At 35.5% G+C, this 72,089-nt stretch overlaps 2 protein-coding genes and 2 non-coding genes across 6 annotated transcripts in view; 2 read left to right on the top strand and 2 right to left on the bottom strand.

Annotated features, from left to right (window-relative positions):
* Nucleotides 1–16,501: 16,501 nt before the first annotated feature.
* LOC114912688 (small nucleolar RNA SNOR75) lies at nt 16,502–16,593 on the top strand. Its single transcript, XR_003798440.1, has one exon. It is a non-coding gene; the product is annotated as a small nucleolar RNA SNOR75 (small nucleolar RNA).
* A 131-nt stretch (nt 16,594–16,724) lies between these two features.
* LOC114912691 (small nucleolar RNA Z105) lies at nt 16,725–16,800 on the top strand. Its single transcript, XR_003798443.1, has one exon. It is a non-coding gene; the product is annotated as a small nucleolar RNA Z105 (small nucleolar RNA).
* A 3,976-nt stretch (nt 16,801–20,776) lies between these two features.
* LOC105060031 (exocyst complex component SEC3A) lies at nt 20,777–64,621 on the bottom strand. Of its 3 annotated transcripts, none has more exons than XM_010943605.4 (25): nt 64,082–64,574; nt 62,347–62,423; nt 61,790–61,870; nt 61,547–61,614; nt 61,259–61,361; nt 51,999–52,144; nt 49,272–49,389; nt 48,913–49,017; nt 46,819–46,920; nt 46,556–46,693; nt 45,992–46,120; nt 45,785–45,865; nt 45,611–45,685; nt 45,014–45,187; nt 44,788–44,929; nt 44,611–44,675; nt 39,244–39,414; nt 39,064–39,143; nt 34,847–34,928; nt 34,459–34,556; nt 34,196–34,304; nt 33,940–34,008; nt 31,198–31,263; nt 30,701–30,790; nt 20,777–21,238 (listed from the first exon to the last, which is right to left on the bottom strand). In XM_010943605.4, exons 1-25 carry the CDS (start codon nt 64,248–64,250, stop codon nt 21,128–21,130), a joined length of 2,649 nt encoding a protein of 882 aa, XP_010941907.1. In that variant the 5' UTR covers nt 64,251–64,574; the 3' UTR covers nt 20,777–21,127. The 3 variants fall into 3 exon arrangements, with proteins under 3 accessions (XP_010941907.1, XP_010941906.1, XP_073115819.1); XM_010943604.4 differs by having other exon boundaries at nt 62,347–62,426; nt 64,082–64,573; XM_073259718.1 differs by lacking the exons at nt 20,777–21,238; nt 30,701–30,790; nt 31,198–31,263 and having other exon boundaries at nt 33,955–34,072; nt 62,347–62,426; nt 64,082–64,621.
* Nucleotides 64,622–69,593: 4,972 nt separating this feature from the next.
* LOC105060032 (RING-H2 finger protein ATL65) overlaps nt 69,594–72,089 on the bottom strand; it is a 2,663-nt gene continuing 167 nt past the window's right edge. Inside the window, exon 1 of the mRNA XM_010943611.4 lies at nt 69,594–72,089. This exon is cut by the window's right edge and continues 167 nt beyond it. Within this exon, the coding sequence (XP_010941913.3) occupies nt 70,410–71,600 (1,191 nt within the window). The 5' untranslated portion in view covers nt 71,601–72,089 and the 3' untranslated portion in view covers nt 69,594–70,409.

The raw sequence follows: 72,089 nt of genomic DNA, 5'->3' as shown, positions 1-72,089 counted from the left end.
CCCTTCCTGTTTGTAATTTTTTTTTTCCCCTCAAATGTGGACCACGACGCTAAGCCTGTAGGAGGTGCAACACTTAAAAATCTATGTTTTTCCATTGAGATATGTCATTAGACCTATGTCACGTCTCGTACATTGTTTAGGACAAAATCTCAAAGAATATGTAATCCTTTAAAAGTCATTACAACTTTAATAATCCCGTAAATATTATTAATCTCAATTCATAATAAAAAATATTTCATATTAACGAATATCAAACTTTATATAATTTACAAAACTCGGTGATCCAACTATTATTAATGATACTCTATCTAATCAATCTTTTCAAATCGAAATCTCAATTTTAATCAAATACAAGCATCTTATAACTTTGGAAAAGAAAAAAACAGAGGGATTGAGCTATACAGTCCAGTAAAAATCTCCAAACACTTATACCAGTATAATATTATAATTCAAAAAAATAATTGTTATACAGTAGCATAACGCAATCATAAACCATAACCTATAAAATCTCATATCAAATATAATGTCAAGTATCCAGTGCAACTCAATGTTGATTTATTTAAAACATGCATTAAATACTATCAAACATCTATCTTTTTCAAAACTGATATGCCATACAAATATTATTAAGTAAAACTTTATTTTTACTTAATTGTAAATTTGATATCTTGTCAACCACATCACATTAACAAAATTTGGATCAATCAATAATTGTCATTAGGATTTTGGACTCACATTCACGCTCCAGCCCATGACTGGCAAACCATAACTCATGCTTCAGCCTATGACAGCAATCTATAATAACCGTGCTCCAATCCACTATGGCAAACCAGAATAACCATGCTTGAACCCATGGTAATGAATCAGCATAACCGCACTTCAGTCTGTGGTGGCAAACTCAAATATTACATTCCTGCCCATTATAGGGCTATTTCAAGTACCACATTCCTTCTCATAGTGGAACTATTTTCAATGCCATGTTCTTGTCCATGACGGACTATTCTCAATATCACATTTCTGTCGATGACGAGGTTATTATCATTTTAACGTGGCTAGTCTAAATACCTCTTTCTTAATTATTAATTTATTAAATCTCAATTATGCTAGAAAAAATAATGTATCATATTGTGTTTTTTCAAAATTCTTAATAGCCGGTATTATAATCCAAAATATCTGAAAAATTATTGATATTTAATACAAACATAAGATATCAAATATATAAATAATTATACCGACAATCATAAAACAAATATCAACTATGAGAAGCCAAATCATATAATGCAAAAATATATAAATATATATATATATATATATACCGATATTTGTGTCCAAAAATCCTTATCTCTATCACTCTTAGACTCAAGAACAGCTATTGATCAATCATTCGATCTACGAACTCGAAATCAAGATATTTTCGCTCAACATCTTATATAGATAATTACATCTCTACATAATCAAGATCAAATATAAAAAATATAGATGATTATAGATATTAAAAAATTATGATAAATGATCCTAATACTACAGATCCAAGACTCATCGTAGGATTAACTAGTCAATTTGAAAGTACATAGACATCTAGACCCTCTACTGATCTATAGAATTTTTAGAGAGAGAAATCTATAGAGAGAGAGTGAAATAATTTAGAGAGAAAAAATTATAGAGAGAGAAAGTAAAGAGAAAATATAGAGAGAAAGTAGAGAGAAAAGAGAAGAAAAAAAGAGAAACTCTCTCTTCTTTCTTTTATTTTCTTTTATTTTCATTTTCTTCTCTTTTTTATTCTTTTTCTTTTTCTTTTCCTTCTCTTTCTCTCTTTTTTCTTTCTTCTTCTTCATGGAAATAGGGGAGGGAACAATATAGGGCTGGCCACACATACGACAGTGACCACGATCAGGAAGGACCCCCTGGCACTGGCGACGACAGCTCTAGCCTGCAGCAATTCTAGCACGGGCACGTCTGGCGATGGTGGCCTGCTCAAAGGAAAGCAAAGAAAAAGAAAGAAAATAGGGCAAGCTCCATCCATCAAAAATCCGATGAATCATTGGTCAATTGTAGGTGATAACCAAACCTTGGGACCGAGGAAAGGAAGAGAAGAGACCTCAGAGGTCCTTACCTCATCATCGGTGAGAAATCAATGGTGGTTTGCCAAGGAATAGCCAACAAAAACTAGACAAAATTTCATGGATTTGTCGATGATTGATCAGGGATTGGGAGTGAGTTACCTAATGGGAAGAGGGTGCTCTTTTATAGATTGAATCTAGGGCTTCGACAGCCCTAGAATCCTTCATCGCTATATTCTAATTATTTATGATAAAAATTTTTCACCACAAATATTCTAATTTTGGCAATAAAATTTTACTTTTCATCGCCAATACTCCATTATTTATGATGAAAAATTTTCATCGCTAATATTTGAAAGAAAATAAAAAAATTTAAAATTTTAAAAATTATAAATTATTTATGATAAAAATATTACATCGTAAATAATGAGTATTAACAATAAAAAGTAAATATTCATCACAAATATAAATTATTTATGATAAAAAAATTTTATTATTAATATGTGATAAAAAATAAAAAATTTTAAAAAATTAATAATTAAAGATTATTTATGATAAAAATATTACGTCACAAATAATGGAGTATTGGCGATAAAAATTAAATTTTTATTACAAATATCAAATTATTTATGATAAAAATTTTTCATCTCTAATATGTGAAAAAAATAAAAAATTTTAAAAATTTAAAAGTTATAGATTATTTATAATAAAAATATTATATCATAAATAATAGAGTATTGATGATAAAAAATATTTTTCATCATAAATACTCCAGTATTTACAATGAAAAAATTTCATCGCTAATATGTGAAAGAAAATAAAAAATTTAAAAATTATAGATTATTTATGATAAAAATATTACATCATAAATAATAGAGTATTGACGATAAAAACTAAATTTTCATCGCAAATGCTGTATTATTTATGATAAAAAATTTTCATCACTAATACATGAGAAAAAATAAAAAAAATTATAAATTTAAAAATTATAAATTATTTACGATAAAAATATTATATCATAAATAATAGAGTATTGACGAAAAAATATCAATTTTCATCTCTAATAATCTACTATTGACGATGAAAATTTTTGTCGCTAATATTTGAAAAAAATAAAAAATTTTAAAAATTCATAAATTATAGATTATTAGCATTAAAAATTTTTCTATTGAAGGATGTTTAGATATATTATAGTAAATTTTTTTATATTTATAAAAATAAATATTAGGTAGTTTTTAAAAAATAACATGTGCACAAAAAAAGTATGTAGAATATTAAGATCAATATGTAGTAATATAAAAAAAAATAAAATTAAAAAGTTATTAAATTTTTTTATTTTTTTAATAAAGGCTTAATTGATTTCAATTTAAGATCTATTTGAATGGTTGGATCCAAAATATTATGAAACAAAAAAATCAATCCTAGATAGTGGTAAAATAGGCCAAGCTCAGCTTATAATTCTGTATATTTGGTGGTTGGCTCATGCATCTTATAGAATTTTAGGCCCAACTATCTAAATAAATACTTAATTGAATTCAAAGTTGCAAGCCACAAGCACTTGCTGGTCACTTCAAGGCCTAGATGGGATCATCCAACCCACATGCACTTGATTATACATAATTTAAAATACTAGAGATCTAATCAAAATTTTAACCTGAAAAATTCTAAATTGATGATCTGGTTCTTTGTCTAATTCATGGTTTCGAAGCCTAGAAAAATGCCTACATTAAGCATAAACAACAGAACAAGTGGCCAAGCTAAATAACACTATCCCTGATAAGGTTTTAGTTAATAGTAGGCGTGGCCGATTAAGGTGGAGCTATGTTATGAAAGACGGCAGCATCATTATCCCAGAAGAACAACAATGTCTGAAAATTACCTTCTGCTGCTGACATTCTTGAACAGCAAAACTAGATGCTGAAAAAAAAAATTATATTTATAATTGCTTTATTCTATCCATCTCCATCTTATCTATAATGTAAAATTTGGACATCTCAAGATGTATGCTTTAATATTATTCCTCAAAATTTTTAAATATCCTTATATTTGTCGAACATTAGAACCTTTTGAAATTGCCACAATATTTAAAAAAAAATTAACATAATTTTTTTAAAAAATAATTTTTTTTCAGTAATTATTAGTGATGAAAAAGATTTTTTGTCGCTAATAATGTAATTAACGATGAAAATTGAGCTATTAGCGATGGAAAGTTTCCATCATTAAAAATTTATTAGCGACGATACCTATATTTTTGTCGCAAATAATATTTGAGGGGGGAAATAATTTTTTCAGCAATTTTTTTTTTAATGGAAACTATTAGCGACGAAAAATAGTTACTTCATCAATAACATTATTAGCGATGAAAAAAAATTTTCATCGTAACTTATTTTTTTGTTTAAATTATTAGCGACGAAAATTTTTATTAACGATAAAAATTTTCGTCGCTAATATATCGCATCCCGTCAAATCCCAACTGAAACCCATTTTCTTCCCCGATGCCCCCCACTGTGCTTTCGCGCACTCCCCCCCCCCCGCGTCCCCCTCTCTGCTCTACCCCTTCTCCTAGCTGTCGAGTTCACCGCCGTCGCCGTCGCAGTCGCATCCGCCGATAAGGTAAACTTTCTTTATTTTTTTTGGGGGGGGGAGCTCTCGGGCCATCGGTGGGCTATCGGGGATGGGGGAGACGCCGGCGAGGACGGGCCGGGCCGGGGGAGATGGGGCTGGGCCGGCGACGCCTGCATTCGCCACTGGTAATCCATCTTTGTTTTTTTTTTGTTCTTTTGTCGGGCCACCAGGCTAGCGTGGACGGTGCTGGGGCCTAATCGGGCCGGCGTGGATGGGTGGGCCGGGTCGGGCCGGCATGGTGGGGCCACGACCGACGGGCACAAGGATGGGGATGGGTGGGCCGATGGGCACGGGGAAGGGGACGGATGGGTCGGGTCGGGCCTGGGTGGACAGGTGGGTCGGGGCGGCGCGGATGGGGCCAGGCCGATGGAGATGAGGTCGAGGTGAGGACGAGGCTGGGTCGGGTCGGATCGGGCTAGGGTGGGTCGAAACGGGTCAGGTCGGGTCTGAGCTGGGTCAGTTTCGGGTCGGGCCGGGGCCTCCAGGGATGGGTCCGGGGATCGAGCCGGGTCGGTCCGAAGGGGCGGGTCTGGCCGGACCGGGTAGGGGCGGGTCGGGTCGGATCGGGCCGAGTCGGCTCCGGGTCAGGCTGGGGCCTCCGAGGATGGGTCCGGGGATGGGGCCGGGCCGGTCCGACGGGACGGGCCAGGCCGGTCCGGAGGGGCGGGTCGGGTCGGGTCGGGTCAAGTCGGGGTGGGTCTGGCCAGGTCGGGTCTGGGCTGGGTTAGTTCATGGTCGGGTCGGGGCCTGCGGGGATGGGTCCGGGTCAGGCCGAGGCCGACGGGGATGGGGTCGGGCCGGCGTGGACGGGGCCGAGGCCGACGGGGATGGGGACGGGGCGGGCTGGGCTGGATCAGGCCGGCATGGAGGGGGACGCATATTATTTGATTAATTATTTGATTAATTATATTTGTTACATATTATTTTTTAATATTATTATTGAAATTATTTAATTATTTAATTAATTATTTTTTTCACTAACATAATGTACATTGCTGTTACTTGTTACAATTTAATTATTTTATATGCTGTTTTGTATGCTGCTAAAATTATAAATATAAAAAATATTTTTATTTTAGAGAAAACTCTATTAAAATTTTTGATGAAAAAATTTCAATACAAAGTGATTCTTTTTTGATAAATTAGAAATCCATCTTCGAATGCATGTTCAAAGATGGTAGTTAAATTGCATTGAGCCATAGATTCTCGTTCAACAATCGATTTTCATCGAAATCGAATCTTGGATGTCCCATATTTGGATTTTTTTAAAAAATAATAATATTAGTGTTATTAATAGTTGATATTTTATTTCATTATGTGGTATTCAGTAGTTATCTATCTATTGTTCTCCGAGTATATGGTGGATAGGGTGCATAGGCACCATATCCACATCGTATACTTAGAGAACCATGGAGAGATACTATCGAAATTTTCATAAAAATGAGATGAAATATTCACTAATAACAATAATGAGATTATTACTTTTTTGAAAGGGATAGGGCCACATCTGTTAGTAATGATTTGAAATGGATAGGATCATGTATTTTTATTTCAGTAAATTGATGTAACATATTTTCTGTGTTACTATTCAGTCTGTATTTTTTAATATGTATTGTTTTGTATAAAGTGATCCGGATCTGGATTCGGATCGGGATTTTGGTTGGAATTCAAATGCGATTCTGTCCGAAATTCAGATCGGGATCTAAAATATCACTGAACTTTATTTTGGTTATTAATAATTTTGTGTTTGGTGTTAGATGGATATCAATAAAATTGGATGAATGCTAGAGATATTTTTTTGCCTGAATATCGAAAAGGAGTTCGAGATTTTATTGAGTTTGCACGGCATAAGGCTGACAGTGCTAGTCGGATAAAGTATCCATATAAGAGATGTGTCAATTTGGTATATCATCATATAATACTTGTTGAGGAGCATCTGCTACAATATGGTATGGATAAAAAGTATACTTGTTAGATATGGCATGGAGAGGGTGATCCGAATGAAGTGGTGCGCGACGATGACAATACTGAAGATGATAGTGATGCTGGTGGACTTGTCGAACATAGTGGTATAGGAGAATTGTTAGATAATTTACATCAAGGTGCTTGATCAAATGTATGCATGAGTACTACTACATCTGAAAGCAATTCTAATCATGAACATAATATCTGACTTGAGGTAGAAGGGACTTCTGAACAGTTTACAAAGCTTGTAAGGGATGCATGAGAGCCACTCTATCCAAATTGTATAAAATTTTTTAAGTTAGAATTTTTGATAAAATTGCTTCATATTAAAATAGTGAACCGATTGAGTCAGAAATCATTTGATCAAATTTTAACATTGATTAAAGCAGCTCTTTCCGATGGAGAGAGACTTTCGAAATCATATTCTGAAGCAAAAATATACATGCGAAAAATGAGATTTGACTATATTTCTATATATGCCTGCAAAAATGACTATATATTATTTTATAAGGATAACGAACAAGCAATTGAATATCCGAAATGCGGTGAGCCTAGATGCAAAATCGATAATAAGAAAGTAAAGAAGATACCTCAAAAGATTTTGAGATATTTTTCATTAATTCTAAGACTTTGAAGGTTATATATGTCCACCAAGATAGCTGAAGAAATGAGATGGCATTATGAGCAGTGGCTTCCGGAGGAGAACATACTTAGCCACCCGATCGACTCTTTAGTGTGGAAAGACTTCAATACAACGCATCCGCACTTTGCGAGTGACCCGCATAATATCTAGCTTGGTCTAGCAACAGATAAATTTAATCCCTTTGGCAATCTGAGTACTTCTTACAGCATGTGGCTTGTGATGTTAGTTGTATATAATGTGTCACCTTAGAAGTGCATGAAATTGATGTATATCTACGACCTTTAATCAATGATCTGAAGGAGCTATGGAAAAATGGAGTACAGACATATGATTCTGTGAGTCGAAGTAATTTTAAGTTGCATGCTTCGATTCTATGGACCATAAATAATTTTTCTGCATATGAAAATTTATCTGGATGGAGCACCAAAGGATATCTTGCATGTCCAATATGCAATAGGGATGCATCCTCCTTATATTTAAAGTATGGATAAAAAATATATTTCATGGGTCATTGACGGTTTCTTCCTGCTAATCATTCTTGGAGGACCCATTATAACCAATATTTTGATGGTAAGTTTGACCGACGTCCACCACCTAAGGAGTTAAGTGGAGCAAAAATTTTTGAACTTGAAGTCATTAAAAATGTCCAATTTAAAAAAATATCGGGTACTCACAAGCGAAAGCATACTGAAGCTGAGCTGAATTGGATGAAGCGAAGTATCTTTTTCGAACTACCATATTGGAAGTAGTTACTACTTCGTCATAATATGGATGTAATACACATTGAAAAGAATATTTGTGATAATATCATCGGTATTGTATTGAATATTTTAGAAAAAATAAAAGATGGTACAAAAGCTCGTCTTGATTTGTAAAAAATAAAAATCCGATCGGAGTTGCATTTAGTTCGTCGAGGTGAGAGATTTTTTATGCCACCTGCATGTTATTCACTATTTGGTGAGAAAAAGAAGAATTTCTGTGGATGGCTCAAAATCGTAAAGTTTTCTGATGCATACGCTTCAAACGTATCACGGTGTGTTGGGAATAACAACGGCAATATCTCTAGTATGAAAAGTCACGACTCCCATATGATGATGCAACATTTGCTTCCTGTAATCATGCGTGGCTATTTGGGTGGTGATGTTTAAACTGCATTAATTGAGATGGGAGTGTTCTTCCGAGAACTATGTTGCCGAAAATTAAAAATTAACTTACTTGAGAGATCAGAAAAGGATATCGTACTCATTCTTTGTAAGTTAAAAAAATTATTTTCACTATCATTTTTTGATGTTATAGTATATCTGGCTATTCATCTTTCAAAGAAAGCTCTTTTGATCAGACCGGTACATTATCGATAGATGTATCCTATTGAAAGATAAAAAAATTATACGTACTTTGTTATATCAATTATAAGATGTAATAATATTTCTAAAATTTAAATTTATTTTTATTTATAGATTGTACACCTTAAAAAAGTATGTGCGCAATAAAGCAAGGTCTGAAGGGTCTATAGTGAAAGCATATGTAGCTACCGAGTGTATCACATGCTGCTCGATGTATCTTAACAATATCAAAACAAGATTCAATCGTACAGATCGTAACATAGACCGTGAATGGAGTGACAATGAACCGATGTTGTCTATATTTAAACAAACAGTTTGACCTATTGATGCAAGGAGATATGAATTTATGGACATGAATGAACTATCCAAGGCACACTTTTACGTTCTAAATAATTACGAAGAAATTAAAAATTTTATTGAGTAAGTACCATCTTATCATATTGTTTAATATTTAAAAAAAAAATTATATTGATATAAAATTAAAAATTATAATTTCTTGCAGTGAGCACAAGAGTATACTATGTAGAGAGAATAATACGGATGCCGATGATCGACATAGGAGAGAATTTGCAAAATGATTTGGTAATCTTGTAAGTTACATTAGTGATACGTTATTTATTTATTTATAAATAATATTATTTGAACCAACATAATTTTTTATCTTATGATGTAGATGAAACATAAGTATTTCAATAAAGAAGTGGGTGCGACCGATGAGTTGCACGATTTAGCATATGGTCCCGATCGAAGGATTACTCACTACGCATCCTGTATCATTGGAGGAATAAAATTTTACACAAGAGAGCTTGAGATGCAACGACGGATCTAGAATAGTGAGATTACTACAATAGGATATGAAGGAGAAAAAGAGATTGATTATTATGGTATACTGGTAGATATCATAGAACTGAAGTATGGATCCAGTAATTCTGTATTTTTATTTCAGTGTGAATGATGGGATATTAGTAATAAAAAGATCGGTATTCATATCGATTCATAATTTATCAGTATAAATTTTGCACGAACATGATACCAAAATGAGCCGTATATATTAGCAACTCAAGCGAAATAAATAATATATTTGAAGGATCTAAAGTATCGAGGTAATTAGCATGTTGTACAAAAAATAATACCTAGAGGCGTATATGACATACCAACCAGATTAGAGATGGATGAAAATTTGGATTTATACGAAGAGAAAGCTTTTCAGTAAGAAGAACAAACATTAGCCAAGCTTTTAGTTGATAAAAAACTTGTAACAGCACCTTTGAATAGGGCTGATCTGCCATCCAACAAAGTTGAAGCTGATTTTGTATTTAATCTTGATGAGTCACAGGGCGACAATCAGTTCATAAATGACGATGAGATAAAAGATGATACATATATCAATTATTGTGATTCGAAGGAGGATCTACAAATAGAGGAAGATACGATTATTGATGAGTAGATCTATATTCTTCGTTCCATCTTGTCTTACAATAATGGTATGCGATATAATTGTATTCATTAGAATGTTATTTGATTTCTGTTATTATTATTCAACATTATATTTATTTATATCTCAATTATTGTAGATATAGCACTAGGAGACAGACGACGATATTTGCATTCACAATCTACCTCGGAGGTTGAAGCGCCTTCACCGATCTCCATTGCCGCACTGACTCCACTGTCAGAGGGTCCCAATGAGGTGGATCCCAATGAGATGGATCCCAGTAGTATTATTATATTTTTTATATAATAAAATTTAATTTTTTTATTTAGATTATACTATTAATTTATTTATTATTGTTTCATGCCAGTCTTCATCGATAGTGAGGCGAGGGCGAGGTCCATCGAAGAACCTCGCTCTAGAACGTTGGAGACGCGAGCACCCGGGATAGCATCTTTGGATTGAGATACCAGCCAGCTACATTAGACCCATTAGGAGATGGTGCGAGCCATGACAGACTGAGCTGGGCATCATATACCGCAGTTATGCCCTTGTGACGCTCTTCGATTAGCATCACGTTCTAACAGCTCAGAGAGAGATTTTTTACATCTACTTATAGGTAAAATAAATTATATTATGAATATTTAATTTACATAGTATTCTTCTAATATTTGTTATTGGCAGGGTGTATTCGACATCATTGATTTTGAGAAGAATCATGTGAGGCAAGTCGTCGACACTCATCTATCTTTGCATTTCAAGGATTATCACCATCACATGCATCAGTATTGGTATCGAATGGTGCAGGATCATAAGGAGGCAGCATGGCAGCAGCCCTATGACAGCATCACCATGGATGATTGGACTGTCATATACCGACAGTACGAGGATCCGGCATATCAGGTTACACATCTAAATTTTTTTTTTAGATTTTAATGACTGAATCATTTATTCTTAAATTAAATTTATTATCTACTAATTTGACTGATAATTTTACAGAGACGATGTGCCCAGAATGTGATGAATCAGACGAGACAGACCGTGCCGCACTATGGGGGTTCGAGATCATTCGCTCATCACATGAAGCACATGATAGATAATTTTTAATTAGCATATAATTCTCTAGTTATTTAATTTTTTTAATTAATTCTTAAATTATAGAGAGATACTGAGAGTGACAAGCTTTCTGCTAGGATCGATATCTACCAGCGGATCCACCACGATGGTCGGGGGAGTGGACGACGAAGAGCCAGGAACTCTTTGTAAATTTTTTCAATTATTTTTTTATTCGTAATCTGATTTTTATTAAAAAATTAAAATAATTTTAATTTTAATTTTCAAGATCGTATGACAGACATGAGATTCCAGCTTACCCGTGAGGGCTCGATCGTACCCACAGATGATGAGATCTGTATCAAGTACTCGGTATGAGATCCTGTTATGTTAAGAGTTTAAGGTATGGGATCACTGCTCTCTCATCCTCACGCTCATGTAGGACTGATATCCATTCTGCGTGCGAGGCTCGATTGACGGAGGTGCAGAGATAGGCTGTCAAGGATCGATAGCAGGCTATCATAGATCGACAACAGACTGAGCATCTAGCTCAGGAGTTGGCTGCATGCATCGACGAGTATCAGTAGCTCTAGATCCAGATAATGGAGCGGATGGCACAGATGGAACAGACGATACAGCTGATGAGGCAGCAGCAGGCCGGTCCGAGCTTCGTCAAGTGCTTTCCGTCCCCAGCTCGTTCTCCAGATGCCGATATTTGATGATTTATTGATGTACTTTTTTTTTATTTCAAACCTCTTATAATTTTAATTGAATATAATAAAATAATAAAATTTATTTATCAATTTATTATGTAAATTTTTTATTTTTATTTTTTAAATTTATAAAAAATATTATATATATAAATTAAAAATATATATTCATAATTTTTTTAAAAAAATATGACTAAATTATTAGCAACAAAATTATTCACGATGAAAGATTCATCGTCAAAAATATTTTACTAACATAATTTAATTTTTCAATAAATATATAATTACCAGCGATAGAAAATTTTTCATTATAAATAATTATTTATGATGTTAATGTTCGTCGTAAATTAAATTATTTACGATGAATTTTTTTCTCACTAATACTATTCAATTTTATTTCCTAAAAATTTTTTTATTAAATTAATAGCGACAAAATATTTTCGTTGTAAAAAATATTTTTTGCGACATAAATTTTTAGTCGCTAAAACTTTGAAATTAATAGTGATGAAAATATTTTTATCGTTATTAATTTTTTATTTATTAGCGATGGTATAATTTATCGTAAATATTTTTTTTATGATTAAATTTTTTCATCTTTTATTTTTAACGATGAAAAATATTCATCGTAAATATCTTTTATTAGAGATAAAAAAAATTATCGTAAAATATTATCAACGATGCGATTATTGACGATAGAATATTAGTGATAAAATTTTCATTGCTAATATGTATTAGCGATGAAAATCAGTTATTAGCGACAAAAAAATTTCGTTGCTAATAACCGATTTTGTTGTAGTGAATCCTTTCAAATCGAGATCCCAACTTTAGCCAAGTACAAACATCCTATAACTTTGAAAAAGAAAAGAGAAATAGAGGAAAGTAAACTTTACAGTCTAGTAAGAATCCCTAAATATTTACATCACTATAATATTATGATTCAAAAAAAATAATCGTTATATGGTAGCATAATGAAACCATAAACCATATTCTAAAAAATCTCATGCAAAATATCATGTCAAGTATCTGGTGCAACTCAATGTTGATCTATTTAAAACATGTATCAAATACCATTGAATATCCATCTTTTTCAAAACTGATACACCACATAAATATCATTTGGTAAAATATTTTTTACTTAATTATAAATTTGATATCTTAGAAACTATATCTTATTCACATGATTCGGATCAATCAACAATTGTCTTTAGGATTTTAGACTAATCATGGTCACACTTCGATCTGTGATTGACAAACCATAAACCATACTTTAGTCCGTTATGGCAATCTATAATAACTAGGCTCTAATCATAGCAAACTGAAATATCCATGCTCTAGTCTGCGATGGCAAACCAGAATAATCACGCATTAGCCCACGATGGCAAACCAGAATAACTACACTCCAGCCTGTGGTGGCAAACTCAAGTACTATATTCCTATCCACGGTGAGGATATTCTCAATACCATAATCTTGTGTATGGCGGAGCTATTCTCAGTTTAACATGGCTAGTTCAAATACTCTTTCTTGATCATCAATTTATTAAATCTCAATTATGCCAGAAAAAATATTGTATCATATTATGTTCTTTTTAAAATTTTCAACAGCTAGTATTATAATCCAAACCATCCAAAAAATCATCGATATTTAATATAAACATATGATATAAAATATATAAATAATCATACCGACAATCATAAAATAAATATCAGCTACAAGAAGTCAAATCATATAGTGCAAATATATATATATATATGTGTGTGTGTGTGTGTACCAATGTTCATGTCTAAGAATCCTTATCTCTATGCTCTCAAACTCAAGCATAGCTATTAATCAATCCTTCGATCTACGAACTCGAGATCAAGATACTTTCGCTTGATATCTTGTACAAATAATTGCACCTCCACATAATTAAGATCAAATATAAAAATAATAGATGGTTATGGATAGTAGAAAATCATGGTAAACAATCCTAACACTATAGGTCCAAGACTTTTAGTAGGGTTAACTAGTCAATCTAAGCATACCTAGACATCTAGATCCTCACTGGTCCATAAAATTTTTAGAAAAAAATCCATGAAGAGAAAAAAATAATCTAGAGAGAGAAAATAGAGAGAGAAGATAGAGAGAAGAAAAGAAAAAAAGAAACTCTCTCTCTCTCTCTGTCTTCATTCTTTTCTTTTCTTTTCATTTTCTTTTCTTTTTTTTTCTTTTCCTTCTCTTTCTCTTTTTTTTTTTTCTTTCTTTTCCTTCTCCATGGAAATAGGGGAGGGAACAATATAGGGCTGGCCACATATACGATGGTGACCACAACTAGCAAGGACCCCTTGGCACTGGCGACGATGTCTCTAGGCTGTAGTAGTTCGAGCACGGGCACGTCTGGTGATGACAGCCTGCTCGATGGAAAGAAAATAAAAAAAAAAGGAAAACAAGGCAGGCTATATCCACCGAGAATGCAGTGAATCATCGGTCAATTCTAGGTGATAACCAAACCTTGGGATTGAGGAAAGGAAGAGAAGAGACCTCGGAGGTCCTTACCTCATCGCCGGTGAAAAATCGACAGTAGTTTACCGAGGAACACCCGATAAAAATAAGAGAAAATTTCATGGATTTGCCGATGATTGATCGACAATTGGGAGTGAGCTATCTAAGGAGAAGAGGGTGCTTTTTTATAGATTGAATTTAGGGCTCCGACGAGCCCTGGAATCCATTCTCCTTGCCGAACTTGGGAGAGGAAGCTATTTTCTTTTTTGCTTTGCTTTTTTTGCTTTAAGATTCATTCAGAAAGATTAAAACAATTTAGGTAATTACATCCTATCTCAGACTTTCCAACAATATCCAACTCGATCCATTCTATCTGGTTATAGTTTGGATCCACGGTTCTTTGCGTCGGCTTAGAGTAAATTTTGAGTCAAAAATTAGATGGTAGGCAAGAGCCATAAGCTTTAACCAGCTTTGGGTCATAAAATAAACACTTTTTAAATCTATATTAGGCCATCAATGTAAAATAATTTTATCTATTTCTTGTCAAATATTTTTTACTTTCAATTTTCTGAAGAGCGTTTATTTTGTTTCCCAGCCATCTAGCCTGACTATTAATTAAAAGACTTTAACCGTTTAACAAAATACAGATAGAATCAAATGAAGTTCGACCACCCACTTGGTCAAGCCGCCATGCCCATCATTGATTTATCTCATCCTCACTCGACATAAATGTCTCCTTGCAGGCTGGCCAATGTCCTCATATCCTTGCAACAGTGGATCCAAGGGGGTGCTCCAAATTAATGCTCAAGAAGGTGAGGGAATCATGCTTCGATCAATGGTTGAGATTTGGGTTTGGGTACTTGATTGCATCTCGTTGTAATGGTTTTGCCCTTTCTGCTCATACTTCCTGGCATCGGCAGGAGATGGAAGAAACGACCTGATTGGCTAGTTCTTGCATGGTTTTCTTACTAGTTTTTTCATGGTTTAATGCGGGCAGGATTGGTTGTACCTAGACCTATTTATGGACCAGTCGGGCTGAGCGACCCGATCGGCTCGAGCCCCATTGACCCAGCACTCGGGCCTACCTTCTAGGCTTAAGCCTGCCCTTACTTCGGTTTCGAGCTTTAAGCCTCAAGCTTCTTTACTATTTTCCTAATCCTTTTTTTTTTAAATACTAAAAATACTACACATGAATAATTAAATATGCCAACAACCTACAACTTATTTGCATATTAACTTTTCATATCGGTGGTAATTATCAATGAGCATGCAAATACATCAACATAAATAAATAATGCAAGAAAAAAATCCAAGACAATCCTCTGAGAAATTCGGCAAAATAGCACTATAATTTCAGAAAGAGTGCCTCCTCACAAAGAGCGACGTAGTTACCAGGCCCAAACGATTATTTACCAAAAATACAAAACTCTACAAATTCATAAGGCCATCTACGGAGGTTGACGTCCACCTAGTATCGGAATGTTAAGAAAATTGGTGACATGATGATAAGGAAGCCGGCGATCAAAACCCCAAGGAATAGCAGTTGTAACTATAATGGTCTCAAGATAGCAAAATTTTAATCCCAAGCATGAGCCCAGCCAGTTTACTAACTGCCTTCTTTTCAAGCCCAGCGTGGCCCTCTGGACCTAAAACCTCTGGCCTGGAACCTGGATGGGTTCGTATGAGAATTGAGAGCTGACCGCCGTGGGCAGATACGGGTTGAAGGGCCCAAACGCAACCCAATCCATTTATCCATCCCCTGTTCCAACCCATGCTCAACCGGAAGCGTTGCCACAACCGCCTAGTTTCGATCGTTGACTCGGAGTTGCGGATTGGTTCGACTCCGGCTACAATTGAGAGAGGAGCATTTTCGTAAATCTACAAGCAATGAGCAAAACGGAGCCCTAACCCTAGATTCCTCTCCCTATAAGTAACCGCTCCGCTCTAACTCCTCGCCCCGTCGCACGCTCGTCCCCATCGTCTCCTTCTCCCCCCCTATTCCTGTTCTCTTGTTTGGAATCCGGAGGTCTAATTCGATGGATCTCTCCAATTCCTCCTATCTTGTGATCTCCACTCTTTCCCCACTCCCATATTTTCATCGTTTTTGTTAACTTTTGGGTTTTTTTTTTGAAAGCTGCTGCAAAGTTTAGAGTAGGTATTCTTATTAGCTGAATCGTGTGGCCCAGGGGTTTCTCGGTGATGAGCAAAGAAAATATAGATGACGAGTCCGATTTATCCATTCAAAATACCATGAGGACGAATCGAGGCATTTGTCTGAGAGATAACCCCCCACCCCTCCTCTTGCTTTTAATTGGTTTTTCTTTTCCCAGTGTTTTTAGTAAAAAAAAAATTATTTTAGCCCTTTCGATTGCAATTAAAAATAAGTTTTTTTTAATTGTTTTCTGTTTAATATGTGGGCATAATGATGAATCTATTTTTTCTGAGATTATTTTTCACTGATGAGTGAAATAATCCTCCTACTCATTCTGAATGCCGGTTTCATTTAATTCGAAAGATCGGGAGAAATTTTTTTTTTTAAAATTCTTTAGTTGATTTTGTCATTGATATTTTCTAGTTTTTTTGAAATAATGCTGATATTGGGATCTGGCGTCAATTGGACAATTTGATCCTTTTTTTGATTGCTTTTATCATACACATTTTTATTTTTTAAAATCCAATATTTATACAATTTAATGTGTGAATATTATACAATAAATTTATATTGTATAAATATTGTACAATAAAGATATCTGCTTAATAAACCAGACATTTTTGTTGCTGATAATCTAGTTCTTATTGTTGAATTTTATGCAACTTAATTCCTTTGTTTTGTACATCGTTATATCTGGTTTATAGACAAGCCAAGGATTGATTCTATTGTTTTTATTTTTAAAAAAATTTGAATTTAGTTTTAGTGGTTTTATTTTATTTTATTTTTTTTTTTCGAAGTTGGGGATTTAAGTCGGGAGAGATTTTGATGCAGCGATGATAATAAAGCAAATTTACTCTCTTAACTTACCAATACTTTTGTTGAGGTAGAGACGATGATGCGCCTTCAAGCACTTTTGAGCTACGTCTAACTCTCCCTGTTTTATTTGGAGAATTTTGTAAGATATGTCTGTACCTAAAAATATGAGAAAAATATAACCTGGGTTGTGTTTATATGTGGAAACATATGAGAAAGTTTTTCTATTTCATATACAAACTTTTATATGATGTAGTTTAAAATTTTTATGTTTGTGTAATACAAATATCTGGTTGGTGTCTAGTAATGTTTAAACAAGCCACCATATTGTGTTCAATCCATTATGTTTGTTTAAACACTGACTATAGATATGTTGTATAAATAAATATATTTTGAGACTGTAATAATTAGCTCCCAATGAGTGGGAATGTAATTTTTATTTTAATAACTATTCCACAAAAAGTGTTAAAATATACAATAAGAAAATTTAGGTAAACAAAATGCAACTATTTTATTTGTGTGTCAACATTAGATGTCATAATCCATTAAATGGGATAATCCTAACCATGATTCAAAGTTTGGGACAACAGATTACATTAGTTAAGCTAACGAAATTGATTTGTGCATGTCAAATGAAAAAAGAGAATGTCAAATGGAAAAAGAGAATGTGTTACGACTTGCGTTGACTTATACATTAATAAAGAAAAAATAATTAATTAATTTGTTTTTTTTTTTTTACTTGAAATGATTATAATGATCTAATTTCATCATTGGTTCCTCTGCAAGGGGAAGCAATCTCATCTAACTTGCCATCCAAAGCATAGGTTTAAGTTGGATAGCTCGTGACTCCCTACGTTGCTTCTCACAACCACAACTGCGTCATGTATTTAGGCCAGCTAAAAGCTTTAAACCATATGGGGTTCCTCTCACCAGCTATCAGCTCTATATACTTAAACTAATTTAAATCATTTTAAGTGGCCATTCTTCATGAAGAATGAAGCATGATATCGTGGTCAGTACATATATGTTATATTATGGACATCTGGATCTGTTTACAAGTGATTTTGTTTTGTATCATCCGTGCAGTTTGATTACCGTCCCTCTTATCTATGGTCGTATCTATGGCCGTATTTTAAATTTCTTCTGTAAACCCAAAATTACACGAATGAATAATACATGAAGATCTTTCAATAATGTATTTTGTGATCAGTAAACGGCTACAGGCTTGCCTCAGAATGTTAGAGGGATAAGAATTTATATATTAGGTTGGAGAGAGTTGAATTCTAGAATGGGAACGAGAATTAGTGATTTTCATTTTATTTTAATTTGAGGGCTATCTGTTCATATTCTAATTTTAAAAGAGGAATGAGAATATCCCAATTCTCTCATGTATATAATCTCTATTTTCCTCTAGTATTCAAATATTCTTTCAATTTCAATCATGAACCAAATATTTTGGAGGATATGATCATTTCGATATTCATTCCAATTCATTCTGATTCTAATTTTGATGGTAAACCAAATGCAGCCCTATGATCTTGAGGTTTGAGACTCTTATGACAACTTATTCCATGCGAACCATCTTGTTCTTTGTTTCACGTTTTTGACCCTCCCAACTTCCCCCTAGATAAATAAGAAAGAAAAGAGGGAATATCTTACAAAGCATGCTCTCTCTTTCATCCTAATTGATCATCCCATAATTTTTTTTTTTTTTTTTCACTGTTGCACATTTAGGAAAGCAGAATGCTTGAGAATCTAACATAAAAAGTTCTTGTTTAGCAATTAGATTCTTCCATTGAAAAGTATCCGTTATCGTGACACTCTTCTTTTGTCATTACTAGAATTCTCTCCCAACCTTCCTATCCAGTAACTTATTGCCTCCATCCACTTCATTAAACAATACCCTTATTTTCAAACTCAACACTAGAATCCTTAGCAATTTTTCTTTGTTATTAGTAGTATCTTTGCCAATCTCCTTGCCCAACAATCTTATTTTCTTCTCCCGTCCAATCTCTAAGTTTAGAAATTCTTTAACTTTATCAGTCGAGAAATTCGCAATATTTTCATCACCAGAATCATTTTTTCAAAATATTATAGGTAATTAATTTTGAACTTCGAAAGTTTAGTAGCCCCGTGTTTGCATGTGCAGAATAACTAATACAAGAAATGTTTGCATACAAGTACACATGTAGAAATAAAAATAAAAATTTATAATTGATCATTACTTAATTAAAAATTTTTCAAAATCAAGTTACATGAGGCATTCGACTTAGAATTATAATTTTGAAAAATAAAAAACAATTAAGATAATTATTATGTTACATAAGATCAACTATACAATTATATCATATTCCAATTATTGTATAATTATTATAATAACATTTATAACTCTTATATTGCAATTCATGTTAGAATTGTAGTTTAGAGATCCACTAGATCAAGCGATGGAAGCCTTTTACACTCTACATGCATCCAATATTTTTTGAGAAATATTTTTTCACAAAAAGTGTTAGAGAGGCATTGGATTTGCTAGAAAAAATATTTTTAAGATGTGTCATTAATATTTCACGAACCTTTATGGAATTCTGATGGTTTTTTATCCAAAAAAATGATCCATATTTATAGTGATAATTTAATGGTGATTTTCTCCCAATTTTAGAAAATTTCAATTTTGCATAGAAATACTTATTCTCCAAGATCGATCTACTAGTAGTTAACAATCCTCAACAAAATTCTAAATATTTTCAGATTATAAAATAACCAGAAACTATAAGCTAATAATTTCTTGAGCTATTTTCAGAATTTAGTCATATTAGAAATTCTTCACATATAAATGGTCAAGATTGCTTCCATTAGACTCCTACGTGTTGATAACTTTTGAACCAGAAACTGTTTGCTCTTTTATATATAGTGTAGATATAAATACATAGTAGAATAAGACTATTACTACAATAAAGAGGGTGCAAACTTAGTCATTGGCGCCATACATGGAGGGTTAGGGTGAAAGTTTGTTACTGATGTCAATTTGCCTCCAGTGGTTCAACAAAAAGAAGGCTCAAGAGCCAACATGCCTGAATGATTCTTAAGCAAGAGAGGCATTCCTCTCTTGAAATATCCCATCATCTTCAACAAAAAAACACTCATCTCCTTTGGAAATAATGTGAAACAAGAGCAAAACCAGAAGGGGAACCGTAACGTCAAGTGGTAAAATTATGATGGTGGAATCAACTCCTGCCTCTTAAAAATTGTGACAAACATGATATACCAATTCTCAACATCAATATATTTCAGCTCAGATGGAACACCAGCTAACGCACGCTATGCACAACAAATAAAAATTTCATGTCTGTAATACACATGGATTACCAAAGAGGAGAAGAGAACCAAGTATAGAAGATGGTATGAGAAACTGCTGCAGGTAACGCTCGGTTGTAGCACTTCAGAATTACATATTACTTTCCCAGAGAAACAGGATTACTTAAACGAGGATAATTCTCCATGTAATGAAAAATGATTAACTTTCATACTTGTTTAGGATGGTGCAACAACCATCCATGCAAGTCTTTCAAGTCTAGGATTTTGGTAGATTATACACTTGAAAGAAAGGAAAGTATCATAAGCACATCACTGGTTGAGATAAACATCTCTTCCAGAAAAAGTAGAATCGCCTCTTAATATCACACACAATCATACAGGTGTTCCCGTAGATCAGCAGAATATGACTATCCACCAAAAACTAGCAAAAAAAAATCTTACAAATCGAATGAAATGAATAGCACAAGGAGAACAAAAGGGGGAAATTACATCACCTCAACAACAGGAAATGTTACAACATTGACATGTACATGTATATTACTGTGAAGCAAGAAGTTCTCTCATTTCTACCACTGATGGGATGGTCTCATTTGGGTAAACCTTGGCAACCAGTTGAACAAAGCTTTCATACTTGTCCAAAAACTCTTTCTGCAATGTTAAATGGTAAATGTTAGATGATGACCACAATACTCTCGCACATATTTCCTTGGAAGCATTTGATGCAATATCTTTCCATTTAGTATCCTTCATATTTTCGTTAGATGTGATTAGGGAAGAAGTGATGCATTAGCTGCAGTTTCAGTCCTACCACTGTGACAAGTTGGTTGCAAGATTGCTTAAAGCAGAAGATTCATTATTTATAGCATTTACAAGAAGATAACAAGAAAAACAACCAGAAAGAAATAACCTAAAAGTGTCGCCATATGGCACACAATGTAAATCTCACAGCCATGCCAGCATTCTAAACCCCAGGCCATACCCTTATATATATATATATATATATATATATATTTGATAAATGATGCTGAGAAGAAAGAGATGGGAGTTGGAAGGGTCCAATGACAAATCTGCATGTCCAGAGCCCAACAATAAGGGCCTGTTTGGACACCAGATGAGCTTACCCACAAACAACATTCCCAACTCTTCACGAGCTCCAGGCAGAAGTGGTCCAACTACAGGGCGATCAAAGGGGTCACAGCTTGCTGAAGATGCTTTCGATCCAGATAAAATCCAAATAATATGTTGAGTTAAAATGATGATATATCTTACCTAAAATCTTAGGGATAATGAGCTCCGAGCAAAGGTGGTCTAGACAGGGTGATCAAAGGGATCACAGTTTGCCAAAGATGCTTCTGATCCTGTTAAATTTCAAATAATATGTTGGGCTAAAATGGCGAGATATCTTGTACCTAAAACCTTAAGTATAATGGACTTCATGGCCCCTATCCATCCTATAAGTGTAACGACCCAGAAAAAAAAAAAAAAAACAGAGGAATCGGGAGGAAGAAGACTCCCGTTGAGAGTCTTCTTCCCACCGTGAAAAAGAGTGGGGAATCCGAGTAAAAACCGGATTCCTCCTCTATAAAATCCCCTTTCCCCTTCCTTTAGGTTTTATCACGGGATTTTGAGAGATTGAGGGATTTTTTTTCAAAAGGATCCGCGAGTTCTTAGATGGAAAAGAAAAAGATTGCCGGAGTTCTTCTCGGCTGCCGGAGCTCGAGGTAAGCCCCTCCCCTTCTTCCTCTCCCTCTTCCCTTTCTCCCCTGGCCCAAAGCCTCGCCGTCGGCCACCGTCTTCGCCGGAAAATCCATGAACAAGAAATCCCCTGTTTTTCCGATCTCTTTTTGATTTTTTGCCGGCCGAACCTCGCCGCCGGCCGTCCATTGCTCACCGCCGCCTCCACCTGTTGCCGGATCTCCGGCCAAGCCGTCGGAGCCCGAGCCATCGAGGGGGGGGACCTCACGGTCCTCCCCTGTTTCAGCCAAGGGAGGCCGCGGGAAGAAAAGAAGAAAGGAAGAAGAAGAAGAAAAGAAAAAGAAAAGAAAAAGGAAAAAGAAAAAGAAAAGAAAAAGGAAAAAGAAAAAGAAAAGAAAAAAAAAGGAAAAAGAGAAAGAGAAAAAAAAATAAAAATAAAAATAAAATAAAATAAAATAAAAAAGAAGAAGAAGGAGAGAATTTTCCTCTCTCTCCTTTCTCTCTTCTTTCTCTCTCTTTTCTCTCTCCTCTCTCTACCTTCTCCCTCTACATTTTCTCTCTCTAGATTCTCTCTCTAGACTTTTCTCTCTCTTTACGGATTCTCTCTAGGATTTTGTCTTCCTCTCTGATTTCATCATGAACCCTAGAATAAACTTGAAGATGAAAATAAGATGATCTTAGGTTGCTCCGAAATTTGTGCAGTAGATCTGATCCCAGTTCGATCCTATTCAAAATTTGTAACACTTGATTCATATTGAGTTACCCTGATAGGACCTCTGATGATCTCGATCATGAGTGCCTCATCGGAAGGATACGAAAGTTTCTCTCTCCACTTTCTCTCTCTACTTTCTCTCTCTAGAATTTTCTCTCTCTTCATGGATTTTCTCTCTCTAGAAGTCTTATGGATCAGTGGAGGATCCAGATACTTAGGTAAATCCTAATTTTGGTTAATCCTAAGAGAGATCCTAGATTTGTGTTATCAGATCGATTATCGATAATTTTCTCCATATATGTGATTTTTATATTGATCAGGGTTATGAAGAGATGATTGTCTGCATATGATATCGAGTGGAATATCTTGTTAGAGAAATTCATAAATCAAAGAAGAACATTAATTTCTGTGTTTGGATCAGTCACCGGTAAAGGTAAGAATCCCTGTACATGATCACTATTATATATGTTATTTTACTGTTGGTCTTGCATTATTGGTTTTGCGTTATCGGATTTGAGATCGATGAATTTATTATACCTGAGATACTGTTATTTGATTTTGAGCATGAGTATGTTATGTCAATATATATGTATCAGAGATTGATGGTATGATTATATGGATATGACATATCTGAATTGATCATAATGCAAGACAGAATTGATTGATGAAATCAACACATAATGATTAAATGAAAAGAAAGAGATATATGGTATGGACTAGCCTTGTCATGTGGAACAGCCGGCCAGGAGCTTATGCCTGGGACAGCCCGCCGGGAGCTTATGCCTGGGACAGCCCCCACTGGCTTACAGGTGGATCAGCCGGCCAGGAGCTCATGCCTGGGACAGCCCGCCAGAAGCTTATGCCTGGGACAGCCTCTCACGGGCTTTGGTACGTGGGACAGCCGGCCAGGAGCTCATCCTGGGACAGTCTTGAAAGACTTTTTAAAGTGGATTCGATCCGGATGATGACTGAGGTATAGACTTGGATAGTCCAGAGCCAGAAAGAAAATGTTAAAATCATATGATTATGAAAGGAGAAATGAAAGATAAGATATGAAACAATTGTTGAACAAAAGTGTTTCACCGGTTAACATATGATGATGCATCTATTTTGACAAGACAGAAAATTTATGAATGTTTGCATTATTCTGGATATTGAACATGAGATTTTATATTTTATTGCTTATCCTTATTTTCAGACTATATTACTATATCAGTGTGATATGGGAATTCTTACTGGGCTGTAAAGCTCACACCCCTTCATCTTTCTTTTCTTTTCAGAGATACAGGATGTTCATGATTGGCCATGACTTAGATTTATGGGTGAGCAGATGGATAGATAGAGTGTTATAGTACCTGATCAGAGAACTGAAGAAATTTAATTTGTACCTATACAAAATTTTATGAATTATATTTGAAATTAATTGTTATGGATTGATAAGATTGTAATGATTTGATTTGGCCTTGCATATTCTTTAGGGCTTGCTCTAAGGAGTGTGCGGCCATCACGTATCCGACCCGGGTGTTGGGTTCGGGGCGTGACAGAATGGTATCAGAGCATAGGTTATGATCATTAGGGATTATGATATAAGTGATTAGAATATTATAGAGTGATATCAGAGCTTAAATTATGATCATTGGAGATTACAATATAAATGATTTGGATGTGATAGAATAATATCAAAGCTTAGGTTTAAGATCACTAGAGATTATGAAGAGATATTAAAACTTTATGTAAGATCAGTAGGATGTGACAGAGTGGCATCTGAGCTTAGAGCTTAGGTTACGTTCATTTGGAGACAATGATATAAGTGATTAGGATATGACAGAATAGTACTAGAGCCAAGTTTAAGGTCACTAGAAATTGTCATATAAATGATATCAAAATTTTGGGGTTATAATCACTAGAGTATGATTGATAATATCAGAGTTTAAGATTTTGATCATTAAAGGTATGATAAAATGATATTAGAGTTTAGGTTATGATCACTAGAAAATATGATTTAAGTGGTATTTGAGTTTAAGGTTATAATTATTCAGAATTGTAATTCTAGTGATATCTGAACTTAGGTTATGATCATGAGGAACACGATAGATATGAAAGAGAAGATTCAATATTTAGATTTCGAATCAATAGATATTAAGATGGAATTTATGCATAAGTGGCATATGTTATCTATAATAAAATTGACGAGTTATATCTTGGATTTCAATTAGTAAGGTTGACCTAAGTATGAAAAGAGTTGACCTTGGAATGAAGTGGGAGGTATTGATAAGTTATGTTGAGTATACTAGATGATTTTATGATTGAAGATCATGATACTTTTCTAATTTCGATGATAATTGTCTGATGCGTTATGAATTTTGGATTTATCAAAAGAAAGTTAATTAGGGTATGGTCTAAGAAGAAATTTCATCATATGAGAGAGAATATTTTTTGAACATTGAATCTATAAGAGGATCATATATGAAACTCAATTTTAAATGAAAAATATACTTGAATTTTATTATGAGAATATGAGATACACATCTTGGTAAAATTTTTGGTTACTCAAAATATCATATTCTGAATATGATTCCTTGATCTTTCAAGTTGCATTGAATTTCAAGTCAAAAGTTTATTTTTCTAAGTAGATCAAAAGTATTTTGATATTGTTGTTAAAGTAAAGAAGAAAATTTATTTTGTCAGAGTATGATATACAGGTTATGATGAAATCTTTAATAACTCATATTATTATCTTTGGATTAGATTTTTTTATTTTATTTTTTTGGTGATTGTTGAAGATGGTGAAGTGTATTAATCATTCAAGTCAAAGTTTGGATTTTTAAATTAAATTAAGATATCTTGTTAATGTTAAATTTTGAATGACTTATACAAGGGACAAGATTTTGTATGGATTTATCGATTAATATTAAGGGTTGTGATGAAGAGAGTTCTATAAGAAATAATCAAGTTAATTCTATTTATAAAGATGTTGGCTTGAGTTCTTCTAATTTGTCAAGTTAGAATTAATTCTTTTAAAAAGAAAGATTGATTTAGAAATTATCTAAATGATTGTAAGGTAAATCTAAGATTAACTTCAATTAATTCTAGACATGTTGGATTCTTGAAAAGTGATGAAACTTATGCAATGATTTCAAACATAGGAAGTGGATCAAGATTTAATTTTTTTATATGCTATACCCAAGGGTAGTAAAGAAAAAAAAAAAAACTTAAAATTTTGCCCTAAGTCTTATATGAAATTTGAAGGTTAGATCTATCTTGGATTGATCTAACATATAAAGATATTTTTATCTTTGATATAATTATATAAATTGATAAATTAAGATCAAAGTGCGCAGCAAAAACATGATGGGTTAAATTGATTAGAAATATTAATTCTTTAATTCTGAAGATATTATGGAATACATTAGTTGTTAATAAAGAATAATTTTTAATCTGATCATAGTCAGATAATTTTTGTTAGTAGGTTGCTTCATTGTAGATAATGCCAAGAAATCTTAGATATCTCAAGTTTATTAACAGCTTGATAGTTCTGATATTAGTTCAAACTTAGAATGTTCTGACATAGATCTCATATTTTTTTTTTAAAATCTAATATTGTTATTCGAACTGATATAGAAGATTGAGATTTTTCTTAAGATGAGAGTCTACATATAAAATTTATTGGAAGGTCAAGAGAAGAAAGAAATCGATAATCGTGAAGATTGTCCAATGTTCGACCTTTCTTTATTTATTTTCTATCAAGGGTAGTCTGAGATAATTATGAATTTCGAGTGAAATGTAATGGTGGTATATTAATACAAGTCCAAAATGTTACAGTTCTTCAAAAAGTTGAGAAATCAATAAGAAGGGATGAGTTTGAGATTTCAAATAATTTTTGTTATAACAAGATCATGAGAAATAAAAGACATTATTGTAAGCTTGAGAATGACATGAAGAATGTATACTTTGAAATAGATATCTCAAACGACATAACCTAATTTCGAGGACGAAATTATTTTAAGGAGGGGAGAATGTAACGACCCAGAAAAAAAAAAAAAAAACAGAGGAATCGGGAGGAAGAAGACTCCCGTTGAGAGTCTTCTTCCCACCGTGAAAAAGAGTGGGGAATCCGAGTAAAAACCGGATTCCTCCTCTATAAAATCCCCTTTCCCCTTCCTTTAGGTTTTATCACGGGATTTTGAGAGATTGAGGGATTTTTTTTCAAAAGGATCCGCGGGTTCTTAGATGGAAAAGAAAAAGATTGCCGGAGTTCTTCTCGGCTGCCGGAGCTCGAGGTAAGCCCCTCCCCTTCTTCCTCTCCCTCTTCCCTTTCTCCCCTGGCCCAAAGCCTCGCCGTCGGCCACCGTCTTCGCCGGAAAATCCATGAACAAGAAATCCCCTGTTTTTCCGATCTCTTTTTGATTTTTTGCCGGCCGAACCTCGCCGCCGGCCGTCCATTGCTCACCGCCGCCTCCACCTGTTGCCGGATCTCCGGCCAAGCCGTCGGAGCCCGAGCCATCGAGGGGGGGGACCTCACGGTCCTCCCCTGTTTCAGCCAAGGGAGGCCGCGGGAAGAAAAGAAGAAAGGAAGAAGAAGAAGAAAAGAAAAAGAAAAGAAAAAGGAAGAAGAAAAAAAAGAAAGAAAAAGGAAAAAGAAAAAGAAAAGAAAAAGGAAAAAGAAAAAGAAAAGAAAAAAAAGGAAAAAGAGAAAGAGAAAAAAAATAAAAATAAAAATAAAATAAAATAAAATAAAAAAGAAGAAGAAGGAGAGAATTTTCCTCTCTCCTTTCTCTCTTCTTTCTCTCTCTTTTCTCTCTCCTCTCTCTACCTTCTCCCTCTACATTTTCTCTCTCTAGATTCTCTCTCTAGACTTTTCTCTCTCTTTACGGATTCTCTCTAGGATTTTGTCTTCCTCTCTGATTTCATCATGAACCCTAGAATAAACTTGAAGATGAAAATAAGATGATCTTAGGTTGCTCCGAAATTTGTGCAGTAGATCTGATCCCAGTTCGATCCTATTCAAAATTTGTAACACTTGATTCATATTGAGTTACCCTGATAGGACCTCTGATGATCTCGATCATGAGTGCCTCATCGGAAGGATACGAAAGTTTCTCTCTCCACTTTCTCTCTCTACTTTCTCTCTCTAGAATTTTCTCTCTCTTCATGGATTTTCTCTCTCTAGAAGTCTTATGGATCAGTGGAGGATCCAGATACTTAGGTAAATCCTAATTTTGGTTAATCCTAAGAGAGATCCTAGATTTGTGTTATCAGATCGATTATCGATAATTTTCTCCATATATGTGATTTTTATATTGATCAGGGTTATGAAGAGATGATTGTCTGCATATGATATCGAGTGGAATATCTTGTTAGAGAAATTCATAAATCAAAGAAGAACATTAATTTCTGTGTTTGGATCAGTCACCGGTAAAGGTAAGAATCCCTGTACATGATCACTATTATATATGCTATTTTACTGTTGGTCTTGCATTATTGGTTTTGCGTTATCGGATTTGAGATCGATGAATTTATTATACCTGAGATACTGTTATTTGATTTTGAGCATGAGTATGTTATGTCAATATATATGTATCAGAGATTGATGGTATGATTATATGGATATGACATATCTGAATTGATCATAATGCAAGACAGAATTGATTGATGAAATCAACACATAATGATTAAATGAAAAGAAAGAGATATATGGTATGGACTAGCCTTGTCATGTGGAACAGCCGGCCAGGAGCTTATGCCTGGGACAGCCCGCCAGGAGCTTATGCCTGGGACAGCCCCCACTGGCTTACAGGTGGATCAGCCGGCCAGGAGCTCATGCCTGGGACAGCCCGCCAGGAGCTTATGCCTGGGACAGCCTCTCACGGGCTTTGGTACGTGGGACAGCCGGCCAGGAGCTCATCCTGGGACAGTCTTGAAAGACTTTTTAAAGTGGATTCGATCCGGATGATGACTGAGGTATAGACTTGGATAGTCCAGAGCCAGAAAGAAAATGTTAAAATCATATGATTATGAAAGGAGAAATGAAAGATAAGATATGAAACAATTGTTGAACAAAAGTGTTTCACCGGTTAACATATGATGATGCATCTATTTTGACAAGACAGAAAATTTATGAATGTTTGCATTATTCTGGATATTGAACATGAGATTTTATATTTTATTGCTTATCCTTATTTTCAGACTATATTACTATATCAGTGTGATATGGGAATTCTTACTGGGCTGTAAAGCTCACACCCCTTCATCTTTCTTTTCTTTTCAGAGATACAGGATGTTCATGATTGGCCATGACTTAGATTTATGGGTGAGCAGATGGATAGATAGAGTGTTATAGTACCTGATCAGAGAACTGAAGAAATTTAATTTGTACCTATACAAAATTTTATGAATTATATTTGAAATTAATTGTTATGGATTGATAAGATTGTAATGATTTGATTTGGCCTTGCATATTCTTTAGGGCTTGCTCTAAGGAGTGTGCGGCCATCACGTATCCGACCCGGGTGTTGGGTTCGGGGCGTGACAATAAGCATCTCCATTAACTAGTTTCCTTTCTCAGATTTCTCTAATTGCAGCATATCTTACCCACAAATACCATATTCAAACATTCAAACATACCCCAAAATCTTACTTGAGACCCCATAAAAATTATCACCTAAGTCCATCTAGAAATGCTCTATTGCCGTAGCAGTATTTTTAAATATCCATCAACCAATCAGTTCTATTTTCACATTTTCCCAAAATATTGTGTGATCAACTAAGACACATGCAAAGGGTTTAATATACAAGACATGGCACATATGCATGGATTAAGAGTCCACTTCGTCTGTGCCTACATAGAATCAGGAGTGCTACTTGGTCGAATAGTTGCATTGCAACCCCATAAACCAAAGTTCATACTCATTAAATATACAATGACATGCATTTCCACATCAGCCATTGAAAGATTAACCAACAAGACTCTTTATTGAGCTTTATTCTCCATTTCATCCCACCAAGGGAAAAGCATTCCCCAAGGGCTGCACAGCTTTTAGTCAATTTCTTATAGGATATTATCAGATATCCTTCATGCCAGTGCCATAACACCAGAACATGGAAAAGGCACCAATTAGATAATATCCACCTAACATCCAGTTCCCAAAAACAATGTATCCTAATTCTCTCCATGGTCTCTGTAAATGAAGTTTACTACAGCTTTTGGAAATCTAATACTTAAGTGTTATTTTCCATTTTTAAATCAAATGTATAACCGTAACCTTCAAATATTGTCTCAACAATATGGTTTCAGTTTTATGTTATTTTGCAGCCATCATAAAATAAGCAAAATGCCAAAAAGGCATTTAAAATTTTAAATCACGTCAAAATGCAAATAACAATTTCTCAATTAACTGTCAAAAAAAAAAAGCACAATTGAAAAGGAAAGAAGAAAGAAATAAGAAAAAAGATAGTGGCCATCCTGGATAACATGGTAACTCTTTTTTTCCAGAAATAGGCATCACTTTTCAATAATAAATCAGCTCTTCTGCACAGTTTATGATTCTGACTGCAACCTTAAATTTCTTTGATAGCAAAATTACCTAAAACTAAAGGATTTTTAAAGACATCTAGGTGAATTACTAATTTGGTTACATTAGAAAAACTTCTAATCGCATCTCAGAGTTCAGATAGTCAACAAATCAGTGAAGATGACGGAATACCTTGCATTTATCCCACAAAGAAGGTAACAACTCCTCAGAGGTCAAATTCTTCTGTAACTTCCTAAACATAGCACTGATTGACTTGTCAATCTGCAGTGGGAGAAATTCACATCAGATTGGTGTTATGAACATTACAGTTGCTGAAACAGGATTTGTATTATGGAATAATTAAGCAGAAAGTGGGAAATGGTGGTTTGAAAATTTTCGTCAGCAGGAAACAGGAACCCATATGTCAAAACAAGCAGGAAAATACATCAACAAACAAAGAAACTAATTTGCAAATAGTTTTCCACTAGTTTCTCCTGCACTTTAATTATAAAGTAAGAATTTTTGTAAGAATCCCATGCACATTCAGCCATCTTTCTTCTTTTGTGGGAATGAAATCAAAATTTGTTTTCAAATTATCTCTCTTATGAAACTCTTAATATGAGAGGGAAAGATATGTTTCCTAGTAACTATGCTGGAGATAAGGAGTATGGAGATGTCCTCTGACTTACTCCAGATAAGCTGGATTTCAACACTTTCCTGAGATCCATTTTTGAAAGTCCAAGCTGGAAAGGGATCTGTGAATTTAAAACCAACTGTCAGACACATCAATCAGCAGATATAATTACATGGCTTCTAAATGCTATTTGTATTGTCATGAAAGAGTCAAGAATGAATTAATAATAAACACAACAAATGGTACAATAAGACCTATGAAAGCAAGGGTCTGCAATAACAGGGGTCCTCAATGCTCACCACAGCCATACTAGTCAAAGAATGGTTTCAATCAGGTCACTGAACCTAATGGCTTTCTGAACTCAAAAATTGGATCCAACATGAATAATACCATAAGATGAGACCATCTGCATAGACTTTTTGGAGTTAAACTAGAAGTTAATTGCACCATACTGAATCATTTAAAATGGACACTACTAAGGTTTACAACTAAAATAGTGCTCTATTAAAATCAATTCTAGATGCAATATTACGGAGCATAATTGTATGTCAAGAGACAAAGTATGGAAAGGTCATAAAAGCTGCTTAGAAGGCAGGGCATTAGGCTAAAGGTATCACTAAAAGGGTCAACTTATGCAAATTTTTGAATATTAAATACAGTCTAAGGTCCAGCATAAACATGACTTCTTACTGTAAAAAAATGTTAACAAAGTAAATTTTTTTATATCATTAATTTATTGATAAGGAACTCACTTGGTTCATCAAACAGAAAGCTCTGACTGTCATCTGATTAAAAACTCATCATCTCAAGTTCTGCGAATTTACTTTCAGGATAAACAAGATTGGGTAGCTAAAGGTTTAGAAATCTTTAGCCATCTTTCTCTATCATATCATGCTACACACCATCACCTTGTTGTTATGATGGATTGAAAGCCCATTAGTTATAAACTAGTTATGGTTGCCATTTTGGTATCTTTGATTGAATAACTTCATCAAACCTTCCTGAGTGAGATGCCCATCTTTTATGCCCTTCTCTTCATGAAATAAGTGATGGCTTCTGCATGAGATAGGGTGCAGAAAGAAATAGAAACATGCTCCAGTTGTTGCACATGTTTAGTAGCCACAATGATGAACATTGTTTAAAGAACTCCAAATACCCTACTGACATACGTTCCTTGACATCAGACAACAATATTTTAAATTTAGAAATGAAACTCCATCATTGAGCTAGTCATTATTTAGTCCAGAAATCATATCCCATTTTAGAGGCTTAATAAATGATCTTTGCTTCAACCTGGCTTTGGCCTATTAAGAAGGTGCACATACTTAGCTTTAGCATTAGAATCCAAGTCTAATCATATATAAAAAGGCCTATGTTCCTCTTCCATCATATGCAGAATTATGTGTTCAAGAGACTCTCATCTCTTTACTTTGATATAGATTTTGCTATTTCCAACCAGATTTGAGGATAAATCTTCCAAAATGAAAATCCAAACAATTGCAAACATGCCTGAAATACTTAAACCAAACTGTTATATTTCAATTAGAACCAATCTGACACCACTGTTGGGTTTAAAGAATTTAGCCTGTATCTTATGGAAGGCCCTTGCGAATCTAGAGCAATTGTTCATAAACACGAGCTTTAAAACTGATGACAAAATAGAGAACGCAAGTCCCAGTATGATAAATTCAATGGTGAAATCAAAGAAAGTGAATCAGATATGCAGACATCTCAGCACGTATATTATCCAATGTCCTAATGAATGTAGACAAATCTTGCATGAACAAAGGAACTTCAGAACTGATTTAACATGCAACTAGAAGAGTTAAGCCCAAAAGTGACACATTTAAGGGAGAAGTAAAGAAAGTGAAAAAAAAAATAGAGACAAATCAATTGCAGTAATTGCTGAAAATCAGTTTCCTGAGTGAGTTGCACTTTTCCTTTCCAATAAATGACCTTTTACCAAATTGCTACTCTACCATAACCAGAACAGTAATGATGAAGCTTAATTGTTTGGGATTGTTTTACAGATCTGCATTCACTGAAAATTCCCACTAAAAGCTATAGCTCTAGGATCATTGCAGGCTCTTCAAACTTCTCACAACTTCCATCCATGTTATCTTAGATCTTCCTCTCATATTTGCTACATCTATCGACATAGATTTTGGTATCTTTCCTTATCAGAGCCAATTAGCTGTCTAATCCAGGTTCAAACTAGGCACCTCTAGTGTGCTTGAACCTGGTTGTTCATCTATGATTATGAATTTGTATATCCCCATTAAGTTGTTTAAGCAGACTGACTTCAAAGTTCAAACCATTATGGTTGTTTTCCTCTTTTCTATGAATAGAGGTCTTTTTGCCAAATATATAGAGATGTTCTGTTTGTAGAGTATGCAAAACAAATGCATCAGTTCTAGATATATAGAACATTCTTGTTTAGCAATGCCCAATCATTTCATCAGAGCTGCATGTATAACTCCACATGCAAGCATGCAGCTATTTGGATAATATGTGCTATGGCTGATGATAATTTTTAACTAAATTAGTATGACTAAGAGCCGAAGAATATTTACAGAATGAGCCCATACAAGGAACATCCAAATGTCCCTGCTTAGTATGCTGAGTGAGGACAATCCATTGTGTTTGGATGTTCAGAGAGAGATATTATCTTGTTAATCACAAGTCCTATCCATTAGGAATTGTTTGAAATTTGTAAAATAATGGGAAAAAATTGCTTTGATAGAAACACAGAAGTATACCAACATAATGATCATGCAGGATTTCATGATTCCCTCACCTCTTCAGGAGTAATTGTGTACATCAAATCCTCTATTTTCCGGGCAAACTGAAATAATCTTTCAAATTGCTGCAAAACAAAGCAAACTTACATAGGGTTTTGATATTAACGCCTAACAAGCATATATTCCCATCTGAAATTTCATGGGAAGCTCATTAGTGTAAAAACCAAACAGATCTACAGAAATATCTAAATCAAGAAATTTCTATCTTGAAGAAGTAACAGCATTGCCTAAATCCAGAAACAAGGCACTTACAACGTAAATGATCATATTTATATGGCGTGTACAAGCCTGTTCATAAGCTTCACTAGCCTGATGATAGGACTTCGCAAGTGTGGGCACAACATTTGCTAAATCATAAAGACTGCATCCAAATATATGCTTCTACAAGTTAATACTATATCTGATCTAAAAGTTGGGCAGATTACCTCAATTGAAATTAACATCATAAACCAACAAGCAAAATACCATCAATTTAGAGGACAACAAAGGACATGACAAACTAATTTTACAATTACCTGTTCTGGAAAGCTGCATAGTTCGCCAAGAGTACAATATCAGCATACTTTGGGTCACTTTGTGCAATTTTCTCCAAAGTCGCAAACATTGTGCTAACCTGTTTCAAACTTTCAAATCATTACAGTGCCCCTTTTTCTTTCTATCTTTTAAGAGAGGAAATTTAGATGCTGCATTTTATCTAACACCCTCAGATGATATATAGGTTGATCATTCAAGATCATGTTGATCAGTTACAACATAGAGGCTGACTCAAACCAGGTATTCTAATTCCAAAGCTAAATGCAGCTGCTGCATAGCATGAAGTAACAGCAACAGTTTCCTTGATTTGAGAAAATAAAAAAGAAGAAACACAAAGTATACAAACTGAATGGGAGCTTATACACTCACTAATTTCGTGTATGCCTGATCAACCAAATCCCTGGAATGTCCCTGGATATATTGCTCCATTCGTGTTGCGAGAGTAGCAAATCTATGCAACAGCAAAAGAAACCCAAACATGCGAAAGATAAGCACACAAATTAAACATTTATACATTCAGTTAAATGAATATTATAGGACCACAAAATATATGACAAAAATTGTTAGACAGTTGCAATTTATTAGCTAGATGATAGAAGCAATGAAGCCTGATGCAGCAAAGGGCCTCAAAAGAACTTTAATGCAAGACCCTTTTTATTGGGCTCTTGCTGAGCAAAGAAAAGCCAGCAAATATTAGTCCTAATTGGTTTTATCTTAGGCCCTAGATTCAGATAACAGAAGGATTCCTTTTTTCCGATTTTTAGGGATAGTTTAGATGTCCAACAGCAGGTCACTTCAATTCAGGGATTTGTTGGCTGCTGATTTCCTATGATAAGAAGTCCTAATGTAAGTCTAGCACGGGGGTCAGCCAGACAATAAAGAATGGGAATTATTGATAGATTTTTATTACTCATTCAGGAGTCCCTTATATGAGTCAAAAAAGTATCCAACTATTCTATGCTGTGAAAGATTTCAGTCAGCATCTAGATTTATTTTGTTATTTAAATATCCCATTGAGAGTAGGAAACCCTGCTGGTTAAACCAAAAACAAACAACTTCTAGCCACAGCTGTTCTTGGATGGAGCCTACTACTTGAATTATGATTGAGAGTGAGAAGAACAAAAACCGCAAGCCTCTTTTCCCTTCCCTTCTTTACCCTTCTTCTTGTTCTATTTCTACTTCTTCTACCCTCTTTATTCCCTTGTCCTTTTCTCTGAGGGTTTTCTGTTTGCACAGCACAGTTCCGCTGATTATGGATCAGAAATCAGATCTGGTCGGTCCTGAGTTGCATATTATCCACATTAACTCTGCCTCAGAATATAAACTTTTTACAGTAATTGCATAGAAAAAACTGAAAATTAGAAGATAATTCAGATCCGGATTAAAACTGCTGCCGCTTGCCTTTATGTAAGCTCTGGTACACCACCAGGGTTACAATAGTGTGCATACGTAATTGCATAAAACTATATATTCAAAGGAATTACTCCAGCTTAATTGTTTATCCAAGAACTCTGACTTTTTTAGAAATGGCTGATCTAACTACAGCAACCTACCAAGCATCAACCTAAAAAAATGGCTGATCTAACTACAGCAACCTACCGTGCATCAACCAGAAAAAAAAAAAAAAGGAAGAAGTTAAGATCTCCTCCAATACAAGCTTTTCACATCAATTCAATGGACTAAACATTCCTAATGAAAAAGACAACAGACAAGTAGAAAGCCAATATGTGTTATATTATCATGGTCTACATGTTAATGGAAACAATGTAAATCAGAATTATCAAAATAAAATATATAGAAGCCTTGTAGAATTATCAAAATAAACATACAGAATCCTTGGTACAGAGTAGAACTGCATTGAGTTCAATACACTTAGGGCATGTTTGGCTGGGGGTGTTGGACTCTGGAATGGGAATGGTAATGAGTAACTCCCATTCCAGCCGTTTGATCGGAGAAGTCCCATTCTGATTCCACAGGGAAATGGGAATTCACTAATCTCCTAAAACATAATCTCTACTCTCCCCTATGATTCAAATTCCATTCCGATTCTGATTCTAATTTCGGTCGCGAACCAAACACATCAGGGATATTGCAATTCCGATTCTCATTCCAATCCATTCCAATTCCGATTCTGATCGTGATCAGAATGGCTATATCCCTAATGTGTTTGGTTTGTGACTGGAATCGGAATGAAATTTGAATCCTAGAAGAGAGTAGAGAATGAGTTCTGAGAGATTGTTGCATTCCCATTCCTCTTGGGAATCGAAACGGGACTCCTAGCCAAACAGCTAAAATAGGAGTCACTCATTCCTATTCCCATTCCAAAGTCCGACCCCCCCAAACCAAACATACCTTAAAAGAAATCATAATTGGAACACACAGCACAACAAGATATGATACCACAACATGAAGTCATCAACATCTGCATGGTAGGCAACATTACAATTAGGGGTGGCAATCAGATCGGGTCGGATCATAAACGGGTCGGGTCAATACAGATCGGATCAGATAATCGTCAATCCAAACCCGACCTATTTATTAAACGGGGTCAAAAATTCAAATCTGAACCCGACCTGTTTATTAAACAGATAACCCGATCCGACCTATTTAACCCGTTTATTAAATAGATCAAATTAGGTTAAACAAGTTAAATGGTTTAAACGGATTAAATAGATTAAACAGATCGGATTAAATGGATCAGAAACAGATTAAACAGATTTTAAATAGGTTAAACTGATCTCAAATGAGTTAAACAGGCTAAACAGATCGGATTAAATGGGTCAGAAATAGGTTAAACAGGTTAAACAAGTTAAATGGGTTATCTGACTCAACCCGACCTGAATATTAAACGGGTTAAACGGGTTAAACAGATCAAATATCTAAAATTCAAATCCGACCCACTTATTAAACGGGTTAAACTGGTTGACCCATTTATGATCCAAATCCGTTTAACCTAAATCCAAATCTGTTTATGGTGGATCGAACACAGATCAGGTTGGCGGATCAGGTCATATTTTGCCAGCCCTAATTACAATCCATAGGTTGGATGTCTTGACTTAGAACTTTAAATGAGTTCTAAATTGGAAATGCAACCATTTGGGTTATTTTACTAGGTTGGATTAGAAGGGCTGAGATAAATTCCTTATAATACACATATAATGTATAATTGCTTGTTTGTATGTAATATTTAATGGCAACTATGACATTACAAATGAAATTCAAGCAAATCTCAACATAAGCAACTTTGCCATACCTTTTTAGATTTTTTTTTTTAAAAAAAGCTATCCCTAATATCCAGATGAAAGCCCCATTATCAATTCGATTTGATTTGGTCAGGCATAACATAAAAGAACAAGAAATAAAAATATAATACAATATAACTTCTTTGCTAAAATCTCTTGGAGGCTGTTGAGTTTTGGCCCGCATTCAAGATTGCGGGGGTGGATTGAAATGTGTAGTGGGTTCGAACATGTTAAGTGACCCGGAATAAAATATATGACCTGATGCGACCCAAAAAAGGGGCTTTAGTCGTGGAGAAAAGGGCAGGGCCGATAGGCTCTACCCGAAGCCCATGACAAAGCCCAAGGCAGTGCGGGGGCAACGCCCCCACGGTACGAACCGACCCGACTTGAGACTTGAGATTATTTGATCTGATCCGAACTCAAGTATATTTCTTTTATGTGGATCTTTCTCTGAAGTTAAGAGAGTAGTTTTCCAAGAGAGAGAAAGAGAGTTTTGGATGTATGGGGATTAGCGTTTGAAAGATTCTTTGTAAATCTTGACAATCTTCCACGGACTATAGTGAATTCTTCTAGTCTCTCCCGTGGATGTAGGCAAAGATTGCCGAACCACATAAATCTTGGGTGTCTTGATCTTTTTTCTTTTCTTGTTTTATTTCTTGAATTCTCGATTTGTCGCAACAAAGGCTTCCTGCCCCTTTGTGCCCTAACCACACCCAATCCCCCTAAACTGGTGACTTCTTGGCCACTTCTGGCAGCAGCAAGCATGATATTTGGCAAGCAGCAACCATCCAAACTCTAATCAACATTCTTGAAGAGTCACAATCTAATTCCAATCTACCTTTTTCTCCTCTCTCCCTCCCTTAATTTGCCCCTTCCATCTTTTGGCTAGGGGTTGCAAACTCCAACAAAACAAGAAAGCTTTTATATGGAAGGTCTGGAAACCTACCTTTGCCCACTCTCAGCTCTATAACTTTGGAATTTAGTGTTTTTTTTTTTTAATTTGAATTTTGATTTGGGGTTGGAAAGCTGCTAGGTGTGATCATGTTTCAAACTTGGACCTAGTAACCATAGCATTGTAACCAGTTAAATTAGGTCAAGGACTGGCCTCTTTGCAGCCCTAGGCCAGTCAAGTAGGTTGGATGAGGTATGGACTTCAGATCAAGCATATAGTCAGTTTACATGGGAGTATGTAGCTGACCTGATTCTAAATCTGACCCAATTAACTCATTCCTGCCTCTAGCATATATACTCATATATAAAATTATGAACCAGGGAATGTAACATGGGACATCACACATGCAACCAAATCACAGAACAAGTGCCAAAGTTCAAGACAGCTTATACCTTGGGATATAAGATAGAACTCCCATTTGTCGTATATTACGTTCATTCCTCTCAATCTGATGGCAAGCTTCATCAACAAACTGCAAATGCAGACAAGCAGTGACATGAGAGAGATAAAAGGAGCTTCCTTTTAATCAAAAGATATGCAAAATCTTCAGGATAGTCAAGGACAGCACTAACCCTGCCAAACTGAGTTGATATTTTTGACTCCAAGTCATCAAGCAACTTACGCACAAATCCGGCTGCATCAGCTTTCTGACCAGAAAGGTAGCGCTCTGTGATACCATGCATTGATATGCAGCACAGAGGATCAATTTTGTATGCCCAATCTACCACTGCATAGAAGTCTTCCTGGGTAAAATAAAGAGCAGTATATTACATTCTGCAAGCCAAAAAGAATACACTAATAATTTTCAGAAAATTATTGCCTACAGATCGGTTGAGTCACAGTTAATGTATGCAAAGTATAGATAATTTTTAAACTGGAACCATAAAATAGCATTAAAAAAATGAAGAAATGTAGTATGGATTATTAGTAAAAGACAAGTCATATGAATATATTCAACTTTGAGTAAGCAAAACAAAACGAAGTTAGCATACTAATTTGGCTAAATAAATAACTAATATAAATAAAACAGAATGTAGAACTATCAATCGAACCAAGGAGAGTTGCAAATCATTATGATAGAAAAAATATGCTACTACTACATAATGGAGAACTATTTGAATAGGATATGGTGAAGATATGTCAAACAAACCAATTCTAGTACAGTTACACATCTGAATTGCTTGGTTTAGTAGTAATTACTACCTAGTTCATTTTTTAAGGGGACAACTAAACAATCAAGCAAATGCATCACAAACAAGATTTTATCTAGTAAAGTCTCTAAACAGACAATAACAGCTTCAGAGAGGAACAGTTGAAGATGATGCTAGACTTTTATACATCCAAATAAATATAAAAATTCTATTTTTATTAAAACCATTGATAATATGAAAAAAAAAAACTGCAATTGAAGAGGTGTTGGACTTCTTGGCATCATAAAGTTACTAACTACTTTTTTTCTTTCTTTCTTTTTTTTTTTTTTTGGAGAATAAAGTTAATAATTCTTTTGATTTTTGACTATTTTCACTTTTTTTTTTTCATATACAAGTAATGCTTACTCTCAAACTGTTTGTTTTCACTTCTGGTATGTTAAGCATCTACACTTTCAAAAAATACAGAGGTGCCATAAATATATTGCATATTGTTCTTCATTCTGTAAAGACAGGCCATTTTCTTTTGCACCAGCATGTTATCACCTATCTGGAAACAGTAAATAACTTTGGTGCATATGCAACTGTTATTGTAAAAAATTTGCAAGTAAAAAAGTTTGAACTTCTGACGGGAGGTAACTGTCGCAATGTGGGAGTTACCACTGAGCTGACAGGTATTTGTTAGGTTCCTGCATAAGAACAAAGCATAAACATAGTAAACTAAATGTAAGATTCCAATTGCATAGCAGTACAGTCAACTCCGTTAAGCCGTCCTAACAAGTTCAATCTCATGCATGACTTGTTGAAATAAAGACTAATGTCAATTTCTCTAATGCAATACAATCTACAGCTTGCAGAGAATGAAATTCTTGAGTATGAAATTCAGCCTTAACTTGGATGCTTTTCCAGAGGGATATAACTAACCACAACGAGGTATCAGTGGAAAGAGGTATTAACCAAGATTATTATTTATACAAAATCAAATATAACAACTAAACTTTATTGGTCTGAAGGATCTGCAACTAGGGGATTCAACTGGCTTGACCATGTCTATGAAAGTCCACCCTGCTAATGAGATAACCAAGCCCATACCAAGCCCAGGCCCAAGATTGACTAGAAACTGGCCCACATAATCCATATGCCCAAGCATCTGCAGAAGAAAGGCTCTGGTTGGGCCAGGCAGGAACCACAATCAGACTTAATCCATCCATACCTATTGAGGCTTAAAATTAACCAGCCTGTGTCCAGCCTGTCCATCCTGCAGGTTTGCTCAGCTTGAAGCTCGGACATATGCAGTGCAGGTCATTGGGGTAATCAAGCAGCCCTGGCCTATTGACAACCTTAATTGCAATAAGATGCTATACCGATATTATGGCCATGTTCCATCTGAAAAACACTGATTTTAGGACACCTTATGTTTTAATCAAGGTTTGAATACTTACTTTTGATTTTGGTTTCAGATGGGCCTGTGGAGTTTTGGTTTCAGAAATTTTGGCGGTTCAGAGGTTTCACTCCAAGTTTTGGAGTTTCAGGCAAAAAAGAAAAAGAAAACTTCAAAAAAAGAGAGAAAAGAAGAATAAAAATAAAGAAGCCAGAAAATTTTATTACATAATATTTTAGAACAATGTGTTATATGGATTATTAGGTTCCTTTCATGAGTTATTTTGACAATCTGACGCTGAAGTTAATATTTCATAAAAGTGAAATTAATGGATTATAGTATTTTGTCCTCTGGATAATATACATAATTTACTTCTTGAACTTCAATTGGTTGAAAATTCATTATATTGGCAATTATGTAGCATTTTAGTGCTTAACACAATTTTTTTTTCATTTTTTTGGCAGAATTCAGGCATAAATTGGATGTCAACACTCATTATTCCTGTTAAGTGGCCATATGATCACATAGTTGCAATTATAGAATTTTATATTTCTTTATATAACAAAGGATGTTTTCCTATTAAATGAGTTGTATCTAGTTGTTCAAATTGGTCTTCATAGAGAACTATGACAACAGCTTTGTCAAAGACCTCAACCCATCAAGAGTCATGTTTTATCAATATTCTATTTTAATTCAAGAAAAAGAAAATGAACCACCATTGAAAATGATAATATATAGTCTACGTACTCAACAAAATAATCCGAATATGACAAACAACAAAAGAAAGCTTTAAATAAAATGTCAATATTTGGTTTCAGTTAGTTTCATCGAAACTGGCTGAAGCCACCGAAAATGATCAGTTTCGGCAGAAACCCAAAATCAAGGTTCAGTTTCAGTTTAGTCTCAGCTAAAGCATATTGGTTTCAGCTGAAAATGTCAAAAAGTTCAAACCTCGGTCTAGTCCAAAGTCATTCAAGCTTCAACCCCATTTTTAGAATATGGGTTCAGTTCCATCTGTTTTGCTTATGTATAGCTGCTTCAAAACAAAATGGTAAAGGCAAATCTCTACATTTTTTTTTTGGACAAAACCATCTACTTGAAGTGGTTCACATGAATAATGGATGCATCATAAAATCTACATGAACATAGTGCAACTTTTTGCATAGTTCCACCATAAATCTCTTTTAGACATGCGAAACCGACCTTAGACGGGTCTTTCTTCATTCTCTCTCTCTCTGAAAAAAAGGTTTTAACTTTTACTAAGCACTAACATGGATCTGGATGTTTCTTTTTAATTAGGTATTCAAATGTGGAATCACTTTAACCTAAAACAATGGAATTTTTCAACTAATATGTGCTTGTATTGAATTCGAACATACATACATGAATATATGCAAGCAAATATATGAACTTAAACAAGTAAATAGATGCAAGCATATGTGCGTCTGCATACAGATGTTAAAACAGTGTAAGTCATGGTACAAACATAATATTATAAATTTAGTATGTATTTATTGCATTCATTTGTTCAATTAAAACATAAGTTATAATCAAATGCATGTGGAATATGCTTTTGTTTGTGTTTGATGCCAAGCACTTGATTGTTTTTTTTTTATTTGTTGACAGCAGAAAAACCACTGGGATATACTCTATTCCATTATCTTAACTAGGTCACAGCAAAGTGATCAGCATATGCTCCAAAACCAGCTAGCCAGTCAGCTGGAGTTGTATTGCCAGTGTACTTCCACCACATCAATACCAGGTAAAACATCCCTGATGCACCCAATGGTATAGGTCAGATACCAAGGTGGTGGCCAAGCTGTATGTAGCAAATATACAACTTTGGAGCCCAAGTGGTTGATTACTCAATTAGCACCATATGATGAGATGTGAACATTGTATAGCAGAAGTAATGACGACCAAAATGTCATGCATGACAATTGTGATAAACTGACAAGTTATGGTGTGGTGTGTGAGGCAAGGTAATGGGATGCACTAAAGTATTTCCCATGTCATCGCACGGTTGAAGGAGATAGAAACAAGAAATACAATGAAGGAAAAGCAAATTACACAAGCAACATTATTGTTGCATGATGAAGATGATTACAATAATGAAGAATGGTCACAGAAGAAGATTACAATCAATGTTTTAAATTCCGTGGGACGGAGGTGTTTTGGTTTCTCTATGAAACGGAATGCCCCACTATCCCAACCTGTTGGTAGATATCTTCCGTCTCCCTCCCCTTATTCTTTCCTTTATTTCTTCTTTTTTTTCTTTTTTCTTTCTTTTCTTCTTTTCTTTCTTTTTCTTCTACCTTCCTTCCTTACTTTCCTTTTTCTTTCTTTTTGTTATCCCTTTTTTTCTTTCTTTCTTACCTTTTTCTTCTTCTTTCTCTTTCTTTTCTTCCTTCTTTCCTTCCTTTCTTTTTATTCTCCTTTCCTTTTTTTTTTCTTTCATTTTTCTTCTTCTTTCCTTTTACTTTTTTTCTTTTCTTTATCTTCCTTTCTTCTCTCTCCACATAGATGGGTTTCAAAATCCCAACCCCGTCCCGATCTTGTTTTCTCATAAGAACAGGATAGGACAGCCAGGACACCCCCCATCCTACTGATATGTAAAACCTTGGTTACAATGATGACTAGAAAAACCACAATACATGTGGAAAACCCACCATAAGGTTCTTCATTCATTCTATGTAAGCATCTTTTGAGTGATATGGGATAAGAGGGGTTGGACATACAAATGTGTTGGATAAAAGAGCCTTACTAACATATACCCCATTACTTAAGAAGCATGTAGACAACTAGCATTTTTTTCCTTCAATTCAATTAATGATTTGATCAAATGAAGGGAGCAGTACATCAAACAAAAAATAAGGAGTGCAACTAAATCACAATTTCTTTCACATATTCATTTTTAGTACACAAAAGAGCAACAAAGTAAAAACAATAGCAAATCTGTAAGATCAGACAAGGAGAAGATCCAGGCACACAGATCCACCATCCTATCAGCAATCAAGTGTATAAGGTGAAAGACATGCCTCTCACCCGAGCAATATTTGTGACCTCACTAACAGTGTATGCAAGCTTTCAAATGCTATCCATCATTAGTCCAAGATATATTTATGCATCTATATATTTATACGTATCATGCTTAATTATTAGATCCTTACCAAATGACTGTAAGCACAAAAATGAAAATTGGTCAAAGTTTAAACCAAGTTTTGTATTCTATCTAAAGCGGGGCAAATGTAGTATAAAATCGTGTAGAAAACATATTCAGATTTAGTTATCTGTACTAATTTCAAAATGTATTTATGTATACATGCATGCGTGCGTGCATGTATAGACACACATGTATATTAGTATATAACTGATCGGTTAGAAAAAAGAAAAAGAAAAGAAAAGTGTACTTGGATTCCATCAAGCAGATCTTGAAGAGCTTCATTCAATGTTCCCAACTCACTAGAATTATTACCTAGATTAAAAGAAATTTAACATCAGAAACTTGCCAACAACTAAAAATTCAAAATGCCGGCAATGATGATATCTATTAATGAAAAAAGAAACATAATTACTAGGTTTGATACCATTTGCATCGGAATCCATAAAGCTGAGATCATCACCGTTTGCATCATTGCCATCAGATCCATTTTTAGTACCATTAGCAGGAGCACCAGGTGGGACAAATGCAGGAACTTCAAAGCACATGAAATGTGCAAAAAAGGAACTCTACAACATAGCAACCCAAAAAAAAAATGGTATGACAATAAGCCTAACTGAAATTGAATGCATGCTTAGGCAAAACAAAATTACCTCATCTACAAGAAGTGGAATAAAGATGGTAAGCATCTTTGAGTATGCTTCAGAAACTGTGGAAGTATCTGTACTATTTCCTGTTTGACTGGAACCTGTAGAAGATTCAAGCCAAACAGTTGGATTTCTTGATGCTTTGGTACTTGCACGAAGTTCATTTGCAAATTCACGAGCCTGAATAGCATAAATCAGAAAGAAGATTTGAGTCCCCTATACATATGTTCGAAACTCATGTTTATTTATGTGTTCATATATAACTTTACTAGAAAGTCCAGCACACTATGGCCATTATACACATGCATACTGACTTCCCAATCATATTTTACAGCACAAAGAATATATGTCAAGAAGAATTGGACATAGAGGTTCATCCACAAAATAGCTCTAATGTATCATGGCACAAGGAATTGTAACTCCATCTAGTGATGCAAAAGCATTGGGAAAATTTTGATGCAATAAGATTTTATTGCATGTCTATTGCATCTTATTCCTTGAGATTTCTGTAAGTTATGTCGCCTAACAAATGAAACACTGTACATAGAGATGAAAATTGAAAGCTATCAAAATAATCGTATAATAATGGTTTTTCCTCCTGACCTCTCGACGAAGGAGCAAGTTGAGGGAATGACAATATGCCTTCCTCAAAGGGCCCAAGCAATTCTTGTCGAGACTCTGATTATGGAAATTAAACGTAAACAAAAAAAAATTAGATAAGATACATGAAAGGTAACAGCTTCTGTTCAAAATCATAGAGCCCAGATGAATAACAACCTTTAAGTGCTGCAGCAGTCGTGCATAAGTCCTGCACTTATACCTTAGATCTGCATGATCGGGCCTCTTTAATTGCCCTCGCTGTATACCATCCACAAGAACCTCAAGATGAAGTTCAATTGACCAATTGACATATTTGATTTTCAAGAAAACCCAAAAAAAAGTTTTCTTTTTCTTTTTTGAAAAAAAGAGAGGCCAAGAATATACCTGTGAAAAGTAGCTCTTGTCACTTATCATAAAGTCTACCAAACTAAAAAAGTAGTTTCTCAAGAATTCTGATGCTCTCCGAACAAATGTATTTTTCAATTTCTCCAACTCTGCTTGCTTTTCCTTAACCTGGACAAGTTTTGAATATATATGTGTTAGTTCAGATGTACAACAGTTTTCAGATGAAAATAACTTTGATATTGGAGGACAAATAGAGAAACAAACATCAGAATGTATTAATTCTATGGAAAAATGATCAACAATTTAGTCGATGCCAGTTCCATTACAAACATAAACATGGGAACCTAAGGCAAATGAGAGGAGTCCTAGATATATACACATTTTTTCCTTACATAGACTTCCAACTATGAAAGTTCCCTAACTTCATCCTTACCACCCTATCTCCAACTTGCTTATCTATATTTTCACAGTAGCAGGCATATTGCCTTTTATATACATTGAATTATCTCAAGTATTCACAAACTCGCATATCTACATATGAAGTAAACAGAATTCTTCAGTGATCAAAAAGTGCAGATCAGAAAGTATGCAATGGAGATTTACTGCTCGCATGTTCGCATAGCATGGATCCAGATTTGGCACTTCAAGACTGCGAATGGCCCCTGTCAACCATTCACATGCTTCAACATTTTTAAGCATGCGTGCCTCATCAAAAGAACCTCCAGTTAATGATGCTGCAAACTGCAAAATTAAAGCAGAGAAAAATAACTAAAACTGAAATTCAAGGTTCACTTTGAAGTTTACATATCATATGCACAATGTGACCAAAAAAAGTCTATCATGTTCCAATTAGTAATAAGACAAACCTCAGAAGGAATACGCAAGCGCTCAAGTAACTTGTCCAGCTCATCCAGAAGTGAATTGTTACTTGTAGATTGCATTTCCAATTTGTTGTTACGGGATTCAATCTGCAAATATGACTAGCTAATTTATGAAAATTGTAATGCCAATAAAAGGAAGAAAAATAAACAAACAAAATATGGCAATATTTTTACTTGCTGCAAACTTTTAACAAAATAAGAAATACCCATTGCTATAAACCAGTTATATATTTTAAATAAGCCCTTTTTTTGTAAATTGTGCTCCAAGATAGATGCAGTTACTTATAAAACTTGCTTTCCAAATAATTAAAAAAAATTCATCTACACACACACACATACATATATGTATGTATGTATGTACATGTGTGTGTATATATATATATGTGTGTGTGTGTGTGTGTGTGTGTGTGTGTGTATTCCAAGCTTAGGCTGGACTGATGTAAACCGGAGTCTAGTCCGTTTAATAGCCGAGCTCAAATTTCAGGCCCACCGGACTTAAAATCCAGACACAAGCCTGTTAGAAATGCTTCAGGCTCAGGCTGGCAATCCAGCATTTGAACTATTCAAAGTCTAATCGCTAGTTACAACCTGTCTTCAGACCGACTTGCACCCACTAGTTATTATGAGCCCCAACCTTCTCACCCTCTCAAGAGCCCAACATCGTTATATAAATACATTTTTATATAATATCATAATATATATGACATATGATTTATGACATAGCACATTCACACAATATAACTAGTAATGTATCAGCAATATATATAATATATAATATATCAATAATATACAATTATTATATTAGCACATTTATTAAAATATGATAAAATTATAAAAATAAAAATGACAATATATATTGCATATTATAATCATAACGTCAACAATGGTATGTTATTACTAGTATAATATTATTATGGAAATATTACAATGATACTACATTATCTATATAATATAGGAATTAATAAATCATATTTTACAATGTACAAATAATAATCCACATCTTATTATGTTATTTATATTATCAAAGGTAGCAATATACACTATATAATATAAGATCACTAACATTATTACATGATTTTGGTGCATTATCATAAATTCACAATATAATAGAATGCAACAATCATACTATTTTAATTTTATTTATACTGTATCATGATATGCAAAGCATATTATAATAGGACCACACTAAATTAACATAATACAATAAGAAGAATATTACAATTATCATTACATAGGTCAATAATATAGTATATAACATCATGATAATTTTATATTATGACTTCTAATTCCTACGACTGAAATCATGGGCAAACCAAACAGAACTTGTAAATAGAATATCAACATTTCTAACAATCGCAAGATCTATCACATGTAAGTGGAATAAAGGCAAGAAACAACCCCTCAAGAGGGTTAGACTTGACAATCTTGAGTAATGTAATTAAAAAATCCTCATGAATGGAACAACCAAATCCTTAACCAAAACATTTAAAGCAATGTTTAATGAACCAACCTAAACCGGGCGATATGGCTTGCAAAACCAAACTGACACCTAATTGGGATGGCTGGTTTATAAAGCAGCCCCCCCCAAAACCCTACTTTGATGTTTCCAGGGTTGAGAGCCTTCAAGGGCTCTCTTGCTCGCACACTCCCCCCTCCATTGAATCGTCGCTCCAACCCCCGCTCCTCTCTCCCTCTCCCCTCTCTCTCTCTTCCTCCCTCTCCCTCCACATGGTTTTGTATGGCCCAGCTTGGTATGATGCACACCAATACTGTACTGAACCGCCAGCCGGTATAAGCCCGAGTACCAGTCCAGTAGACCTTGATTTAAAGTGTTCAGAATCTCAAAGGGAGACCCAAATATATTTACTAGATTAGCTCTTTGCCCGAAGCATGACTAGAAAATAGAACCATGGATTTTCAATGCTTCACCTACTCCATGTAAATCCTACTTGTTTATAAACATCACAAGATGATTATATGAGCTAAAATCGCTACTTGCAGAGACTACACAACATCACATGATTCTCATAGTAGAAGTTAATCTTACATTCTAAATTCAAATAATTAATATGATCATACCGATTCAATATCCTCTCGCATATGTCTAAGCTTCACATTAAAAATGCGTAACCACTCATCCATATCATTGACACATACAGAAGCAGCTTCTAGTCCCTGCAGTACCTGTATAATACAGTATTTTGATTTTAGAAGATTTCCTAGGACCTTGCGATACTAATTCATTTCAACAACCTCACAAAGGTCAGTTTCTATTGCAATTGCAAAACAGCCAAACTTGATGTTATGGAAAATATCTCAAAGAGGTCTGCATCTCATACGAAAGAAAAAGCTTTAAAAAAGATAGTGGAATAAAAATCTTTATACATTAATCATAATGGATACAGATTTACATATGCAGAAAACTTGAACAATATTACCTCCTCTATCAATGATTCACTTTCCAATAATGCATGGACATTTGCTGCTTCCAGAGCAAGAAGTTCTCGCTTCAATCTTTCCGAAAATGCCTCTGCTTCACCAATGCCCATGACATACCTGTGTTGGTACAATGTGGTTGCAATTATCTGAAATCCTAAAAGCAAATTAAAAGCAAACAATGTAACAAGAGAACAGGAGTGTAAAACACCACAGACATTTTAAGATTGCTTTCAGTTTGTTGGAAACAAAAGAATGTGTTTTCATAGGTTACACTTAACTACCATATGTTTGAACCTACCAAAAAGGTACATCAGAAGATAATATACTTCCTATATTCATAAATATAATGTACTCGTTGTTTCATACTGATTTTTTTCACAACTAGCTGTCAACCACAAATCCTTTTCACCTTGTCATCCAAGCTTGAATGATGTTAAAAGAAAGGTTCTGGAGTAAACAAAATTTATAGAATTACGATATGGGAGAGGGAACAAGAGGTATAGATTAGGTTAGATGTATTATGATTAAGGATGAAAGGATTTGGTTAAAGATGAGGAGATAAAAGAAAGAAAAATTATTATAACAATTGTTGCATAAGAACTGAATCGATAGCAGTAAGCCCCATTTGAAGAGTTTCATATACAGAACGTCTCGAAATAATACCTTAATAGAGATATTTGTATAGAAGACCCATAATCAAGGACCAGTCAGATCTTAGTTGCTAAAAGCAGAAGATGAATGGAAATGGACACTTAAAATATATATATATATATATATATATATATATATATATATATATATATATATATATATTGAAGTAAAGAAGCCTTTAAGAAGCAGGAAATGGTTTGAGTTTCCAGGGGCTTTTGAAGTAGGTGTCCTATGCTCGGTAGAAATTTCCTGCTACCAAGGATCAGATCATAATTATCAGAGCTGCACCAGATATTGACCTCACCAAGGGCTGCGTCACTGATTAATTAGTCCAACCATTGGCAATAGGACCAAAAGCATATTAAAAAAATAATAAATTAAATTAGTTCTAGGCGCATTTAGCATAAATATATTTTAATATGATAATGACATAGATTAGTATCATGTCTTAGTTGCTAAGAAATTAAGCTTCTTACAACAGTTTCATGGTTCAATTCAGTTATCATAATAGCTCTACAAGGGAGTTTCTTTTCAAGAAAATGACAAATCCAGGTCACTGAAAGCCACCCAGTCGGCTGGGTCCAATGAATCCTGGCTATGTCTACTGGGTTTCACCAGGTCAAATGCAAATCTGTTCTTCTCAGAGATCCAAACTGGACTTAGATCCAGCTCACCAGGTTTCCAGTCCAATTGGCAGGCCGTGTCAGAACAACTATGGGTTGGATGTTTCTTCTTTACATATAAAAGGTTTGAAGTTTGAACTACAGATAGCTTTGGACAGCCTAGGACAAAAAGCCTGAATTAACAAGAAAAAAATGATTGCCGATTGGTCATATTGTAATGCCAAAGTATTGACCATGGCAATATGCTTTCTCCAATGGCCAAGCTTGTCTATTTGAGTACGTGATATGACCTATTGTAACCCTAGCAAGATTGAGATGAAAAGTCCATGCATTAACTTCTCTCTGCTTAACCACACTTGACTTCACTTCTCCACATGCCACATCACCATGATCACACCACTACCCCACCTTTTCTCATGCACAAGGGTGAAAACAGGCTAAGCTGAGCCAAATATTAAATCATTCAGGCTTCGGTCAGCATATGAAAGAGATATTGAAGCACAAGCTGAGCTAGGTAACAAATTTCAATCTCCATTCATATACTAACTGGACAAGCCTGTTATTGAACAAGCTCAAGTGATCCGCTTTATTTTTGCAAGCCAAAGTTCAAATTTGGCTTGTTTATGGCAAAAATAAGAATGTGGGGATGGTTCTAGTATAATTAGACAGAGTAAGGAACAAGTGCACTGCAATAGGTATAACAGTTACAACAATTGAGGACAAAGTGATATAAAACTGAAATAGATAATGCAGTCATGCACGACTAATATTCTACAGGGCTTCAGTATAAAGATGTTCTTGGATAACTAGTGAAAGGTCCAGAATGAGGAGGAAAAACCTAAGTTAACATTGTTGGATTTTATGAGAAAGGATATAGAAAACTTGCAATAACATTAAAGATAGCCTTTGGTCAGGATTATTGATGAACAAGAATCTGTAGAGCCAACCCCAAAATCCAAATTGGTGGAACAACATCTGAGGGCTATGGTTAGGTTATGGATGTTCAGTTTTTATAAAAACAAGAAGAGAGCATCATCTCATATCTTAGGCTGCAAAGACTAGGTCAAAACTGCCTCAAAGTTGCAGTTAAGCAAGCTGTGATTGAGCAATAAGGAAAAGCTAATTCTTATAATTTGTATAACAATTGTCTAGACTAAGTGAGGCATAGAGTTCTGAACCGAATTACACAAAGAAAAAGATGATCCAACTTATAATTCTAACATTGTGGTCTCATGACTTGCATGTCAAAACAAACTGAAAACGTAAGGGGGAAATGATTTAAAAATTCATGTTTACTATACTATCTCTATTAATCAGAAAACACCCTCCTTCAACACAAACTATAAATTCCGCAAGAAGATTTAGGGCCAGCATAATAGGTTAACAGAAATGAAAACAAAAAATCATGAAGCCATTAACATTCTGAGCGAGAATCATATAGACAATACATACGTGCCAAGAAGAGCCTCCATGTCTTCTTCTTCTGCTTGTGAAACAAGGTCTTTCTCAACAGTAACTTTCAAGTCCCTTTGCATCATGACAGATGCAGCTGGCCCATCTTGGATGTTTCCTTGACTATTCACCGTGGGTGTGTTTTCCTGAACCAGATCCAGCAAGATGATAGCTGATTAACAGTATGAACAGCAAGATTATTATACATATTTAATGTCTGTTTGATAACAAAAATGCTCATATTACCCTGAGGAAATTCAAAAAAGGGAGTCTAGAGAAAATGACGCTTAATTTTGTAAATAAAAACAAGCAGAAGAAAACTCTTGCTTTAAGATGCATCCTAGTACGAATTTGCTAGCATCATATTATATCATACAACACAATGTCTTTTCCTCATCTTAAGCAATCAAATGTATTTTAAAAAAAAAAATGAAACTGATTGTTACATCACTTAAGCATATGTTATTAGGGTCTGCATTATAATCCTTGATCATTTAAACAGATTTCACAAAAATTAGTATTCTGTAAGCTGATCACAAGTAAGCATGATTCCATGAACATCTTCAGACTCCAACATGCATGCAAGAGAGGGCAAAGACAGGTATAAAGCAGAGAATGAAAAGGAGGTCTGAGTTTGTATGACTATGCCATTAAGATATGATGGTTAGCCATAGTATATTGCATTGTGTTAGCTCCGAGCTCAAAATGAGGAAATTCTATAACAGAAGCAAAATAATATTATTTTTACATGTAATGAGGAGTCACTAGAGTTATTTTATCTCAAGGACACTTACTAGGATGAGAAATAGGTTTGACTTTAAAGGCCTTCCCTTGTATCAAATAACAGCAAATATTTTGAAAGTACCTGCATATCCAATGTTTACATCATGATTCACGGTTTTTGGGGTTGATTAAAATAAATCTTTTATTGATATTGGATGGACCAAGAGTATATTTTAGCATGGACTGCATAGACTGGGATAAAAACATGGCAGGCATTTCTTTATAATCTTGCAGTTAGAATCCAAGACAATTTCTGGATTACTTTAACTTTGTAAAGTTGAGGTATCCATGCAATGTTGAAAGAAAGCTTCTTTCTCGGTCCCTTATTGAGAAGGCCATTATTGTGACTCCAACATCTTATTTATAATGCAATTCCATTTACGCCTTGCTCAGAACCTAGTGACACACTTAGATTTATAAAACAGGAAGAGAGACACCTCACGTTATTCTCTTAGACATCTTTTATGATAAAAAAAGAAAGAATTTCCTTCCCATACCAACTATGCGGAAGAGAGGTTAACCCAACCTAATTTTCCTTAATTACTTTGGCTATTAGAGCACTTTGCAAAACCGGAACTTCAAAAAGTTCATCCTTGTTCATTGATCCTTCAATCATCAACTTGTATATTTCTAAGTGTCTATTAGATATATCACTTGTTAATGGACTCACCAAATCATCAATTTATTGAGTATCATTGTTTCTATTTCATTGTTCTCCAGGACTACATAATGGCAAAGAAGATGAATGATGAAAATCATGAGGCTGAAGGATTGTACTACTTGTTGTAGGACACTGTAGCATCTGTTATGTAGAACACTGTTCACCTGTCCGATGATATGGTTATCTCTGTTCTCTCTTCAGCAAGGATACATGATCAATTCTTTATCTGGTCTTTCTAATGGCAGAGAAGATCAACAGTGAAAATCATGAGGTTCACACCTTGTTACTAGGATACTATTAGATAGGCTATGTTGACCAATATTCTCCTCCCAAATGACTCTGTCATCTTGCTTATCCCTCTTCAACAGTATATGTGATCAGCTCTTTCCCTACCTTGTTTCTGTGATCTACAACATGGGACAGGAAAAACTTCATTGTCTATCATCCTGCCCACCCAAGTATCATTGTAGTAATCTTCCGATTAACAAAAGTTTTTAGAGCAAATTTAAAAAAAAAAAAAATCTGAGGTTTATGTTTATTATACTTCACCTAATAGTTTGTAAAACCTACACTTACTGAAAGATTGACCGCACATCCGATCGATCAGAACAAGGTGCAGCAGACTTCAAAAAAATTTTTTTCAATCCGACATGCGATCAGATTGAGATCCGATCTCGATTATAACCAGATCAATCGTGCATCTAAATTAAGAAAATCAAAAAATTAAAATAATTTTAAATGAGATTAATTGATGATTGCATCATCACTTTATGCGGATAGATGAACTCCGCAGTCCGATGATCCGTGAATTTTCGAGGTTCGCTGTTGAACCGCACACATGTCCGACCTCTATAGGTATCCACTCGGGCTCAGACTAGGATGCTCTCTCCATCTTCAATTCGTCTACTCCTAGACGAATCTGCAAACTTCTGGATCAGCCTTCAATCAGATCTCCGACAGGGTTCCGATCAAAGCCTGATCGCAGCCTTCTTGTTCCTTCGCGTATATTGGATGGAACTCGACACCTCGATACCACCAGATGGTCCACCCAACACCTTTGGACATGGGAGATGATGAGAGATCAGAGAAAAGAGGGAGATGAGGCATGGATATCAGAGGAGGGCTTTGAGATTTTTCTTCTAATTAGAAAACTTGTCAAACCGTTTGACAGGGACTCTTTTATAGACATTTGATCAGATCAAATGCCTTAAAGCAAAAGGACTCTGCTAAGGCACCACCCACCATGAATTTTTCCTCATTTTGGCGTACAAAATCATCGAAAAAACTCAGATAGGCATGGACATAGACAAGATAGTTGTCGCCCAACTCAATCCTCCCAGATTTGAATTCAAACACTTCAAATTCAAACACTTCAAATTCAAATCCGAATTCAAATCCAAATTTGAATTCAGATAAAACCACCTCATTCTTATCCTTATCATCTCAAATTAAATTGGAACTCTTCAAATTCAAATTAGGATGAAGCTCTCTTCCTTATCCACAAGTGGTGCCCCTTTTGATCTTATCCATTAGAAGCGTCCCATCTTTTCTCTCTTGGTGTTTCACGAAGAAAAATGTGGGGCGCCACCATCTATTAATTCTTACATGGGTGGCTTCTAGGACTCCAACTCTGGGTGTCCAAATAAGTTTGCTCTAATTTGGTTAAGCTCTATCCAATAGGAAACCCAAATCAAGTGGGAGAGAATGGATTTAACCATGTGCTAGCATGGCTTCCTTAAATCCAAAGCTAGGACTTAATTAATCCCAACCCAATTAGACTATACTTAGCCCAATTGTGTAATCCTATACCAAAATCTTTGTTTGTGTGACCCCATAGGTCCAATTCTATCTGGTAGTGAGATATGTTGTGTTCTCTATTAGTAACATCATCGAAACTCTTTTCAATGGATCGAAATTCTTTCCAATTCAGTCAATTAAAAATCATTAATCATCAAAATGATTCTTAATTAGTCTCACGATTCACCAGTGACACCTAGTAGTATATGGTGGCAACCCAGTAGAACTGAATAATGAACCTCTAGATGCAGTTACTGTGTAGTTCGGTTCTTCTGTCGTGAGTCCCGACAAGACGCAAGTTAAGAATAACTCGTCAAACCCGTTCGTCCATCATATGTCAGCTTCAATCGATTCGAATCCATGTGAAACCTTATGGAAACTCCTTTCCATCATTCACCTACCATGGCCATGGATTTAGGACTCGATCTCATGAACTGCATAGGACTTCTCCCTATCTATCAGGATCGACAGATCCCATTTTGATGCACATCCTATTTCTACAATGGACCTACTATAGCCAACATACACCTCAAGACTCCAAATGATTAGGGGATCGAGTTGGTGCAATCAAACTACAGCAACCCCACTGTGAACAACTGAGGCACCGCACATCAAAAAACTATCTACATCACTGCAACTTTGAGCAAGTCACCGACGAGTGGACAGCCATCCTGGTGACTTTTCGTATTAGTCACGCTCAATATCCTTGATCTCTATCAAGCACCTGTACTCTCGCTCCAGTGTCCCTATACTATCGACTTGAGACTCATCTATCCACGAAAGGAAGCGATCCGTGCACCAATCTATCCGGATCAAACACCGTCTCTGTGATGATCCTATGAGCGGGAGCAATTTATGAGTTAACTAATAATTACACGTCTCAAATTCTCAACTCTTGAAAATATGTGTCATTATACACATTAACTCAATTGACGATTCATGGACATAATTTAAACACAACATAAATGAAAAATAATTCAATTTTTATTTATTTCAAAATTATAATTACAAAATTATGTCTCCAGAGTGTGTACATATGTCAACCAATCTGACTTCTAGGACATACATCTAACAAACTCTCACTTGACCTAAGCCAACTGGCTATGAACCTAAGCTCCATCTTCTCAAGGTGAGCTTCAGTCTTCTGTTGGCTCAGCGGTTTGGTTAGCGGATCAGCCACATCCTCTGTAGAGTCGACTCACTGTATTTCGACGAATTTCTTCTCAAAATATTCGCAAATCAGATAAAATCATCGTTCGATGTGTTTGGACTTCTGGTGAGACCTCGATTCCTTAACGAGTGCTATGGCACCATTGTTGTCATAGAAGAGTGGAACGGCATCTGATAGCGTTACATCCAGCTCCGCAACGAATTTTTTGAATCAGAATCCTTCCTTAGCAGCTTTCGACACGACGATGTATTTTGCCTCCATGATGAAATCTGCAATAATCGGTTGCCTGAAAATCTTGCAGCTAACCGTACCATCATTATACAAGAACACAAAATCTGATGTAGACTTCTATCATCAATGTCAAACATAAAGTCTAAGTTTGTGTATCTCTGTACCCGTAAATCTCCTCCTCCAAAAATCAAAAAGAGATTCTTAGTCCTTCTCAAATACTTAAGGATATTCTTCACAGCAATCCAGTATTTCTCACCTGAATTCGATTGATATCTGCTTGTGACACTCACAGCAAGAGCAATATCAAGTCGAATACATAGCATAGCGTACATGAGGCTTCCTATAACAGAAGCATAAGAGATCTTATTCATACGCTGAATCTCCTCAGGTGTGCTAGGACACATCTTCTTGGAGAGATGAATTCCATATCTGAAGGGTAACAAACTCCTCTTGAAATTCTCCATGCTAAACCGCTTCAGCACTCTCTATGTACAGTTGCTGTGAAAGACCAAACATCCTTTTAAATCTATCTCTATAATCTTTATTCCCAAAATATAGTATGCTTCTCCAAGATCTTTCATAGAGAACTCTTTGGACAACGAAAGTTTCACAAAAGTCATGGAAATGTCATTCCCATTTAGCAGGATGTCATCCATATACAATACGAGAAATGTGACAGCCTTCCCACTGATCTTCTTGAACACGCACGGTTCCTCCTCATTTTTGATGAAATCAAACCTTTTGATCGCATCATTGAATCGAGTATTCCAACTCTGAGATATTTGCTTTAGTCTGTAAATGGATCTTTGCAGCTTGCAGACCTTGTGATCTCTATCACTGGATGTAAAACCCAAAGACTACTCTATATAGATATCTTCCTCAAGATATTCATTCAGGAAGATAGTTTTCACATCCATCTGTCAAATCTCATAATCGTGAGTTGCTACAACAACAAGCAATGTCCGAATAGACTTCTGTATGGCTACTGACGAAAAGATATCCTGATAGTCAATATCTTCAAGTTGACTATAACCTTTAGCCACAAACCTAGCTTTAAAGGTCTCCATCTTTCCATCTGAACCGATCTTTTTCTTAAAAATCTATTTACACCCAATAGGAACTATTCCTTCCAGTGGATCCACTAAGGTCCAGATCAGATCAAATGCCTTAAAGCAGGACTCTCTAAGACACCACCCACCATGAATTTTTCCTCATTTTGTCGCACAAAATCATCGAGAAAACTCAGATAGGCATGGATATAGATAAGGTAGTTGTCGCCCAACTCAATCCTCCCAGATTTGAATTCAAACACTTCAAATTCGAATCTGAATTCAAATCCAAATTTGAATTTAGATAAAACCACCTCATTCTTATCCTTATCATCTCAAATTAAATTTGAACTCTTCAAATTCAAATTAGGATGCAGCTCTCTTCCTTATCCACAAGTGGTGCCCCTTTTGATCTTATCCATTAGGAGCATCCCATCTTTTCTCTCTCGATGTTTCACGAAGAAAAATGGGGGGCGCCAACCATCCTTTAATTCTTACATGGTGGCTTTTAAGACTCTTAACTATTGATGTCCAAACGAGCTTGCTTTAATTCGGTTAAGCCCTATCCAATAGGAAACCCAAATCAAGTAGGAGAGAATGGGCTTAACCATGTGCTAGCATGGCTTCTTTAAACCCAAAACTAGGACTTAATTAATCCTAATCCAATCAGACTACACTTAGCCCAATTATGTAATCCTAGACCAAAATCCTTATTTGTGTGATCTCATAGGTCCAATTCTGTCTGATAGGAAGATATGTTGTGATCTCCATCAGCAACATCATCGAAACTCTTTTCGAATGATCGGAACTCTTTCCAATTCAGCCAATTAAGAATCACTGATCATCAAAATGATTCTTAATTAGTCTCACAATCCATCAGTGACACCTAGCAGTATATGATGGCAATCCAGCAGAACTGAATGATGGACCTTTAGATGCAGTTACCATGTAGTTCGATTCTTCTGTCATGAGTTCCAACAAGATGCAGGTCAAGGATAACTCATTAAATCCATTCGTTCGTTATATATCAGATTCAATCGACTCGAGTCCATGTGAAATCTTAGGAAAACACCTTTCCATCATTCACCTACCATAGCCATGGACTTTAGGACTCAGTCTCATAAACTACATAGGACCTCTCCCTATCTATCAGGATCGACAAATACCATTTTGATGCACACCCTAGTGCTACAATGGACCTACGGTAGCCAACATACACCTCAAGGCTCTGAATAGCTAAGAAACCGAGTTATAGTGCAGTTAAACTACAGCAATCCCATTGTGAACAACCGAAGTACCGCAAGTCAAAGAATTATCTACACCACTGCAACTTTGAATAAGTCACTGACAAGTGGGCAGCCATCCTAGTAACTTCTCATGTTGGTTACACTCAGTATCTTTGATCTCTATCAAGCACCTGCACTCTCACTTCAGTACCCTCACACTGTCGATTTGAGATTCATCTACTCATGAAAAGAAGCGATCCGTACATCGATCTATTCGAATCAAACACCGTCTCCATGATGATCCTTTGGTCGGAAGCAATTTATGAGTTAACTAATAGTTACGCATATCTCAAATTCTCAACTATTGAGAATATGTGTCATTATATCCATTAACTTAATGGACGATTCATGGACATGATTTAAACACAACATGAATAGAAAATAATCCACATTTTATTCATTTCAAATTACAATTACAAAATTATATCCCCAGAGTGTGTACATGTGTCAGCCAATCTGACTTCTAGGGCATATATCTAACACTTACATCCAATTAAATTAATCATGTTACTAAAACCGTTTACCTCATGTAAAAAGTCGAAATTGTCCTTGAGTGGGGAGAATACACATTTTTTTTATATCCTTGGATGAATATTATGTAACTTAAGGTTATTTTGGTCATTTTAAAATTTTTCTGACATGGCATTTGGGTCTTAATGGTTTGATTAACATTTTGTTAAGTTATGGGATGAGGTGTTGAATAAAAGTAAACCTCATGGGGGTAAACGTAGATTTTTCAAACTATTAGATGTAAGTATAATTCACCCCTAATCTCAAGAGGATTTTTGTAATTTAATATTTTATTCATGAGCACCTGTAAAGTTAATTAAGTTCCTTTTGAACTTGGTCATCTCTCTATATTGAGGATACAAGATCAACTCTGTCTATCTTGCCTTTCTAAATTTCAAGGTTGTGTCCAAGTTAGAAGAAACTTCATTCTGTATCTCTTTCCCCAAGAAAAGATTATCACAGTAATGTAAGAGTTAAGGTTTTTTTTTTTTATAATTCATGAATACCATTACAGATTCCATGCATTTGTTAGTATTGAATGTCTTTATGCTTAGTGATTAATTTTTGAATACTGTTATCTCCTAATTAACAAAGATTCCTTTATTATACAACAGTATCTATAGGGGCTCCTTGTATTTGCTGGTATCAAATTTTATTATGATTACTGATTAATTTTGGATTATCTTAAATATACTTAACAAAGAATGTCTATCAAATAATATTGTTGGACGTCTTGCACTTAGTTTGTGACAATTTCTTGGCAAATAAGGTTTGAAAACTTGATTTTGTTTGTGGCTTCAGCTCAGCCACTAAATGAGTTTCAGTTTCGAGAGTTTCAACTCCAGTTTCAATAGTTGTAGCAGCAATCTTAACAACATCAAAAATGAAGAAATATTATAAAAATAAAGAAAAATAAACCAGATAAATAAAATAAAGTTAGCAATGTTTTAAAATTATGTTTTAATGTCTAGGACCTTGCAGTTCATATCACTTTTAGTTTAAAACTGAAGCAATAAAAAAAAAAACTTTCTGTTTAAAGAAAATTATAAACATGCTTTACATTATCTAGGAGTATGAAGTATCATCTACTCTTTGCTGACAAAGTAACACAACAATCTCAATACCTACAAGTTACAAGCCCTAAGACAGCCAAATACATCATCAAAACAATTGTTTTAAATTTTTTTAAAAAAAATAAAAATTTCTATTCTTCTCAAATTTGCAAAGGTTCAAATTTGATTCCAACAAATGCCTCTAGAAATTCAAATATATGAAGAAATAACAAAAGAACAACAATAATTGCCCATATAGTATATATAACAACTCTGATGCGGAAGTTAGTTTGGTTGGAACTCCAAAAGCGATTGCATTTCCAATTAATTGCAGCAGAAACTGAAACATTTTGTGCATGGAGTTTCAGACAAACTTCAAATTAACATTCATGGTGATCAAGATTCCTTTTATCTCTCGCTTATACGATAAGCGCTCAGTGAACATTTGACTGCAAGTAATGTCCTTGTTGTTTTTCATATATTCTTAATGCTAATTTCAGCACAACAAACCTGATATTTTAGTAGTTGACCAGCACTATCTTAAAAAAAAAAAATGAAAAAAGCATTAAACGTGTGTGTGTGTGCATATACAGGTTCAAATGGGAGTCATTTTAGATGCTAGCCAGAACACATTCAGTCAAGTTATAAAAATCTACACACAATAGAGTTTATTTTCTTCTTAAGTGACTGAGAATTTGAGATGAATATATTCAAGCACACCTTTACCCAAATAGCCATCTCAACAACATCAATCCCAACAAACTTAGGAATGCGACCCAGTATCTCCTTGCACATGTTTAAAATGAAGAGAAGAAGCCGGTTCCTGCAAGAAAAAGATCGAGTGAAACTATACAATAAATCACTAATCAAAGTCTCATTTAAAATTCCTTAATGTATTCCTCTTTTGCATGCAAAAACACAAAAATGATATCAAACAGAAAAAGATCAGCAGAAGAAGACTACTTAAAAATACAAAATCAACTACTTGCAATGTTTCCAAGCAATCACCTGTCATCTATGTTACGCACTGTCCATTGTGGAGGGGTGACACTCTGGCTTCTAAGATTGTCAAATCCCTGTACAACATACAATTGAAACTAGTAGACTACTCAGAAATATTACCAATATCTTAGATTGGACAATTGAACCAACTGACAAGGCTTTATTTTAACTTATTGATTAATTTATTGAACCAGCATAAGAACCTTCTACACCTGAAATGCATGAAACCAGGAAGGTAGGGAAAAATACCAGAATAAATGTACAGCCAGTAGGATCATTTGAAACAACCTCCACTTTTGTAAGATGCTTTAACTTGTAGAGTTTTGCAGGCTGCACATGCAGTAAAAGATAATGCAAAGCAAACAGTCAGTAAGAAACAAGTACAGGTTTGAAATCCGAAATTTTGACATCTGAAAAATTGAAAATTCTGGCTGCTCAGGATGTTGGAGGCTTTTTTGGTTGCGTTAGCAGAATCCCAATTTACTCAACATCTACCTGCATTTTTTTTGACCTATGACTAACTCCAAAATGTCACATAACCTTGATGAGCTTTCCAATGCATAAAATCTGACATTGTTACTTCAACCTATGGTAAGTAAAATCCAGCATTTATGCTCGGATTGGTGATTCCTAGCTATTAAAAAATAGGAGCAAAAAATGTTTCCTAGTGTAAATATGTGATACATTTGTGAAACTTCACAAGAAAAGTTGCCATTAAACATTACTCAAGACAATAACTCTCAGTGGAGTTAGAAAATGATATAATAATATACCCTCCTATAACTCTTAATTCAACAGAAAATCACCTCGAGTACTCCTCCAGATGAATATTTCAAGACACGGAGAAAAGCTTTAGCACTCTGACCCTTCGATGAATTTTTAGCTGCTGCATGAACCAGCAAGTAATTAATGCATGAAAAATAGAGAACATTCGAGATGATAAAACAAACAATTATTTTCCTAGTGTGATCTGATTGTCATGATCAACTTGTCAAAAGTTATTCCATATTCGTAAAATGAATCGCTTTTGTTGATCCTTTACTTCACCAGATCTCAAACATCTGGAACACTAGGGAATAAGAAGGCCACTATGTCTTGCATTATGAAGATAGAAAGCATGTCAATCACTTCATAATCCTCGATACTGTGGACCTTGCATGTCTGGAGGTGATGTATGATCTTAAACCACCACCTTTCGGTAGGTGGTGCCAATTATGACAAGTAGTTTTTCTTAAAGAACTTTAGTAACCTAATACGCTCCCATGATTTCTTTTTAATCTAGTATTCAAATTAACTCCTTTGACTGCTTATAGAATAAATATGTTATCTTCATGCTTTGTATTTCTGGCTCATAACAAATTTTCCATGGCTAATTGCATGATGCCATATCAAACAAGCTATCCTTATTAGTATGTAAAAAAATGTTTAACATTTTTTACTTAATATTAAAAAGGCAAGAAAGAAAGATATAGAATTACCAAAGTAATTGTAATATTTAAGTCATCTTCTACAGTTTCCTATTTTTTTCAAGATCTTCTGATGTTCCCGGTTGTGGATTATTATTGGATCATCTTAACACTCCAAGTCAAAACATATTCTTTGACTATATTCCCTTCCAGAACAATACAAAATAAAGAAAAATGTTCCGTGCAACTGTAAGACATGAATCCCCCAGCTACAACCAGACATTCTTAGGCCGTCTGTGATATCAAATCCCAATCTACTCATCTGTGAACTATTTCCCATTGCTCAATATTTCAGTTTAGTGATACACCTGAGACAACAGCCTTTTGTATGCCAATAGACATCCCTCCAACATTTTTATCAATTATTCAATCACTGACTCTAGTGAAGTATGACCTATTGAAGCCTTATGAGAAACCTTCCTCCTAACACAACACACCCCTGCAGGCATCATAGCTAGATGGCCTCTAACTCAGACTATTCAGTAACTCCTTTTCAATTTGCATCAATCATCGGAAACAGACATAAAACAAGCATGAGTTCGTGAACTTCATATATCATCCATCCAGCATCTAATCAATCAGAACTCTTCATTTTTCATCCGATCTTCCTCATCCTGAGTAGCTTAGCTCATTATTATTAATATGAAAACTGATTCCAAAGTCTGGTACATATGACACTTTACTATCTTTAGTCAAATGCAGCAATATCTTGACGCCATCTACTTAAAACGCAGTATCGAACTTTTAGTACTACACTAAACCCAGATGCTACCTCATATTATGACACTATTTTATTTTCTATCCGCTATTATATCCAATAATGGACTTTAAACTTTGACCTCGTACTCCAGACATCACTTCAAAGCAAACAATCAAAAAAAAAAAAAAAATCCAAAATTGCATCCCTAGCTCCAAATTTCCAGCAATTCAAGCAAATGAAGTTCCCACTGAACCATTGCAGGTCTCGATAGAAAGAAAGAGAAGGTCAAGGACAGTCACAGCTACAAAGAAGTAAGAAGCACGGAATCCCGAGACAAGGAAGCCATGGAACTCGGGAGGAAAGAAGATGGCGTACTGGTGAGGGCAAGAACCCTAGGTTTGGCGACGCGGCCAAGCTTCTCCAAGATCCCGTGGCCCTTGGCGACTCGGATCGCCAGCACGATGTTCTCCTTGCTTCCCCCACCGCCGATGGCCGCGGCGCAGGCCCGCCTGAGCTCCACGTCGTCCGCGCTCGACGCCGCCATGGCTCCCCACCTCCCTCCTCCGCCGGCCGGAGATCGGAAGAGCTCTATCAGAGATCTGACTCCCTCTCTTCCTCACTCCTGGGGACCGAAGAATCGAGCAAGCGAGAAATAGATCAAGAAAAAACCGGGGGAGTGGTATTTATAGGTGGAGGAGGAAAACGAGGAGGTTTTTGGGGCTCTCCTCCGTCTCGCACTTCAATCATTTCGTCGAGAAAACAGGAGATGGGAGGAAGAATCCAACACGGCTGCTGGCCTCGTTCCGCCTGCGGTAAAACGGGAGGTGGCCTTTTTCACACTAGCCGGCTATGATACCCGATGCCGAATGCGCCGGGTCTGATGACGGGCTGTCATTGCGCGTGCGAAGCACGTGTGGTTCCGGCGATGGCCTGGTGCGCGTTGGATTGGGTTAGCGATGGTTCCGGCGTGGCCTGGTGAGCGTGCGGCGTGGGCGAGCTGGATCATCGTTATCCAAATGTCGGGCCAAGGGGTAAGACGCCTAACACGTTCCTCTTTCCCATCAATGCTAAAAAGGTTATTCTCCAGCGCAAGAAGCAATACCATTATCGGAATAAAAATAAATAAAAATTAAATTATATATATATATTCAAATATTTAAATTTATCTAAATATCTTTTCAAAATTTATATTTATTTATATATCTTCATAAAATATTTATTTTATATGTATATATTTTTTTATTTTTATATATATATATATTCATATCATCTAATACCGTTAAAAAATTAACGAATTAAAATTGAAATGGCTAAAATATCCTTATGGATAGATGTGTAACAAAAAAAATTATAAGAATATATATGCAAATAACAATTTTATGAGGGTATTCATGTAAATTTAAATATTTGGAAGGGTATACATGTATACAAAAAACCCTTAACATAAATATATCTCTCTTAATGTGTTAATTCTCTCCTTATTCTAATGGAAGAAAAACTAATATGTACAACTAAAATAATAAATAATACTTAATTTCTTGATTTACAAAGATAAAATAATTTTTTTATTAAATGATAAATCAAAATTATTATATTTAGAAGATAGATAGATGGCAACCATTAATATTTTCTCTAATGTATAATAATATATTTCTGAGTAAAGCGTCTAAACATAATATTAGATGGATTACTTATATATTTGCATATAATAGATATAATTGTGAGTTTGGGTACTACGTAATAACGAGAATTTACAATATCGGTTCGATTATTATGCTGAGTAGTTGCTGGGATTTGCCTCGTCGAGTGCTTAACCGGAGTTTGCCCTGCTAGATGAAGAAATACTGTGGGCCTTCGTCTTTGGCCTCTTCATCCTTCTTGAGTCTTTAGCTTCGATATTCTAAAGATAGAGTAGAGGTAACTAATGTTGGAAAAAAGCAAGAGAATAAATGAGATATTATGATTGATTCCCTATTTTAGAATATTTGGAAGGCATGAGAAATGCCAATGCTATTATTTTTTGAAATCAAAAAAGAGTTGTTGGAGAATACAATTAAGGCTTGATGGTGGCATGTATAAAACTGGCTCCCTCTTTAGAAATGATAGAAAATTTCATAAGAGAACTATGTTGGCTGTTTATCTCCATTAATCCCCTTGTTGTTAGGAACCTTGTTTTGCTTTATAATGATTTTTCTGATTTTTTTTCTCTATTCACTTCCTCTCCCTTTTTTCTTTGTTTAAGGGATTTCTTGTACTTATTTATTGAATGAATAAAGTTCTAATGAGCCATCCCATTTTTGTCCAAAAATAAAATATAATATAGCATTCTAATATATAACATATTATATAATATCATCATCATGTTATTATATTATGTAATATGTTATTACATTATAGAGTAAGAGGATCCAAATCCATCAAAATAGAATTAATAAAAATTAAATTAAAATTTTTTGCATATATACCCTTCTAAACATTCAAATTTACATGAATATTCTTATAAAATTACTATTTACATGTATACTTTTATAATTTTTTTCTTTGCACATCTACCCATAAGGATATTTTAGTCATTTCAATTTTAAACTGTTAATATTTTAATGACATTAAATGATATGGATACATATGCAAAAAAATAAGGGAAAGAATGATATAAATGCAAAATAAGTATTTTATGAGGGTATATATATAAATATTAATTTTAAAAAGATATTCATGTAAATTTGAATATTTAAGAGGGTATATATGCATAAAAATCCTAAAAATTGACATGATTAAAGTGTATCTATCATCTTGATCTAGAAAACTGCATCATGCTATGGAATGCAAGTGTAAAGAGACTTGCCCATATGTGTGTAGTACTTTTATATGAAATTTCTCTCTCTCTCTCTCTCTCTCTCTCTCTCTCTTGTGTATAAAAAGTATGAAATCTCTGTGTTACTAAAGTATTTCTGCTAACCATTGTATAACCATACTATCAAACAAAATTCATAAGATGGCAAAGATTGATGGATTTAGTTTCTTTAAAAAAAATTGTGTGGATGTCAAAAACGTGATAAATAATACCAAAATAAGATAACATGGAGCATGATGGGAAAATCAATAGTAGTAGATGAGCTAAACATAAATTTAGTTCTATCATATAGAGTTTGAATTGATAGCCAAGATTTGTATCTTATTTGTAAGTTACTTTACATCATATCATATATATGGATTAGTTATTGGAAATTGGTTATAACTAATATAATCGAAGAGATAAGCAATTCTTTTGATTCGCCCAAGTTTGATATAGTAAAAAATTATAACAAAATAACAAAATGGTGAAAGTAAGGTCCAAACCCTATTTAATTACATTAATAGCAATAAAATTGAGTTACAACTCTATCTATACCAATGAGGTTCAAGCAGAAAATATGAGTCAAATTCATATTTTACTTAAACAAGATTAGATTTCTTCCAAAATAATAATTAACCATTGAATAAGTCACACTAATACTAAAATTATCCTAGAGCTAGATCTCAATTTGTATATTAATTTTGCTTGATCCTATATCACCTTATTTCTTTTAAATTAAAAAAATATGTTTGATCAAAATCTTATTCAAAAAAGTAATTTTCACTTTGACCGATCTATTTCAAGACTAGTCAGGGCCAAAACTCCACATCAGCAGGTGTATGTTACAAGGGACTTGAAAAGATCAATTTCATAAAAGAAAAAAGGAGGAGCACTAAAATCAAATGACATACACTGGCAGCTGTTTTAAATTATTTTTATTTATAGGTAACATAGAGGGCTGCCTTGAAGATAGTAATAATAGTGTCAAATATTACTTAGCCTACCCTATTATTGTGCTAGTGATGGATAGTTTACTTGGCAACCGTTCTCATTTTTTTCTTAAGAACAAGGATGGCCATAAAAGAGCTTTAAGGAGATGGGTAAAAGGCCCAATCAAAGGATATTGTTTTAGCCCAATCTCATCTAAAAAGTCTCCATTTGTTAGAAATCCCCTAATTATAGTAAACTCAACTAAAATTTCATGCAATTTTTTTTTTATTTTTTCCTTTTTGATACAAAGGTCAGTGTTTTTTATTTAATAAATCTCTCTTAGTGTCCAATATGCTTTTTTTAATCCAATATATGCTTATAGGAAATGACTAGGTTCGTCGCCAACTTTTGCCTACTTAACAAAATTATGAGATTTTAGGCCATCAAGTATGAAATTAAACCATAGCAAGATTATAATTAGCAAAATCACTATCAATAAGTTTTTACTTTTTGTGAGAAGTATGTTCTATCTTCTAGCAATCATTATACAAAGAAACAGAGGCAACATATAAAACAATCCCACTATTTTTTTCTAACTATCCATGTATTTGTACATTGTCTATATTATCATTCTGTTCTCCATTTAGCATGAGACTGTGCTTACATGTTTCCACATGGAAAGCTTGACCAAGAGTGGTGTCTATGCACTTTTAACCCTACATTTTCATTTTTTCATTAGTGATGAACTCGACACTAACAAGAGGTTACGAAGGAACCAAACTTCCCTCTAATCCTAGCCAAGTTGATCATAATTTACCACACACATAATTGATAAGAAGATTTAATATATAACTAAATTTCCAAGGAAGATAACTTGACAAGTTACATCCTCAAATCATTATCATCATCATCATGGCAAGTGCAACATTTGGAAATATAGCCAATTTCAAAAATTGCAAGGACAACCAATTGCAAAAATTACAAGGATAGCTATTTCATTAATTCCGAATCGCAACCAATTGTAGTATTCTGTTTATACTGTATCATTCAATGCAATGTCTTCTGATTGCTAAAAGTTTTCACCATCATCATTTATGATGCCATTTTTAAATATATCATCTATCTGACTTGCATCAATCACTTAGTGCAATAGTTTTTTGAGTATCATATCTCATGCTTCATCATCAACTATAATTATGATGCTATTTTCAGGGCTATTGCATTAATTGGATATCAAATGATTTAAAAAAAATCAAATTGTGCTCTCCCTCCCTCCCTCCCTCTCTCTCTCTCTTACATGCACGAACAAAATGAAAAGCCTTATCAGAAACTACATCTTGAAAGTGTAATAAAAGGTAAGCTAATGATAGCCATTATTCAAAGAATATCAAACGATTCAGAAAATCCTCTACTTCCGTGATCTCACATGAAAATGTGACCAAAGGTAAGCTAATGATTTGCCACTTCCATAATAAAAAAAAAAAAAAAAAAAAAAAATATCATAAGTTACATTGTTATAGGGGTGAATGTGCACTAACAGTCTAATACCTTCCATTTGAACTTATCATACAAATTAAACATTGAGTAGAAGGAACCAAATGGATACTTATTTGACATGTTGCTCCTAAAAGAAGTGATTTCATTATCAACAAAAAATAAAAAAAGAAGTGATCTTAACAAAGAGAAATCTGTTTCTGCGTAAGGACACAGGCAAGCACTCTTGTCATGTGAGACAATAAAACAATGAAATTCTATCTCTATAAAAACAAATAATGTCTCATTCTTAAATGGAGTGATTTGACATGTCAACTAAAATTAATGCTCCAAGATGGACATAGGATCATTGTTACTCACATGAGTTTGCTATTGCACGAAAGAATTGTTGACCTTTTATTTCCACAATGTCAATAACTGGATTGTGCCCCCATAAATCTCAAAACCCTCCAAACTTCTTCATTAATCCCAAATTTCTTCGTTAATCCCATGACAGATTCATGCAAAAGAAGATCAATCATTCTTTCGAACCCCAACCCTACTCCCACTGGCTCTTAAACTACTGCCAAATCAAAGGACAACCGTCCTATGAGAATAATACCACATGCCATTCTCCAAAACCTACCGTGTTTCCACGCTAAGTCTGGTATTTAAAATGAAGATAAAATAAAATGAAATCACACCACATGAAGTAATGAACCATACAGAAAATCCAATTCCCAGAGTAGATTTAATCCTATATTATTTCCACTGAACCTGTGATTCAGTCCTCGTAAGAAATATCAACGCCGGCCATCGCTATCTTTAATATGTGCAACAGAGTTGTTCTATACTGGCTTGGGATCTACCATCAGCTTTGTCTTTTCGAGCAATGGGCGACAGCTGAGAAGGGTGCACCAACGCAAGCAAGCAAGCAACTGGCACGTCGATCCCGCACAAATGTTTCTATGCGCGTGTTCGTCCGTCCGGAGAAAAAACTCAAGCCATAGAAAACCGTTATCCGCCCATCACCGGCACGGCGTCATCGAAACCCGATGCAGTGGTGGCGTTTCGTGTCGTTCCTTTGGAGCTGGGCAGCCCACGTGTCTATCGCCCGTTGCGACACTTCGCGCGTTTCTCGACTAGGGGACGGATCGGAAAAGAAGAAAACCCCGCTCACGTCCCCTTCAAGTTCCGATGTCTTCCGTTTGATAAAGGCCGCATTAATGACACCCACCGACCCGCCTTCGTCCTCCGCAAGAAACAAAGAGGAAAGAGGAGAGAAAAGAAATAAAAATCCCTTCTCTCCTCTCCTCCCCCATCGACCCCCTTCATTAAAGAAGCCGGCAGGACATTAATGTCTCGCATGCGACCCACCATTAAAGCGCCCGGCCGGTGACCCCATTCGTCCGGCCTCTTTCCTGCCACCGCCGACTCCAGGTCAACGCACGCCCCCGCGACCGGCTACCGTCGGTTCAACCTCTCCGGTGACAACAGAGCCTCAGGATCCCCGCACCGCAACCGACTCGACGAAAACCCCGCCACTGGTGGCGGTGGTGGCCGCATGAAGATCGCCGACGGGCTCGTCATGGAGCGGCTCCGCCGCGACGAGGGCCCCGCGCTGCCGCCAAGCCGGACGTTCGGCTCCGACGAGAGCGGGAAGAACCCCCGCCGTCGCAGGAAAGGCGATTTTGCGGCGACGCTCCGGTAGGACCGAAAAGAGAAAACCCTTGCCGCCCGGGAGGCGGAGGAGGAGCCGCCCCCGCTGATGCCGCCGAACGGTGACGGCCACCGCTTGCTCCAGAAGCTTCGGTATCGGTACCGCCACGGCGAGGCCATGGAGGTCTCCAGGACCATCCGATCGGCCGCCAGGCTGCGCTCGAATCCAAAAGAATAGGACCTCTTCAGAAGGAAATCCATATCCCGGATGCCGAATCGGTCGTCCCCGCGGATTGAGGGAGGGGAGGCGGCGGCGGCGGCGATCTCGGATTCAGGGTCCAGCACCGGCTGAGGGGCCTCGGGCGGTTGATCGAGGAGGAGATCATCGAGGCTGGGCCGGATTCGGGCAGCCCGCATGGGGACGAAGGGGGATTCGTGGCGGATGACGGCGGCGCGGCAGAGGGGGCAGGTGGCGTGGGATCGGAGCCAGACGTCGATGCAGTCGACGTGAAAGGAGTGGGAACAGAGAGGGAGCGTGTGGAGCGAGTCGTCGTCCTCGAACTCGAGGAGACACACGGCGCAGTCCCGATTGGTGGCGGCTAGGTGCTTGGCCTTGGACTTGGAGTAGAGGGAGAGAGGGAGGGTCTTGATCGCGGAGTCGTCGAGGCCGTATGGGGAGCGGAAGTAGTCGGAGGAGGAGCCGAAGGACGCGGCACCGCCGGTGGGAGGAGGGGATTCAAGGTCCGAGGCGGCGGCGGACTGGAGCAGGCGGCGGTGGCGGCGCCACCGGCGCCAACGGCGGCGGAAGAGAAGGAGGAGGCGGGAGAGGATGCGGGCGTAGAGGACGATGAGGAAGGCGGTGCCGACGACGGCGACCATGGCGATCAGAGGGGGGCTGAAGTCGGGAGTGATCCTCGCAGCCGGGGATCCACCAGTGATTGACGGAGACGGGCTCCACTCGAAGTCGTACTCCGCCTCCTTCGCCGGCGCTGCCATGGCCGGTGGAAGAAGCTGGAGAAGAACAGAGAGGATTCTTGGACCTCTATCTCTCGATGCCTATATTCGTATTCTTCTGTTTTATTTTCTCGGATTATCGCCATGGATATTGAGTTAGGGTGTTCCTTGACGGGGCACGTAAATAATCCGGAGCCATCAATAGGTGCGATAATCGCGGTTTGGTGGCCCTGGAAATTTTAGAGGTGGTGTTAACGATGAGAGGCAGAAGAGGAATTCGGGAGGGATATCGTATCTGGCAGGGGAAGGGAAGGGTGTGGGGTTACGGAATCCAGAATCGTTCAGCAGTTACAGTCCTGAGTGGGCGTTTCTGGGGCGGGCAGCCGCACCTGCTGTGCGCGTGATCCAGGAGTAAGGAGCACGGTGGTACAGGTGGCACGGAGCCAGCAAAATCTCTTCAAGATGGAAAATATATTTCTTCCAACTTCATAATGTATCTCCCATAAGATCGCCCATGGCTCGTGTCATAGA

Source organism: Elaeis guineensis, chromosome 6, assembly GCF_000442705.2.
Source record: "Elaeis guineensis isolate ETL-2024a chromosome 6, EG11, whole genome shotgun sequence".
NCBI lineage: Eukaryota > Viridiplantae > Streptophyta > Magnoliopsida > Arecales > Arecaceae > Elaeis > Elaeis guineensis.
This window is presented reverse-complemented; position numbering and strand designations above follow the sequence as displayed.

What these genes read in the sequence shown, in the direction of transcription:
- LOC105060031 (XM_010943604.4), bottom strand. Translation starts at nt 64,250, where the DNA reads ATGGCGGCGTCGAGCGCGGACGACGTGGAGCTCAGGCGGGCCTGCGCC. An exon ending in ACTTGCTCCTTCGTCGAGAG is followed by an intron (nt 45,188 to 45,610) that starts GTCAGGAGGAAA and finishes TATGCTATTCAG; the next exon opens with GCTCGTGAATTTGCAAATGA. An exon ending in CTTTGTGGGATAAATGCAAG is followed by an intron (nt 21,239 to 30,700) that starts GTATTCCGTCAT and finishes TTAACATTGCAG; the next exon opens with AAAGAGTTTTTGGACAAGTA.